This window comes from Xiphias gladius, chromosome 14 (genome assembly GCF_016859285.1).
Source record: "Xiphias gladius isolate SHS-SW01 ecotype Sanya breed wild chromosome 14, ASM1685928v1, whole genome shotgun sequence".
NCBI lineage: Eukaryota > Metazoa > Chordata > Actinopteri > Istiophoriformes > Xiphiidae > Xiphias > Xiphias gladius.
In genome coordinates this window covers 13,431,434-13,491,746 of record NC_053413.1, presented here as the reverse complement: position 1 = coordinate 13,491,746, position 60,313 = coordinate 13,431,434, and the positions used below count along the sequence as shown (strand labels likewise).

The 60,313-nt window shown below is 42.3% G+C and overlaps 3 protein-coding genes and 1 long non-coding RNA gene across 6 annotated transcripts; 2 read left to right on the top strand and 2 right to left on the bottom strand.

Moving 5' to 3' along the window:
- Positions 1-8,748: 8,748 nt before the first annotated feature.
- Positions 8,749-11,936, bottom strand: LOC120798883. Its single transcript, XR_005708756.1, has 3 exons — positions 11,862-11,936; positions 9,600-9,703; positions 8,749-9,491 (listed from the first exon to the last, which is right to left on the bottom strand). It is a non-coding gene; the product is annotated as an uncharacterized LOC120798883 (long non-coding RNA).
- A 5,105-nt stretch (positions 11,937-17,041) lies between these two features.
- On the bottom strand, positions 17,042-34,466 carry pax3a (paired box 3a). 3 transcript variants are annotated; one of them, XM_040143710.1, is made up of 9 exons: positions 34,382-34,466; positions 33,403-33,638; positions 32,779-32,908; positions 32,353-32,496; positions 23,098-23,297; positions 22,370-22,535; positions 21,972-22,195; positions 18,242-18,505; positions 17,042-17,059 (listed from the first exon to the last, which is right to left on the bottom strand). In XM_040143710.1, exons 1-9 carry the CDS (start codon positions 34,464-34,466, stop codon positions 17,042-17,044), a joined length of 1,467 nt encoding a protein of 488 aa, XP_039999644.1. The 3 variants fall into 3 exon arrangements, with proteins under 3 accessions (XP_039999644.1, XP_039999645.1, XP_039999646.1); XM_040143711.1 differs by having other exon boundaries at positions 21,972-22,192; XM_040143712.1 differs by lacking the exon at positions 18,242-18,505.
- A 6,943-nt stretch (positions 34,467-41,409) lies between these two features.
- Positions 41,410-42,069, top strand: LOC120798957 (E3 ubiquitin-protein ligase RNF186-like). Its single transcript, XM_040143754.1, has one exon. The coding sequence runs from the start codon at positions 41,410-41,412 to the stop codon at positions 42,067-42,069; it is 660 nt and encodes a 219-aa protein (XP_039999688.1).
- A 5,581-nt stretch (positions 42,070-47,650) lies between these two features.
- LOC120799185 (long-chain-fatty-acid--CoA ligase 3-like) lies at positions 47,651-57,534 on the top strand. The gene is given in 16 exon segments (XM_040144143.1): positions 47,651-47,867; positions 51,325-51,823; positions 52,451-52,628; positions 52,729-52,838; positions 53,053-53,191; positions 54,042-54,192; positions 54,431-54,554; positions 54,982-55,053; positions 55,222-55,361; positions 55,738-55,776; positions 55,778-55,908; positions 56,072-56,146; positions 56,233-56,424; positions 56,516-56,630; positions 56,848-57,005; positions 57,222-57,534. Coding segments are annotated over 15 exon segments (2,133 nt in total). The 5' UTR covers positions 47,651-47,867; positions 51,325-51,472; the 3' UTR covers positions 57,380-57,534.
- The last annotated feature ends 2,779 nt before the right edge of the window (positions 57,535-60,313 follow it).

Sequence of the window (60,313 nt, the reverse complement as noted above, 5' to 3'; positions counted from 1 at the left end):
TAAATGTTGGTAAGAGGTCATTTATCAGTGCTAATTGTACTGACATTAGTGTGAAAATTACCCCCATAAATAGGCACTAAGACTATCAATTTTTGCCAATTCATTTTTTTATCTACGTTAATGAGACGTAATTGTATAAAAAGGTTTGTTTAAGTCTTAATAGTAGTAAGTGAAACTTGCTGAAAATTGTTGTTTATACAGAAACTGGTTACAAATTGTGTCTCTAAATCAGACAATGAAAATTTCACATATATAAATCATGTCCACACAAAGAGCTCATTCCTTTAACAAGAATTTGTTTTGAAGTGTCTGTTATTAATTTTCTATCAAACCTGGAACATAAATTTACTGTTAACTCACTGTTGTAGCATAATGAAGTTGATGTGGATGTCTGAAAACCATCTGTGTAACATTTTACAAGAAAGATTGAACTGCATTATTGCCAGCTACCTCTCTATGGCAAAAGCTCAAAATAGAGATTTTTCCTGATTTCAAATGAAATGACATGTCGCTGTCCCTTTTAATTTTCTAGCTCAAACAGCAGCTACCACACCAACAGGTAATATCCACAATACAACCCCATACCCTGGACCCTACCGGCTCTGCTGGGCAGCCACAAAATATCTCACAGACCCAACAATCTGGAGACTCTTAGCTACAGCTACTACTACCATTATATAAAAACTACCTGCTGTAGAACAAGATGTGCTCTTTGTCATCCACTTGATTACTGTTAAATTACTGTTAAATAATCATTATTTTGTAAGTGACCAGAGCGATCTTAATATAACGCATGACTATGTGCAGTGTTGATCTTGTAGTTTCACCTCAACAGCTGTGTTGTGTATGCTCCGGGATGTGTCGGTCCATAACTGCTGTGCGGCCCTGGACATAACTCCACCTGATTCAGGGGTTGTTTCTGCGATGAGGTGTGCATGACAATAAACGACTGTTGTGCTGACTACAGGTCACCCTGCACATGTAAGTGAGGGTGAATGCAAAATTTAGAAAGGCATACATTTCCAAACATTTAGTGTATATCAGTATAGGATTTGAGATTGAGTTAGTGGTTAAGATTTATAGCGCAAATCTTTTGTCTTGAGTACAGCTTTGACCACTGCGCCGCCAATCAGATCCAGCATATCAAGCAGCAGTACTACATCTAAAATGGCAAATATCATCACTACTTTGTCATCCACCGTCTCTTCAACAACAGCACCAAATACAACAAACAGCAGTAAAACATCTGCACTATTAAATGTGAGCGAGACCTCAGTGCCCATAATGTCTGCTACTACATCTACCAGCCAAACAAGCAGCAGTATTACAAATACACCAGCAGATAACAGCTCTACTTTATCAGCCTCTGTAATGACAGCACCCAGCACAACAATCAGCAACAGTACCTCTACACTAACACATATCACAACAACTTGAGCATCCACAGTTTCTGCTACTGCAGCAACCATCCAAACAAGCAGTAGTACATCTTCACCAGCAGATAAAAGCACAGTGTCATCCATCTCTGTTCGGACAGCGCCCAGCATACAAAGCAGCAATACTACATCTGCGCCAGCACATATGAGTACAACATCCTCCGACACTATCTCTATTATTACAGCACCCGGTACAAAAAAACTGCAGTACATCCACACAGACAGACACCACATCTTCATCAGCCACAGTCTCTTCAACAACAGTGCCCAGTACAACAAACAGCAGTACGTCCACACTACCGAATGTGAGCACAACCTCGGTGTCCATAGTGTCCTCTACTACAGCGACCAGCCTAAAAAGCAGCAGTACTCCATGTACACCAGCAGATGGCCTCTCAACTTCAGAATCCAGAGTCTCTACAGCTACACGTTGGTCATTATGATTGTCTATGTTTAACCTTTAAATGATAATATCTCTAGATTGTTATTTTTTTGTATTGTTTGCATCAGGGTCTGGGGCAACATTGATCCTCAGTTAGCGATTCACCTCGTTTGGCATGCCCACTAACACCTCGGGCTTTTAAAAGTGTCCTTGTTCTCGTAGGAGTAACAACACTGACAGAGACTAGTAGTGTCACATCTTCACCAGCAGATGAAAACACATCTGGAGTTTCCAACAAGAACACAGATTCCCAGACCACCACCAGCTCAAATAAGGGTACGGTCAGTCTGTTCTTCAGTGATATAGTTACCAGTCTGCATGATAAAATACATTTTCATTTGTACTTCTTTTTTCCAGATTACCAACAGGTGACTGTTCACCTAAAGCTTCTGTTTTAACTTATGGGGAAAATGAAGATGTTATTTCCAAGGCTTTATCTAATGTAAGTACAAACAACGTTCAAATATACATCATAATGTTACAGTTCCACAAAAAAAAACAACATGTAATATATCCACCTTTGTTGCTAATCAGTGAGTGTCTTCTCTCATACAGTTTCCATCCCAGGCCCTCCTCCAGCAGAACTGTAATGACTGCACTTTGACCATCAGACACATCAAACCCACCTGAGAAATGGCCTGTGTTTCAGCCAGACAGACAACACACTACACAACTCCCTGAAATCACACAGACATTTGTTAAATCTAAGAAAATGACCACTGATTAAGGTAGTGCTGTTTGGCTGGATCGTGTGTACACACACAGTGAATCCAACACTACAAGGGAGGCTGAGAAAAAAAATTAATGATGGATGAGGGAATAAGTTAGTGTTGTGTGGTGCAAATCAAAAGTTTTTGCTCTTTCAGCGCATCTCCACAATCCAACTGTGCAACTGGAGTTAAGTCTACAGACTGAGTCTGTCTGATCATATGGTATCACAAAGATGTTGAACCAGTCCTCTGGCTGTGTGTAAAGTCTCAAATGGGCAGGTGTCCTGCTTAATCTTCACGGCAATAAAAAATATGCACCGTGATTAAATGTGTCACCTTCGATCCATTGGAGTCTCAGGTGTAGCTGCAACAGCGTTCCTTATACGTGTACAGTCTGTAGGCGTAACCCATCATGCATCAGTGAATCATCAGGGAAATAAAAATTGTCAGGAACTTTTGTAACGTGACAAGGTATTTGATTTATTTTGACACCGAGATCATGTATGTCAGAAGTGTTAGCCGCTGTTAACCACACTCACCAATCATACCAAGTCATGGGTTGGTTTGCATTGTACTGCTTGCTCCTGATGGGTTTGTCGACTCTTTACAATGGTGAGTAAAATGTCATTGCAAATGTGTTATGTAGAGGCTATGCACGCTTTTTAACTCTTGACAGTGATGGCACATGATGATGAATAAGAGGGTTTAGTGCCGAAGTGGTGTCAATGACAATTTGTCTGAAATATATTTTCAGGAAAAGTCCTGTGCTCTAGCTGGCGATGATCCAAAGAACCATCACATAAAGAACAAAATAAAACTGAGAAAGCAAAAGGCTGTATTCTCTTAGTGTTATTTTCTTCATCTTATTATCTGTAACAGACTGATAAAAACTTCAGAAGTGTTACTTATGCCTGTTTTACTGAATTGAATTAACAGCATTTTTGTTCTGCTTTTTGTATTTGGTTTGGTGTGTGTCCCTGAACCTCTAATTAAAAATGATATAGATTTGATTGTCTAGACAAACAGGAGACTGCCATGCTTTGAACAAACATTTGCTTTTTGAGCTGTATGCCGTGAATCTGACAGTTCAGCTGTGGCTGGGTAGCGGATCTACTTGCCGGAGGCCAGTCTGTGTCATCTCACAGAACCACTTAATTTGATGAGTTCTGCCTCTTTACACACAGTTTACAAAGCAGAGTTATAAATTAATCAGTGTGTCCTATTCTCTCCTGTGGATGAGTCACTGTATAAAAATATGCGAATGAGCACAACTCTTAATTCCATAATCAGTTTGAAGTCACACACTAGGATTGGCACCGAACAAAAAAAAAGCAGATTTAGTAGCAAACTCAGCTGTGAGACTTGAATGTCAAATCAGGAAATTAATTAATGTTGCACATAGTTGAGTCGGTTGACACAGTGCCAACATATTTACCATTCCTACATGCAAGTGGAGATTTTTCAGCATGGTGATGGAAAGTTCACAAGCCCACATCTCATGTCTTGGTACCCAAGATGATTGTCCAGAAACAATATTACGGTAGGTGAGACACAGATGGAAATAGATAAGCTGATATGAATCCGGTAAAAAGCTACGTAGTAGTAGCCTGTCTACATGTTGTTGGGGTTTTTTCTTTTCTTTTTCACATCTGCAATCATTTAAACAAAAAAACTGAAACTAAAATTAACAATATGTTAATAGGCAGTTTATTTCCTGCTCAATATTCTGTCACAAATTTACATACAGTTATAGATTTTCATTCATATTACATCTACTGCAATATTCTTCTTTATTAGTCATCTTGGATAAAAAAGCTTCGTGTGACAAATCCAGCCCCTCTGGCATGTCTCTGCAGTAATGTCATTACAAGTCCATGGCCTCAGTAGTGTGACCTTGGGTGTATTCCAGTGTAGTGAAAACTGAGTTTGCAAACCCTGAGCTGAGGGACACTCTGGGCTACTGTGCAGTGTTTCCCATAGCAGTGCACTGCTGCTAAGTTATGAGCGGTGACGATGAAGTTTCAGATGGGTCATTAATATTCAGGACGAAACGTAACCACCACAACTTGCACTTTCTACACTGAGCGAAGCTTAGTGGGGCTTTTATGAAAAGATGTGGACACTACCGCACAGCCACAAAACAAATTCCAGCAGTCCATCATAGATTGTCGGCAAGTGCGTGTGCAGCAGCTGGCCAAATCACTCAGCAGAAGCAGCATACAGCGACAATGTCGACCTACCTACCTCTCCGAACAGAAAGTCTTTTACTTAGCTAACTTCTTTGGCAAAGGTAGTAGAAATATAACATAAGTACCAGAACTGAGTTAAATAAAGTGCACGTTTCCGAATTTCCATTGCGAAGTGATTGTTACAGCCCAAACTAAACGGTTACTAGTTTTATTAACATGAACACCACTGTGGAGCCTATTCCGAAGACTCTCGTAATACCTGCACATTTCGCATTAATTACTCAGAGAGTACGATGGAGTACCGCATTACTGCGACTCTAGGGAATACACTGCACCTCCGTGTGGCATCCCATGTGATCAGAAAATGGATAAAACTATTTTTATGCATTTGTGCACTTTTGCCCACACAGAGTAAAAATTTGTGCTCCAACCATTTTTGAGAAATCAAATCTTAAAATTTCAAGCATAGGTCTATCATATCAGCAACCCATTAGCGCCCTAATGACTCGAAAGTAGTCTCCTTCATTTGTACATCATTTCAACCCCTTCATAGATTTTCTCACGTTACTGTCACACACCCCTGTGCCCAATAGCTGCATTTTGTATTCTCTTGGCGCCCATTTTTTAACATAGATCATGTGACCAGCTGAGTGGGTCCCTGTACATGTGATTTCAAACCAATTATGAAGATAAAAGATTTTTTTGCTTGGCATACAGGAGAAAGAAAAAAAAAAGTGCTTACTATGTGACAGTAAAAGTACAGAACACTGAAAAGAATATACTTTTCATTAAGTGAGTGACTTTGAATTGGTGGTCACAATCACGATAGTCTCAGAACATAGTTTAAAAGCAATGCACCTGAACATCGGAAACCAACTGTGATCATCACTGCAGCTGTTTTTGTCACATATTCTCAAAAGAAGAAAACTGTAAATCAACAGACTTTTACTGTTCTAGCACAGTTCATTGTTACATCCATATCAGTATCCTCTACTTAAAAATGGAAAGGCTCACCATAAATAATTTCTTACACTATTCATATGAAATAACAACATAAAATCTCTTAATTTCCTGTCTTAACTAAGAGCTCCCTATACTCACTCATAATTCCCTCCACCAGCAAACACCAGCACACTTTCAGCATCCACAGTCTCTGCTTCTACAACGCCCATCACAACAAGCAGCAATACGACACATAAACGAATGGCTTTGAGCACCACTTCATCATCCATGTTTCTGCTACCGAATCCAGCAAAACATCTACCCTCACAGATGGGAACCCAACCTCAGCCTCCACAGTCTCTGCCACTACAGCACCCCACACAACAAGAAACAAAATAGCATCTATACTGCTGAATTTGGGCACAACTTCTGTAACCCCAGGCCCTTCAACTACACCACTTAGCATAACAAACACAAGTTCTACACCCACACTAGTTAATGGCAGCACAGCTTTATCCTCCACGGTCTCTGCTGCTAGACCACCCCGCATAACAAACAGAAGTACTACACCTACGCCAGTAATTGGAAACACAAGTTCATCATCCGCGGCCCATGCTCCTACGGCACCCAACCCAGCAAACGGTATTATTGTTATGCCTACACCAACACATATCAGCACAGCTTTGGCATCCATAGACTCTGCCTCTACAGGAGCCAACACGGGAGGCAGCAGTACTACATCTACACCAGCAAATATAACACATCTTCAGAGTCCACAGTCTCTGCAGCTAGAAGTTGGTGAGGATTTTCCACGAAGCTCGTTCAAAAACTCACTTTTGCCTTTACAAACAGCTACATATATTCTTCGTGTCACTGCTGAAAATATGTTACCAGTCCTTGTCAAATGCATAAATAATTAAGTTATTATTTTGTGCATCAGATTCTGAGTCATCAATAATCCACAATGATTCAGCAGTGAAATGCGTGACTGAGAAAAACCCGCAAGTCTTTTTTCTAGTATTTTACTGCCACCACTCCTTTGGCCCACTCGATAACACTAAAGTATTGCGACATTTTCCTTGTTTTCATACCAGGGATAACACTGACAAAAATCAGTAGATAGTAGTGTTGCATTTTTAGCAGCAGATAGCAGCATATCCACAGTGTCAAAAGCACAAAGTCCATGACCTCCATCTGTTAAAATGACAGTATGGTCTATGGTATAGCTAGTTCAAGGTATATCTTCTTGGAACGTTTCTTTCTTGAGATGCCCACACAGCAACTGTAACAACTAAAAGTCTTTTAATTTTCATATTAAAATCTGCTGTGCTACCTGTCCGACTGTCCTGTATGCTTCCTTCTTTCACTACATTCCAGTTCATCAAGTCTACTACCCTCTTCCTGCACATGCACACTCAGTAGTTTGCATCAGAGTAATCTTATAATATGTCGGGTTTGACACTGAGGTAGGTTTCAAGATTTATAGTGCAAATCTTTTTCAAATTTTACTAGAGCACTACCAAACAGACCCAGCACATCAGGCAGCATCTACAGGCAGCATCTACATCTACACTGGCAAATATCACCATGACTTCTTCACCTACAGTCTCTTCAACAATGCAGATACAAATGCACCTATAAATTGAGAAGAATCTATAAATTGTTAATTTTTTAATTGTTTTCTTAAGGGTCTGATCCAACATTGATCCTAAGTCAGTGACTCACCTTGTTTGGCATGCTCACTAACACCTCGGGCTTTTAACAGTGTCCTTGTACAGACACACATCAGGAACAACACTGACAGATACCAGTGCGACTCTGGGTAATAGTAGTGTCACATCTTCACCAGCAGATGGAAGCACATATGAGTTTCCAACAAGAACACAGATGTGACAAGAGACTGCACGGTTCTTAGAAAAAAAAAAACAGAACCATTTGTTAAATCCCAATAAACTGTTAAAAAGGTCAGAGCCTAATTTAAGCCTGAGATATGAAAATAACATAACCAGATATTTATTTAAACACTATCTGAACTTAGATCAGGCTGAGCAGCCAAGAAGAGGTCACGGCATCGCTGTTCAACTGGAGAGGGCCTTTCAGTGATATTTCCACACTTCAAAGTAGGGGGATGTGTCAAAAGTTTAATTATGATGGAAGTGGCGGTTCTGGCCAATTTAAATAGCAGAGGTCAGTTAAATTAATTCTGAAAATGAGCACTCATTTTAGCAGTGGGATGGTTCAGAAGCCAAGTCAACGGGTTGTATCATTAAGGTATAGGGTAAAGCAATGTGTCTGCAAAAGGTTAACAAATTCCGATTTGTAGTACCATTCCATTGTGGGTGAATGCAACAGATTGGGGCTGCAATCAACAATTATTTTCATTGTAGATTAATTTGTCTGTTATATTATTGACTGATTGGTCGTTTGGACTATAAAATGTCAGAAAACGGCAAAAATATCCTGAAATGTCTTGTTTTGTACGACCAATAGTCCAAAACCCAAAGATGTTTCCTTTAAAAAAAATTACTCAGACAACTCATTGATTATCAAAACTGCTGCAGATTTTTTTTTTTTTTTTTGTCATGGACTAATCGTTTCATCTAAACAACAAAGCACACAATAAAAAAAATCTAAATTACTGAACTTTAGGATGACCTTTAAACAACAATTGTCTCAAGAAGAAACAATGCTGTATTATAAAGCTTATACTCTGATAGAGGTACATATCATAACTGAAAAGACTGAACAGGAAACACATTCAAAAGTATCAAAAGTTTATGTTCACAGTCTTATCAACGTGTTTGGGATATAAGAAATAGCCCACAAAGCCTAGAAGTATCACTTATTCAAGTTGATGACTCATATTACAGCTTAAAAACTAAATAAGGCTGAATTGATTCTCACAAGCAGCTGTACCAGACCTTATGCACAGGCTCTTTTACAAACAAAACACTGGGGAAATTCCACATAATCTTCAAAAAAAAAGCCCTTGTGAACTCTCTGTCTGTGCAAACAGCAGCAGTAACACAACAGCTTAATTAGCAGGAGAGGGGAAAAAATGCACAGTGCAGACACTAAAACAACCTCCACAACGTCAACAAGTGCACTTCAGCAACAACACAACGGCTTCAGAGTGCGAACGAGGTGAATGAAAAAAATAAATAAATCCAGTATAAACACAGAGAGAAAACCCATCAGGAGACCAAAAAGACGCCAGCGAGCAGAGAGACAGAGAGAAGATTTAGGGATATTTGACTCACGCTGCTCGGCGTGGAAGGCCCATTCCCCCCTCTCTGTTTCATGCTTGCTTCGTGGAGGCGAGGTGGTCAACGTCCCACTGCACATGTTGCTGTAAAGGGTCGTTCAGTCTGTTCGCTGTCAGAACCCCGCATGTCCTCTCTCTCCATCGTGGGCTAACGTTGTCTGGGGGAGCAAACTAACCGTTTCATTTGGCAGCTGGACAATGTCAACTTTCTTTTCTTTGTCATGAGGCCAGAGCGCGGCTAGCTTGCTTCCCGGCTCGCTTACATTTTTCTTCTCCACAAATGTATGCTCTGTTTCGCAGCGGGCACCGATTCTTCCAACAGTTTACACTTTTTTTTTTTTTTATTTATGTAAATAACTTCACCTGTCTTGGCTTCGGTGGACTCCGCGACTGCTTCGAGTGTGAGGGTGCAATATCTCTTTTTGACCACCCGAATCCAATGACATGCACCAGCCATTGCAACCCAGAGGGGCGCTGTTTCACTCATTTGAGGAAAGTCCATGAAAACTGGGGAAGAGATCGACGAGACAACTTCTTCAATCTTTTCATTAAAATGACATTAATAAATTTTTTTATTTGTTTAGTGAATACTGAGCTAGTTGTATACTGGCTTACCTTTGCTCCTGAGAGAAAATGTCTCTCAATAATGATCACATGGATGCTTGAGATGTCAGGCATACACATAATGAGCACCCACAGGGAAGTCTGACTGCCATGGGCTGCGGTATAGGGAGAAAAGTGACATTGTTGAGAGCAGCTGAACAGAAAATTTTAGTCGATTTTCACTGATCACCAAGCCTGTATCCATTCAATAATTTCACTTGTTTAAGTTCCCTAAAAATGAATGTCAACTTGGAAGTCCTGGAAGTTGGAAGTTCTCGAAATAATAAGTTTGAACCTCTACAGTTCTGTGACAACTAAGCAAAGTCCATCTGCTGATGAAGACTGTGTGATACAGTCAAAGCTCTGGTACGACAATAGAGGTTGCTCTCTCAACAGTCCCTTGCAGGTTTTGGCCAGTAAGTGGGTTTGACCCATACGCTATCACACAGCATGTCACCTTGCATGAAGCAGAAGTTCACTACCGACTGGGAATGTGTTGAACACTCTACCACATCGCATCAGTTATCCGTTAACTAGAAACTTGCTTGGTGGTACTTGGGTTATCTGTTCTTATTTGCTAATGCTGTGGCAATTTTGAAAGATAAACTAATCAGCCTAATAGTATATGGTGATTTCACATCCTTGCAGTGTGTATTGTTTTATATGGAGATTCGTGTTTCCAGTATCTATGTCGTATACCATCTTGGCCACATTGCAAATGTACAGCACAGTGTGTATGATGCATTTTATGAATGTATGACTACAAGTGGATCACTACCTGTTGGAAAGAAATTTAATGTGTAAAACATCACTGCATTTAAACAAGGGCATTTATCAGCGCCATTTGAAAGTTGAGAAATTACCCTCTTAAATTGGCATTCAGAATACTGCACCTTCTTACTAATTCAGATAAAGAAAAGATTAAGATACATCACTGCCTTCTTTCACTGTTCTACACAGTTCACTGTTGCTTCCATGCCAGTCTCCTCTAGTATAATCCTGGGCAAGCGCTCACCATAAATGTTGTTTTTTTTCCTAAACAATGACAAAATCGCCGGTGAATGTCTTGTTTGTAGCTCCTACTAAAGCTCCTATTACCACCCAAACAGGTCATGTCAACACCACCATACAGTACCCCTCCGCCTCCCAAACTGAAACCAACTGTCCCAGAGGTCTTATAGTCTTATTGGTGGTTTTATTGTATCCCAACTCCAGGCACTGCGCCAGACCCACGCGTCCCTTCTTTGGTCCATGCTTACCAGTAGAGAGAGTGTGAGATCTTGCACAACACATAGTAGGGACACACAATATGTTTCTTGTAAAGGATCGCTCCTGATGATGGTCTAGACATAATGTGACTGCATCCACCACATATTAGCCCTATCCAATGCTCTCCGTGTCTAAGTGCTAGAACCTACACCCATCTAAGAACAGCTGTTTACCAACTCGAAGACTCACTTCGTTTTTCCCCAAGTCAGTTGGACTATATGGTGCTATATAATTTTAGATATCGCATTGAATGTGTAACAGAGGAGTCAACAGCGGGGATTGCGGAGGCTCCGTGTTACTCTCCTGCTCCACTAAATGATGAACTTCAGTGGATGACATAGTTAGTGAATACCCACTTTTTTGGGGGGTCATATTGGCAGGCTCATCCTTGATTGGCTGGCTATGTGTGAATTATGTAAATTTCAGTGCATGGATCCTTATTGACTGCAGCTTTCACCACTGCGCCACCGAATGGATTCAGCACAACAAACGGCAGAAAATAGATCTACACCAGTAGATGGCAGCACAACCACTGCATCACTGGTCTCTGCTACTACAGCAAGTAGCACCAGAAGAACACAAAGAGATGACAGCAAGACTTTAGCGTACAAACTCCACTCCTACAGGTCAGTAATTAGGATTTTCACGATGAACCTCTTTCAAAAACTCATAATTTGCTGAAATATGTCTATTATCGCTGCTGAAAATCTGTCCTATAATTTTTCAGATTTGTGTTTGTTCTCTTGGTTAGTCTCAGTGGTGATGTTACTGCCAAGGCCCTGCCTGCTCAGTAACACTTATTACAGTTTTCTTGTACTTGTTACAGGAACAACACTGGAACAGAAGTCTGGATACTAGTAGCGTCCCATGTGCACCAGCGGATGGCAGCATAGTCACAGTTGCCGACCAAAGGCCAGACTCCAGATCCACCATCAGCACATATGAAGGCAGGTTACAGTTAGTGAGACGTTTGTCTAATTCAGTGATGTGGTTAGCAGTACTTACATTTTCAGTGGTACACTCCTCCTCTCTTCAGATGTCTCAGCAGCGATTGTTCACCATAAAGTCTCAGTTTCAACCCATGAGGAGAAAAATGAAGGTGTGATTTTAGAGGCTGTAGCTAGTGTAAGTACATAAAATCTGCAAATAAGCATAATCGAGTTACAGTGTCACAATCTGTCAATCCATCATAGACTGAACACCATTTCCTTGTGTCTTCAGTGTGTGTTGGTGGTTTCTCTCTGTTCTCTCAAAGTCTTATCTCATACCCAAGCCCCTCTCCAGCAGTGCTGTGACAGCTGCACCCTGAAGATCAGACACGTCAAACCCATGTAAGAAATGGCCTAAAAAAATCTCCAATTGAAGCATCAGTGTGTTGACAGCTGCACTGCAGGAACAGACTGCACAACTCCAGTTATTAGAGAGTTGTTGAATGAACAACTCCCACTTCAAGCCTTAGGTTAAAAAAAACTAACAATTTGTTTTCAATCAGGACTGTCTGGTGAGTGTTTTTAGGGAAGGCTGGTCCAAAACATGAATGCAGTGTTGTTAGTTAGGATCTACACGTGGTGACCCAAGCACTTCAAGGGAGGAGGATGAGACAAAAATTTAATTATGAGGGAAGAAGAGGAAACAGTTCCACATGGCCTCAGGGACCGGCATAACCTCCAGGAGCTGGTAGTTCACATTAGACCAGCATTGTCAGTCCAGACCCACCTTTGACCCCGGAGATTTAATGGCACAAAACCCTTTAGTGCAGAAATGTAAAAGAGTTGCTTTCTTCTTTACTTTCTTTCTTTGATTCGTAGGCTACTGGCTTGTGCATCCGCGTGATGATCCGAGAGGGGGATGATATTGTATCTGTTCAGCTGCTAATCTGAAACGTCCTCCCCTTCTCCGCAAATGTAATTTACGCGATGTGTGGTGCAAATCAGAAGCGTGTGTTCTCTGTAAGCTCCTTTCCACAATCCCGCTGCACAGTTGAAGTTAATTCTGCAAAGTGAGTTTCGGGTTCACGTTTCTCCACAGCTTTGTAAACTTGGATCATATGGGGTCACTGAGAGGTTGAATCGGCCCTGTAGCTGTGCGTCAAGTCTCCAAAGATCAGTTACAATATAATGGCAAAGGAATGTCACTATTGCATGGAGCTTTGGCTCTAATTAGAGCCAATTTGAGAGTGGGATGTCATTTTATTTTATTCAGAAAAATTGTTTGTGTGCATGTACATTGTTTTACAATTTCATGTCCTTTGGTCAGTGTGGAAAATGCTGATTGATGCTGCAATATAAGGTCAAAGTATTGTATATCTACGATTGAAATTACACAACTTAAAATCTTACTGTATATCCAATTTCAACAGTTTGCTAATTTATCCATCAAAGTCTAATATAAATGCTTGTAAATTGTTGTATCTTAAATGTAGTAAAAGAATGTATAATCCAAATCTAATGTGTTCAGTATGTTAACTGAATTTATAGAATGGAAAATCCAGTGTCAGGTCGAAACTCTCACTCACACACACACACACACTCACACAGTGTCCATGTTGTCCACACCATCAGTCTGTTGAAGTATCCCTGGTTCCCTGTGGTGTGTCCTTGTTGAGGGCCCCGGTGTTATTGATCCTGATTGGGCCTCACAGGAGGAGATTCCGGCCTGCCATTGACCCACAGTTCTCCATGTTTCCACCCTTCTCTCAGATCATCAGAGGCAGCTGTCTCCTCCTGCCGGCCGGCTGGCCGGCCTGCTCGCGTGAGATTTCTGATTGTCAGATGGAAAGGGGGGGAAGGGGAAAAAATGAACTTACTACAGGTTTTGCAAAATCACTAACAGGTCTTGCCTGAGTAGGCCACACTGACGTTTTTCTGGCTTGGTGACTGTCAAAACATCCCCCCATGCATTCATACCCTCCCTCCGTCTCCTTAGAAAGCCTGTGGCTCACAGGCTGCTCTCTTCTTCAAAGTAAAATCTCGCTGCCATGCGGCCTGTGTTGAATTTTTGTGCTGATGACTGCCCAGTACTTATGAACTCCTCGTAGGGGTCCTTTTTCTCATCGTCGCTGCCTGTGAAGCATTTGAAAAGTGTCATGGCAAGGAAGGAGTAGAACAACATGACAAACAGGATGTAAAAGTAAGCATTGTCATAAGTCTCCCTGGAGCTCGAGATGGCGGATACTGGACTTGTGCTGGACATAGGGCTCACTGTGCTGCTGGAAACAGTCGTGTTGATTTGGTGCCCATTGATGTCGATACCAGTGTCCTCCAGAATCTGCTGGCATCTGGAGAGTAGTGAAAGCAGGAGGGTCCGGTTCATGGGTTTCATATCAAAATGGAGAGAAGAGAGACGGAGCAGAAAATCTTGACAGGGTCAAAGAAATACGGAACAAAATTAGATAGAAAAGGGACCAGGGCAGCTGAGAAAGGACTACAAATGGAAAGAGTGAGAGGCAGGCACTCACCACTTTAGGCAAGGCACGCTGTGAGTCATCCACCCACTCTTCAAGAGACCTGATAAGGTGGTATTTCAGAGATAAAGCCCGCTCCTTTTTAGTCCTATTGGATGCAGCCAAAATATCATAAAAGCACAACTATGAGCTCCCTTTGACAAGGATTTGTACAGAATTGTTTTTTCATTTTGATCAGAAATGAATCTGAATCAGTCACACACTCTAAGATCAAAACTCTCCAAGTAAATTCTGGATTGTAAACCTTATTTTTAATTTTTTTTTTTTTTTTCTATCTTAACCTTTTTTTCAGCCTGTCCTCTTTGTGTTTCTTCCTTCACTTTCAGTTTTGGGGCTTGGAAGCTGCAGAGAAACTTGGATTGTTGTCAGCTCCGGTCAAGTAGTCTACTCATTTCAAAGAGTGTTGGGGTCAGAGGTTAAGTTGTCTCCAGTGTGTTGCTGCTTGACTGACACTCTGCTCCAAAGCAACCCCTTTGGCTTTTTCACTCATTGTGTCTTACAAGTTGAGCACTTGTAAAAAAAAAAAAAAAAAAAAAAAAAAGTTTGTTGAGAAAAAAGAAAATAGTGAAATGTGATCTGGCCTTGATCTTATTGTGTTGTCACACACAAACTTAGCATAAAGCTGCAAACAAACATGCCAATGCACAGATACATGCATACAAAAAATATTAAAAGCATATTAAAACACAAAAATAAACCTATTCATCAGTGTCATGAATACATGCTTACTTTAGACAGATACCATGAATGACATGGACAGCTGCATACCTGATCCCCAAACTTCTAGAAGAGAGGGAAAAAATGACAGGGAGTGATAAAAAATGCACTGCTGATATCTGTAACCTTTTGAGGAGTCTGTCAACTGGATGAACAATGTTTTTGTTTCTGTTTCTGGCAGTGAGGGCTAAAACCCCTCTGAACCCTGTACAGCCGTGTCAGTGACTGATGTCCCAGTGTGTCTGTGGGCCGCTGTGCTTATATAATTTACAGCAGCTCTGCTTTAGTCATTACGGGGTGTGAAGGAGCCCCTGAGGAGCAGGAGTTTGTCCAAAAGGAGTGTTTATGGAAAGGGATGTATTTATGATTTAGTGCTCCATGAGTGTGCATGAGGTACACAGGTATTGTCACTATGCTGATGGTTGAAATGGAAATAAAGAAAGATTAATACAAATGTCTTAAGTTAAAACAAGGCACCCCTCGCTAATCTCAGAAAAAAAATATATTCAGAAATCAAAAATAAGGCCTCACATTTTGTTAATGACTGTAATTGTAATTTTATTGACTTGGTTTCCAGTTCATTTATACTTTAAATTTAATTTTAAATTTGTCCAAATGTCTTCTCAACGCTGCTAGAAAAATAAAACTCTGGAATATAAATGGAGAAGGCTTAATTTCTTTATTAATTTGTTGGCCGTAAATGTGTCAGATTTAAACATATTTTGTAGTTTTCGATAGCTGCAGCCCTGGTATCCCAGAAATGACACCCACTCAAAGTCACAACTTTGTGCATTTTTATATAGTTTTATTATAAATAGTAAATAGTGCTGTACTGTACACAAAACTTCTTACAAAGAAATCAATTTACGCCGATGTAAATGAAAATTATACAAAAGAAAAAACATGAATAATGAACATTGTGTAAGACTTACTGAAGCACTTATGAGCACTTATACAAGACGTAAAGAGCAGACAACACTTGAACAACACTAAATAAATAAGAAATGGAACTAATGTTTGCAAGTTCCTGATGAAAACTAGTTTAACACATGCAAAAAAAAAATAAAATAAAAAATTAACTGCCAAACTGAATAATGTATTCACTGGCAGAGAATTTTTTTGGCTTAATGACATCACAACTACATTTGCTATTTTTCATCGCTTGATGATTTCCCCTGATTGATCAATGCACGCAACCCAAAATTAATGGCATTAAAAAGAGAGAGCATGTATTTGAGGATATAATCAGGGACATTTGATCCGTGTTCATTTACATCACATGAGGTATGAATGTATTGCACTTTCTTTGGGTTGCAGTGGTTTCACTATGACTCCACACGGCCTCGATTCATGCCTTCCTGTTGGTTTTCCTGGTGTAGTCACATTTTTTATCTCCAATGTTTTACCAGAATCATATCAATCTACAGTTAATATCATTACCCTAAGACACTGTGATGAAGAGATCCTTAGAAGAACATTGCAGCTGAGCAAAGCACATCATCACTTTCTTGCCTTTTGATAACCATTAGCCATAAGAATCCACCCCTCCCCTATCAAGGTGGCCCCAGAAGCACAGGGGGCTTTCAAAGTCCGCCTCAACTTGCAACTCTGCCACTTATTAAAATAATCAAATACAGAATCTTGAATGTATTTACTTCCCTCTCCCCACCCCTCTTCTTTTTCCTCTTTAAGCATGGACAACAAATCGTGCCTGGTCCTTGGAGCATGACGTGCCAAACAAAGCGAGTGCCAGGTAACAGGAGAGGCTGCGCCTTTGGTCCTAATTATTCGAGTCAACCCCCTCCATCGCCGTCACTACACCTCCATCTCAACTGGTTCCCTTCCTTGCCGTAGGAGAACACCCCGACCCCTTCGCCCGCCCAACCTCTTTCTCGCTGTCCTCGGGGCCTGGAAGGTTTGGCAGAGGCAGTGGGTGGGGGTACTCTCTGGCAATGAATGTCAGACTGGCCAGGGGAAGCCTCCTGCTCAGGCCATGTTGGGGCCTTCATATAATGAAAGGCACCTGAGGACGACAAGGAAAGACAGAAGGATGGTTAAAGAAATTCCTTTTGCACTTAATTCAGCTATAACTGCTTAAATCCTCTGATGGTTAGCGTAGCAAAAAGTGTGAATTTTGAAGTTAAGTAAGAGGTGTGATGTTGACAGGAAGGACTGTGGCTGACAGAAGGGGGGCGAGAGCAGGTGAGAGCAGGTGAGAATGGAAACTGGGGTCCTAGGTTAAATAATAAAACTCTAAATAAAAAAATAAAAAAACAGGTGAAGAGCTTGGTGAATCTCCCTCGACATTCTTTGAACTTTATGTGGCTGGTAAAACTAGCCTGAGACGGAGCCTTAGCCTGGAATATCTGCTCGGCTCTGCTCCACTGATCAATAACAACTCTAAATCTGACCTCGAGTGGGACACATGGTTCTAATCCTGGCCTGCCAAGGGCCATAATCGCCCCCTGTTAAAGAGCCTCTTACCCTCCCTTTAAACACACACACCTACATATCTGCACTCACATATACACATAGACACAAACACATTTCCCCAAACCCCCAAAAGCTACATGTGGGTCTCTCCCAGGACCGGCTAAATTAATGACATCAAGATGTTGTCACTGATGGGCCAGTCAACATGTGGTAGTGTGCTTCAGATCAGCCCCAACAACACACCGCCCCGACCAACACACTCCCCTCCCTCCTGTCAAACACACTTTGGGAATGGGCTCCTTTCATTTGGGCGGCTATCTTTGTTACACAGGGGTCATTACATGGCTTGGTGAGCTACACTGAGGGTTTGATGGGCTTGCTCATCATACGGGGTCATGAAAGGACAGTGAGTGAAAGTGCGTGTGCTGGGATAAGACCCGGACATGCCTCTGCATTAGGCCACGTGGATAGCCCAGTGATGGTAATGTAAACTGAGGTAACCTGGCCACTAGCGCTCTTCAACATACATGTAATTTCAGCACAGTGCTGGGTGATTCGAGAAGCTTGCTCATCAGAGAGGTCTATGCAATTAACATGGCTTGTGAGTCAGAAAATCAAAACTAGGTAGCGCAACCAGAACAGGGGTTACAGAAGGACATAACCGCTAATCAATTGTATATAATTCATATTCAAATCTAGAAATTAAAATCCTTAAACACGCCTGAATCTTTGACAGATAAACATTAAAACAAACAGTGTATTTCAAATGTACCTTGCTCTGACTGTACTGTCCATACTGGTAGGATGGATGGTGATCCACGGCGTAGGCCGGGGAGGTGTAGGAAGGTGGGCAGTAAGACTGGGTGCTAGGTAGGGTGGGCATACTGGTCAGGCCTGGTAGAGCCTCCAGGCGCTGAGAACCATGACAGCTCGCAGCTATGCCTCCGTTAGGCTCCAGGCCTCCGGTCAGCGGGGAGAGGCCAAAGTCACTCTGGGACTGATGTGGCACTCCACCTGGGTTCAACAGGCCCATCACCTGAGGGGAGAAATGGAGGACAGCTGATGAGAACCGAATTGTATTGAATATTAAAACAAATGTCCAAAAGTTTTCTGGTTTCACCATGAAAATCTAAATAAAACATTCCACAAAGTAAATTTTAAAACGAAATATACAAAGGCAATTTTTATTCCTTTTTTTTTCTTTTTTAGAAAAATAAATAGAAATAGATCAAAATAGTCTAAGTCTTACTTTGGTTGATCATAATTTATGGAAGAATATTTAAAAAATGATTTTCTGGCAAATTTGATGTGTTTGAAGCAGAAATTAAAAATATTTGTATGTGTACTCTGATGTTTTGGTCTCCTCAGAGCCATACACTTTCCTTATTGTCTCTCTCTCTCTTACTTTCTGTTGTTGCCCTAAAATCACCGTGTCCTTGTGAGGCCAGGGTAAAGACACCAAAGGGTACATGGGAACAAGAGCCAAGCTGTGTTTGTGTATGTGTCTGAAAGCTACCTCTCTTATGTGTGGAACCGTGTATGAAACAGTAAGAGTGTGTGTGTGTGTGTGTGTGTGTGTGTGTGTGTGTGTGTGTGTGTGTGTGTGTGTGTGTGTGTGTGTGTGTGTGTGTGCCTGTCTGTCTGCACGGGCATGTGTAGTAAGCATTTTTTGCTCTGATGTCAGGGGTGTAGGGGTATCGGTGATACACTGTGAACAGCTGCACAAAGTTTTGCGTGAGAAGCAAAGTCATGAAAATGTCTAAAAAATGAAGTTAAAGAAAGTTACAGTCCATGTAAGAGAAAATAGAGCTAAAGCCCAGCACAAAACCAATACACGCAAAATAACAAAAGAACATGAATAAAAAAATAACAATAAGGCAAAGAATAAGTAAAGTGATGTAAAATTAAAAGTGATGTAAAGACGAGGCTTTCCCAACTGGCAGCCAGTTAGCACACACACACACACACACACACATTCTGAGGCAACCCCGGTGTCTTTAATGTATGTAATATACAGTTGGTGTGTCAGAGTGATCTGACCCCACGGATCTGACGAACACAGCAATGTGGTCCAGCACTAAATCATTATAATCTTTCTGCAGAGAGTGTGCACACATTCTCATGCACAGTCTATTATTTGAATATTTCTATAATCAAATATCTAATATCTTCATTGTCATTTGTGCAGGGGCACAGATTCCATAGAATACAAATTCAGTCACCAAGAAATCTGCAAGGCCTCACGGGAAAAAAAAGGTTATTAGTATAAACCATTAAATTATTGTTTATAAACCGCAGTTTTTTAAGGGTCTCATACAAACATTTTTTATATGGTCCATTGCTGTTTGGCCATATGTCCTCACAAAATCAAACATACTGTATAATTCTGTTTGTGCATGTGTTTGCATGGGCACATGGGCAAACATTAGTTTGTATGGCATGTGCGCATGTGCATGCTTGTGTCTTAGGATCTGCGCCTGATCTACATGCTCATGTGTTCATGTACTTTCTGTCTGCAACTGAAACAGCAGCAGTTCCCGATGGCGTGTCTGTTTTGAGGTTGTTCCGGGGATTAGGTCTCAGGGGGGTGCAAATCCCAGCCACTCGCTTCCTTGGTGAGAAAGGATTCCTTTGGTATGCACCAGATCAGCAGTGAGACGCCCGAGACCCAGCACCACAGGGAAACCACTGGCCTAACTGCTGTTTTAAAGGTAGAGCTAACTGCTCAGACGAGAATATCACCTATCCAAAGTAAACGCTGTCCATATCACAACGCCATGGTGCTCTAATGTGTCTATCTGGAGTTAAATGAACCCCTGAATCTCCTTATGGATACAGAATAGTAGATAGGGTAGAGTAGCTTTTATAGACCAATTTGAAGTTCAGATAACCAGATAATTCTAGGCAGGATTTAACACAAAATAGACCAAACTATGTAGTTATTCCAGAAAACTGAAGATGTAAAGTTTTCTGTGAGCAAAGAGGTCTTCGTGTAATAACTATCAATGTCATAGAATTTAATCAATTCTCATTTCCCCTCCTTTATTAAGTTAATATCAGGAAATTAATTCTATCCTCATCTGAAATAGAGAAAACTGTATTGCAATATACATTCAAACAGCTGCAGTGAATATATGAATTAAAACAAATTAGCCAACAAAGTGAGTCATTTGCATATATTACACACTTTGTTACGAGGGGATAGATTACTTCATTCCAATCAATTAAGACACTGGAACGTTCCGTGATTGCAATTCCAGACTGAGAAAACATTCCAGGCACGCCGTCCCTATGCAAGATGAGATGTCCATTCTGTATGGAGCTGCCTGCTAAGGCTAATGCTGAAACCATCCATGAGGCCACAGCACCTTTGGCCTCTTTATTGGAGTTAAAGTCACTCAGTGACCCTGTGGGTGTGAACCACAGCCATGCGCTCGTTTTACAGGATGGCAGCCCCCTACCGCGTTTGCATCCAGTTATGCTTCAACAAAGTAATTAACTGAAGTACAAATTACAAGTTGGAGCAGTTGGCTAAGATTAAAACCATCAGCAACTGATGCCTGCAGCGCACCGCATGTCATCTTCACTCTCCTCTGTCTCTCTCTACTTTTATCAGTCCAATAAAATTAAGAATCTACAAACAACAAGGTTTAAAAGGTAAATATGGCTAGTTCTTGAGGAACAAAAAAACAAATTCTAGTCAGTAACTAGAGCACAAATATGAAAGCAGTTAATTATGCCTTCAGCAACAACGGTGCCACCTTCTACTTTCTGACCATGCACCCTGGCAGCCACAACAAGGCTGTCCTCTTTTTTTTCAATATATATACATCCTCAGGCATTCACGTCGTAACAAACCTGCCTGAGGCAGTTTTTTTATCTGTGCCTGACAGGAGTCTGAGATTCTCTCTCATGGGAATTAGTACCCAGCATGCATTGCATGTGGGCTGGCCACCCTTTGTGGCGGTTAAAAGCTCGTTTTACGCCTGTTAGTCCATCTTCTGGACTGGTAGGGAGCCACTGATGGACACTGATGACTGTGTAATCGACCATAATTGTCTTTTCAGTTTTGATTTGTGTCATCATCCGACATCCATGCATCCCTCCTCGTGTTTGGTCCTATCTGCCTCCCCAAAGACTGACGTTTCCCACATTTGAAATTCATCAAACAACCCATCAGAATAAACAGCAATGAAAACCTACCATGTTTTTTAGTTTAACAAGATTTCATCAATGTCACTGCAATGACACCTCAAAGGTCACACAGAGGAGTGTGTGTGTGTGTTAATGTGTGTCATTATCCCCACATATGGTGCATTTCATAAACAGCACGAAGAACTACAGGCCTCCTGTTTCATGGTGTGATAACTTATGTGTGTTGTGTGTATTTGTTTGAGACAGAATTTATGTGTGCATATGTATATGTACATGTATGCAGATATTCAAATATTTGCTCGTTTCTACTCCTATGGTTTATATCTATAACAGACGTATAGACGAACCTGTGGTGAGAGGCTGTTGCTGATGGTGGGGTTGACAGTGTTGGTGTGCGCTGTTGGGGCCACAAAGCTGTCCGAATATCCTGAGAAACCGTGACGTCCGGAAGATAGGCAATACGCAGAGCTTCCATCCTGGGAACCTGCTGACGAGCTGAGCCCACTCTGGTGCATGGAGGTGGGGGGCAGTGGCTGCGGTCGGTGGACAGTACTGGGCTGCTCGGATGCTGCTGAGAATCAAACATTCTACTTAAAATCCCATGTTGACAAATCAAGAAAAGTTTTGCTGCTATTGTTGTCACATAATTTCGGATTCTATGTTATCAAACTGCAAAAGCATCGCTGAATTCTGACATTTTAAAGCATTGATTCATCGTATTTTTGGTGTGTTCGGTTGAACCCACCTTGAGCTATGGAAGTAGGAGGGTAGGGGCTGTCAGACAGCTGATAGGGCTGCAGGCCTGACATGGCTGACGGAGGGAAACCACCGGGGATGAGGTGGTTGAAAGCCATCAGTTGATTGGCTCCAGCTTGCTTCCTCCAGCGGGCTCTTCTGTTGCTGAACCACACCTGAGAGAAAGAACAGAGACAAGAGTGTTGATTTTTTTATTTATCTGCTAACCCCATAGAATAACTTGACTTGTACAGTGATTATTTGGTCTTCTGTATTTGTGAGTGCACTTGGTGCATGTGAATGTGTGTGTGTGACCTCTCTGACCTATTGCAGGGAGCTGAACTGATAGAGATCTTAACATCTAGAGCGTGCAGTGAAACAACAGACATTACATCTTTGTGTGCTACTGCAAGTCACTGGGTTCAGTTAATGCCAGAGGGCTGTTGCAGCTGTTAAAGCCTATATTAAATAAGGCATCTATTTTGAGATCTTTACACAGCTATTTTCACAGAGTCTGACAAAAATAACAAACTGTCTTCATACACAGTGGGTGAAGTGTGCATGTGTTTGTCTGTGTTTGGGGGGGGGGTGTCTTGGGGGATGTCTTATGGCTTTAAGGAATGTGTGGTAACATCCCCAGGCAATTAACATCCACATGACACATATCTATTACAGACCGACACATTGCTCTGCTGCAGGACTCTGGGGCTGAAGACTGCGTCTGTGCATTTGTCTAACCTGAACTCGAGCCTCTGTCAGCTTGGCCCGCTGAGCCAGCTCCTCCCGCGTGTAGATGTCAGGGTAGTGCGTGCGTTCAAAGGCCCTCTCCAGCTCCTCCAGCTGCTCCGCGGTGAAGGTGGTCCGACTACGGCGCTGCTTCCTCTTCAGAGGCAGGCCTGGCTCTGAGTCCACGTCGGACCCCTCATCCGAGTGACTGGCTGAAATCGCAAAAAAAAAAAAAAACTGTTACTTCATCATTCAGAAGAGTCAAACTGACACAGAATGAAACTTTGGGGTAGATACTAAGTTGAGCCACAATGGCCAGACTGGAGACAATAGATTATGCTGAGTACAACACATGGTACAGAGCCACCTCAGATTGTGTACGCCTGCTCCCTTAAACTACTCAGTGGTTCCCGAGGGGATCAAAAGCCAGAAGCTGCTTGAACATGGATTAAAGCGGACTAGATCCCTCTAGGGCGTCTATTTCCCTGGGACACTGTGTCTCTCCCAGTCTTAGCCATGCTGTGCACCATACCAGTAGGGTCCCACAGTGAAGAGCAGGCAGCCTTTTGCAGGTGCTTCTTAATCTGTTTGTTCAGTTGAGGGTAGGAGAGAGCGACTGGGTAACTGGGAGACAGCTATTGGGATCTAATTCAGCAGAAGAAGGAAATCAATGAAGGCTTGAGACTAGAAACAGAGGACTATTGCTGCATTTCAGGGGGGAGGTTACCCATCTATTAAATAATGATTAGGCTCCACAAACTAGCGTGACAGCCTGCTATTGTCCGCCATTACATGTCTGCAATCCCCCACCTCTTTCTCAGTCATACGCACACTCACAAACATGCATCTGCTGCGTCTGGGCCGTGGGCTTTCACTCAGTAAAAGTAGTGTATGACAATGTGTCAAACACAGATGGACACAAGACAGAAAGAGTTGGAATCCACTCCCAAATCCACCCCAAGGGGACCGATTAAACCTTAGGAGGAGGGTTCACTGCACCTTTTCGACACTCTGACTATGCAGCAAACACCTAAGCTGAGGGAGAAGAAATAAGGGAGTCAAAAGCAGAGAGACAGGTGTAGGCGGCAGAAAGGCTGCAGCAGAGGACAGAAGCTTGTCTGTTTCCCCAGACTGCCCATTCTCCCTCTGCCCTCCAGATTTAAAGCTTTAATTAAAAAGTGCCAAGTCAGACATGGAGGGGGGTAGTTGGGATCTCCCCTTGCCTCTGGAGCTTCTGTAGCCAAGCAGGAAATGTTTGTGCCGGTTGCCAGTGTGTGTTTGACCAGGCATTACTCACGGATTTGGTCCCTGGGAATGCTGCTGTGCTCCAGACCGCCGACACACAAGATTCTGATGCTGAGAAGAGCTCTTTATTGCAGCTGAACTAAGGGTGCCACGCTGGCATAAAGGATCACAGGGGATTGGCTGGATGCTTAGATACTCCTGGAACATGCACTATGAGCTTGGGATGTGGTTTGTTTAGGTAAGGATGTGGCCCGAGACCAGTTGGAGCAAATTTTATGATACAACAGGCATAAGGAGAGGGCCACACAGCATGAGAATAAAGCTTGATATTTTTCCTACAAACACACTTTTAAACATCAATATTGTTTGGATAGCAAGTACAACTTCCACCAATTAGCGCACATACAACACTAAAGGACAAGACTTGGAGAAACAAGCAAGCTAAGTAACATGTGGTGTCATTACCATTTTAATGATGGAGGAACAGAAAAAGAAAGAAAAAGACTGAGAACCAATGACGGCACAGAAATGAAAAGATTCCTGAGGGAGGGAAGAAGAGCTCATAAAACTCCTCAGAGGAGAAAGCTCCCCATTGGCACTGTAACTCATGTTAACTGCAGGGTGGGGGTGGATCTCTCCTCCTTTGCCCCCTTTATTTCTGTCTTTCCTTCTCTTTTTCCCTCCCTGTTTTTATTATTAGTAACTACAGAGAAAACACTCCGTCACAGACTCTCCCTTAATGGCAAATGACAGTGTTGCTTTTGTCATCCTCTGGCTTGCGTTTTCTCTTTTGCACTCTTCCTCTCTCACTCTCTGTGTTTTTTTTGTTTTTTTTGTTTTTTTTTTAAGAAACGATGTGGCCAAGCCTTTGTATCTTAGCAGGGAAAAGCCTGTGGCAGGGCTCTATTGGACCGATTACCACGCTCCATCTGTAGGAGCCATCAGGGACGCCCAGGCCCGCATTCAGGGGCCTGTCACCTGCCCAGCAGGAGAGTGGGGGGTGTGTGTGTGTGTGTGTGTGTGTGTGTGTGTGTGTGTGTGTGTGTGTGTGTGTGTGTGTGTGTTGGGGGGGGGTGAGTGGGGAACGAAGGGTGGGAGGGAGGGGGGGGCACAAAAGGGTCCAGAGAAGGGCTACTGGGAGCTGTGGAGGGGCACAGCAGGGGAGCACCCCTTCATCCCCTCCCTCCATGGCCTGAGGGGCACAAAGTTGGGGGATGGGGGAGTTGGAGGGGTTGACATGGAGAGGAGATGGGAGGCTGAAGGCACCTGAAGAAGATGCTGGGGAAGGGGTGTGGGGTGCCAAGCTAAGGAGAATAGGGGTGCTGGTCATTCTTAAAAGTGGGACCTGTCCCTTCCATCTCATGCATTCACTTCTCTTCTCTCTTTCTCCGTGCTCACCCGTCGCTGCATCCACATCTTTGACGTTTTCAAACGAGGCTTTTACGCTGATGCAGAAGCAGGCTTGTTCCCACACTTTCCCCGCAACAAACCACAGAAGAGGATACTAAACACACAAAGGGAGGCCTCGACCTCCTTACTTAAACACCCAAATCAAATTTTACGCTGCAGCTAAAGCACTAGGGAGCTGAAACTACTCCATAGCCACTCACAGTTCGGCTGTGGCTCTGACATGAATCTTAATAGAAAGATAGATTATTATCCCTCAAGTGGAAATTGGGGCTGCTACAGAATTATCCATAAAACAGAAGTTTAAAAACAAAGCAAGATGTAAGTTAGTAAACTAATTACAAGCTAGTTTAGATAGTAGAATAAATAGATATCATTTATTTACCATAGTTTAGTAGATAGTGCAGCATTCAACAAGTGAATTCAACAGGTTCCTTTTACTGATCAGAGACTCTTTAATAAAATTCAATAAGTGTATTTACAAGTGTGTATGTGCCTGCACGCAAACAATACACACACTCAGGAAGGAACAGATAGGGCTACAGACCCACCACTCAGGGCAAACAGAACCATTTATCGGTCAAGAGAGGAGACTGACAGGCGGGGAAGATAAACTCCAGAGCGTCACAGATGTGAACTTGGGGAACGTCCAGTTCCATTAGCTTCACCTGCAGCAGCAGTGCATCTTACAGGCCAAAAAAACTAAGTGAGGATTCCAACTGCGAGAATAAAGACTGCTCCCGTTTACTGCATAGACTACACGGGACAGGACTTGCCTTGCCAAGCATTCATCCCCCTCCTACCCATTCAAGAGATTTTAATATGAAGAGACATGCACACATCCACGTATGTGCACACATGTGCATATAAATTCACACATGCGGCTTGAGATGGCAAAAAAAAAAAATGAATGAGGTGGAAAAAGTGACAAAGTACAAGAGAGAATCGAAATATATTTTAAAGGAAGGGAAGAAGAAAGGAATCAGTTGAAAGTAAAAGATAGAAAAAGAAAGAAAGGAAGGGAGAGGGATGAGGAGCCCCAGTGGGAAGAGAAAGAGAGGCTGAGCATATGGGGCAGTTTATAGTCTTGTCTTGGTAGGGGCAGGCTAGCCCTTCCTCCAGGGGCTGTTAATAGAGAAGGTAATTGAGCTGGTGACATGTGTTTGCAACACAAAAACAAAGGGCAGAGGAGACAAATGAACTAGTTATTTGCCCAGGGAAGTAGATCTGGCCCTTTCAGGCCACAGAGCATAGTGCGAGTGGGCCACTGAATAAAATAGTGGCATGCCACATAGAGCCAGAGCGAGCAGATGCACTGGAGGAAAAGAATAGTTAACTGACAGCTTATGGGCTCAGCTGGGGTTAACAGTTAAGGGAAAAATGGGAGTGAGTGGGCTGCTCACTTGACTTGCTAAAAAGCCCCCAGGAACCCGCAGCTGCCTGGGAAAGGAATGGGGTTGGGGGGGCGCAGATACAGAGAAAGAGAGAGGGAGATGATGATGTGATGGACAGAAAGAAATGGAGTGAATAAGCGCAGGAGGTTGGCACTCAACGGACAAAGAACTAGCTGGCGATATGACGCTGAAAGATGTATCTCTGTCTAATATTGGTGAGGCGACAAAAAGCCACAAATGGCCCTGCGTGGCTATTATGTGTACCCAGTGTGTGGTGGTTATTATTTAGTTCCACCGTGGTGCAGTTAGGTGACAGTTTCACGGTGGCATTTCCACCCTCGGGGCAGGGACAAAGCAACTGCACGGAACCCACGCAGGGCTGCAGCAACAGGCCAGTCTGCTGCACGTTCCAGTCAAACGGGAACTAACCAGCAGAGATCCACCTCGGTCCAGCCCTGTTATGGCCAGACAGTAAAACCAAACCAATCAGCTCAAGCATACTCTTTTTCAAATAACAGCAAAACCCTATGGAAGTCTATGCAGTGTAAAATGAAAGTTCATGTCTAATCAACATTGGTTCCTTTGTGTGACATACCGTCATTAAGGAGTCTGTCATCTCTTCTCAAACATTATCATAACCTCCTCTTCCTGGGGGCCTGATAGTTTTAACAGTCAAGTGACCCTAGGTTAGCCCCTGGCCTTTTCAAAGCTACTGCACTGCGCTGCAGTGAAGTCGGCCTCACGGCCTGACCCCCCCAACAAAATCTTCACAGACACTCAACAGAGAGAGAAACCATCATCACATTCCAAGGTTTCTTTTTTACCCAACAAACACTCATAACTGGTGTATTTGGTGTATGTTTTATAAGCTTTAGGTGCACATTTTCAGGTACTACTGCTTATAATTCCTGTGTCTGGACAAATGTAGAAAAATAAATCCTGTAACGTTGAACTCTGATTCCAGAAAATCTTACATCCTAAAATTCGCTTCTATTTTAGTGGATTTCTTTGTTCAGAGAGGGAAAAAAGACATTAATCAAAACGGCAACAGAGTTGTGCTGGCGTGTCCATAATGTGCAATGTGCTGGATGAAATAGCTCCACAAAAACTGAGGCTAAACAAAGTTAAGTGATTGACAACGCTGTCTGGCTTTACTCAATTAACTATCCCATTGTGCTCCTCTTTGCAGAGTCCCCTTGCCCCCGACCCTTTTCTCTTCACACTCCTTTATCCTCCCCATCACAGAGTTTTGCTTGGCTAATACTTCCAAGGAAATAGAGAGCTCTTTTTCTACTGGGGCTCCTCTCCTTGACCTTCCATTGCTCACTGCTTCTCTTTCAGTCACTTCACAGTCTCTCTGGGGTTAGTGGGGAGAATGTGGAGAGTACATCAGCACCGAGGGGCCGGCTCGGGGCAGGACCTCAGCCCATTACTTCAAAGTTGGCCTGCATTCATTAATTGTCCTTTGAATTAATATTGGAGGATCACAATGTGGGTGCCAGCAGAGAAAGAGGCTTTAATGAAGCATAGAGTCTGCATTCAGTTGCAGATCAGCTAGTGTGGATTTTTTCTTTCTTTTTTTGAGAAAGAGTCAGCCTTGAGAATCATGCCAACACAGAACGTAAAAGTGTTGAGTATTTATATTTGAGTAGAGGGAGAGATAAGGGTCTATCTGTCTATCTATCTATCTATCTATCTATCTATCTATCTATCTATCTATCTAGCTATCTGTCTTCAGGGCAGAGAGATTGTTAAATTCTGGTTTGTTTGTCCCCAGCAGTCCACCGGGCTAAACCAGCATTATAAACACTATTAACAAGGGAAAACACAGAGTGAGGCCCAAATATAAATTTCTCCATTATCCAGCCCTGAGAGGGAAATGGAAATGTGGCTGTAGCAGACATTCCTCTGGTTGCACTGAAGCCTTCTGTCTCCTGTGACTAGTGGAGACGGTCTCCTCTAACCCTCCAATCTTTAACTTATTCACCGTGGAAATGTAGGGACCCCTAACAAACACACGAGCTCTAGAAAATCAGCATCTATCTCTCTGTGTACAGTTACTGGGTTACTGCCATGCTGCAAAGCTGCTTTTGCTCCCTGTGTGTAAGAGAACAGTATCTGTTTATATTCATCGATGTCTCATGAGAGTAGAAGTTATGAAACCTTCAAATTGGATTAGATGGCTTGGATGTGGCAGCTACACGTGGAAATTTGCAAACCAACATTCATTTCTGGATGTATATTACATACACATTCTGACTGCTTTAAAATATGGTGCACTTTCAAAGCACAAATATGATCTTACTGCTCTCCTTATGCTCTAAATATTTCTATCTCTAAATCCATGCCAAAGTTGAAGGGAGCCACTAACCCAGTTTATTTACACAAACAAAGTCCCACTCAGCTCCTTCGACAAAAGCAGCTAAATCTTTCATGTTTTGTCAGCACTTGATTCCTCCTGTCCCTCTGGCTATTTGCCTGCCTCCGGACAATAGAAGCAGGAGAATGGCAGCAGATTGTTGGAATGCACCTCAATGAAACCAATTATTACATGTTGACTGCGTTCACCATGGCAGATTTGAAAGAACTGGGCTCATTCAATTTGGCACCGCAGGATTCCCTTTAAAGAAAAGTTATCCCTTTGACTGTTTGTATTTCTGAGTTTTCTTTTTCTTCTTCTTCTCCTCTCCTTTTCACCCCAACGGCCATAAATTGATCCTGCAAGAGTGGCTACCCCTTCTTTCACGACTTTGGTTACTTTAATTAGTTAAATGAGGCTAAAGTGCTAACAGTAATAAATAGAGGAAAGGATGCTATCAATTAATTCAGTCCCACTCATGGCAAAAACAATTTTTTGGCACCACTGGATTATTCAGTCATCCAATTAAATTTATATACCAAAGATACATTGAGCTGGATACACTCCTGCTTTATGAACAAATATGATAAATGGCACAAATGATTCTTTCAAACACATCTCAAACTGCAGCTCAACCATGCACGTTGTTTAAATTCTGTACACTGGCGTCATTACAGTCCCCATGACTCGATAGTTAAAGGAAATGTAAACAACTAAGCATCGGATTCATCCCAGAAAACGTCCTTTTCCCACAGCGTTCCAGCAACTTACTAATGCCATGCAGACCTGGGGCTGCCCAGTATACTTTATCCCACAAACCTTAGCAGTCCTTTTCCCAGACAAATAAATCTAAATGAGTCAGCTTTGATCTTAGCACTTAAGGAAAGCCAACAATAGTGGTAGAGGAGAAAGGGGCAGAGAGCAACAGGCTCTCTCTCCACCACAACAATAGCCTCTGCAAACACCTACTTAATCAATATTTGGCCAGAAGACACTCTCTCAGTCCCCAAACCACCCTTTTCATATTCTAATGAAGTACTATAAAAGAGAAAAACAACAACTACTTCCACAAAGAGACACAAGAATGAAATAGCGCTGTTCTGTATATCAATAGGGGAAAGTGTCTTCGAGCTGTTTGCATGTAGGATGTCACCTATTTGATGTAAAATAGCTAATGTTATTTGTTTTCTTTCAAAAAATAAACAAATCATACCAACCTAAAGGGATTCGTTAAAGATACATCAAAAATTACATTTTTGGGTTTAAAAGAAAAATCTTTTCAAAGAGGATAATCAGCCAAGGTGCAACTTAAATTAATTTAACAAGCAAGGATGCATCCTAATCTATTGATCGATCGAACTATTTCTAATTTCAATCGTCTGCTCTGCGCTGAAGTTATTTATTTATTTATTTAGTGCAGAAATTAGTTTTATAAATTAGACATTAGTTAAAGATGTCAACGCTGTATGATCAGTATTGGGGATGTGTCTGGCCTGGGAGAGGGAGAGGGAAGTGCCCACAGATATTGAATGAATGTGTGCGCCCTAGGCGGAGAGGAAAGGGGCGGACTTTGTCTGAGATGAAAGTGGAGAGAAATAAAAGGTTTGGATTTAATCTAGTGGAGAGAAGGGTTTTCCCCGCGCTCACTGGCTGAAGGCGTCATGCTCACTGCGCAAAGACTGTGACAAAAGCCCCGTGCGCAAAAGTAACGGCACCGTTCAATTCGATTACGCAAGGCCTGATGTGAATTTAACACATTTCAGGCAAAAATCACGAGCTTTTTTAGCAGCTGCCAGATGCGTTAACGCAATGTTTATTTTATTTCCTCTGTAAGCCCGAGGTGATCATCTCTTAAAACTGAGCAATAGACCAAAAGCCAAACAAATCCGCAACAGTGAATAAACGGAATAAGTCTGCGCCCCATAAGGTGATGTTGCCAAAACACCACCACTATTTCTAGAGACCTTTTTATCCATCAATAATTAACTGTAGATTGCACTGTGTCTCCAACAGCAACCTTTCCCTTTGCGGCAATACTCTTCAGGCCGCAGCAGGTCGTAAATCAACAGGTGTTTGCCTAAAGTCTGAGCAGTCCCCCCCCCCCCCCCAACCCCTATTTTTTTCTGAATACAAACTGTAAACAGTGGAAAAAGCCCCAAGATTGGCACTTTTTTGAGTATTCTATAAACCAGGTCGCACCAGGCCTATTGGTGTCCCTGAATAATTCATCGCTCATTGCGGGTTCATAATGTCTTCTCCCGGCCTTTTGTCAGCGCCGTTTTTTCTCCCTTTCTTTCCCTATTTTGAAAGGCCCTGGCGTCTTTTTGTACACCACTGAGCCGCTCACTGGAGTTTGGCTTTTGTGCGCGTCAAAACTGAGGTGTGAGCCTCAATGGACTCTCCCTGCTTTGTCCCCTGAAGTTCATCCTCAAGTGTCCGATTGAGTGTCCAAAAAAAAAAAAAAAAAAAGTTTCTCAGGCGTGTAAGTTAGACAAATGTTTGATTATCCACTTTAAAAAAATATATCCATTTAAATGTGTTAAATCTCAGAAGCCTTAGCACATGTAAACACCTGAAACTTGAATGTATTTAATTCTCTGCTGGTTAACCAAAAACTGTTCGCCCGATCATTCCTCTATTGTTAATTTGAAATCAAAATTTATACATATATATATATGGGTAGACACATTTATTATTATTATTATCATTATTATTATTATTATTATTCAAGTTTTCTGGGGACTCTTTACACCTGAAACGCTTGTTGCTGATAAGGTGCAGACAACCAAACTAAAACCGACCTCATCGTGCCGTTGGCTTGCGGCAGTTTAGCGAGGTAAAATCGTACGTGGCTGAACTCACATCTGTCCCCCAGGATGCCATCGATGCTGTGTTTCGTCCGTGGCTCGTTCTCCTCCAGCTCTCTCTTCACCACTTCGTCGTCTTCCTCTTCGTCCTCGCCAACTCCGCCGAACTTGGAGCGCATGATGCGGCTGATGGCGCTCACTGAGGGGAGAGGGAAAGGGTAGGACGATTTGGGATAAATACAAATTAAACATGTTACAAAAACGCTGTCCCGAATACGAAGTGTCAACGTGTCCAAAGAAACGATTGTTATGTCCACAAATGAGAGGGAGCAGTTTCATTTTGTGCTTAGTTGGTATAAAGCTATTATTATGGTAATAAAGTTTGTTTTCTGTTTTTTGTTTTTGTTTTGGGTTTTTTTTAATGGGAGCTCATCATTGTCGCATCCTTCCCGGTGATCACACATTTCAAACTTTCTCCAACCTGAGGGAACGTTGTTCCTGTCGCAGATCCCGTCCTTCAGTAATTTGTCCCTGATTTCCCAGCTGAACATGCCCGGGTTTTCTGTCTTGTACTCCTCGATTTTCTTGTCCACCTCTGGAGTCGCGGTTTGCTTTGGTGGGAGGAAGGAGAGGAGAAGAGATTCCTTGTCACTTTTTTCTTTTCTTTTTTTCCTCTCTCTCTTTTTTCTTTTTTAGATTCAAGGTCTACATGCGAGACAGAAATGTTATTTGCTGCTTTTAAGATTTAGAGTGGTTATGCAAATGCAACACAATATTTCATATGGTTATTGGTCTACAGAGAGCCTATAAAGTCAAACTCCATCAACTTTTATGAACTTTCACATTTTATATGTCCTAAAGGCTTTTCCACAGAGGTCCCGTTGGGCTACATGACTTTTAATCAGCTCTGTTGAATTTTTATGAACGATCACAAGCTCATAGATTATTTAGCATAGGAGGTTATCCTCTTTTAAATAAAATCTCCCACTTTACAGGGCATGGGTTGCCTGTACGAAATTTTAGATCATACATGAACATGGTTGTTTTCTGAACACACGGCTCAGTGTAATATGAATTGCTCGCCATTACCGGCCGCATCCCTCACCTTTGGCTTGCTGCCTCCGATGGCCCCGGGCCTGATGGAGCCCGTCTCCTGGTACCGGCAGAGGATTTTGGAGACGCAGCCGTGGGACACCCGCAGCTGGCGGGAGATGACACACGGCCGGATACCGTGATGGGCCATCTCCACGATTTTATGGCGAATGTGGTTGGGTAGAGGTCTGCCGTTTATGAAGACACCACCGAGCTGGTTGACCCGACCCTGTCCTAACGGAGTGGAGACTGGACAGCGGTGCATGGGATCTAGTTAGTTGAATACTCAGAACTTGTAGAATAAACCATGTCCGTTGTCTTTGTTTATTATATATTTGTTCATATATATATATATATATATATATATATATATATATATATAAAGTGGTGAGAAGAAATTAACAAGCTGCCAAGAGCAGCTAAACCTTTAAAGTACAATCTAATATGGAAAATCAGAGTATTTTCTACGCTGCAAACTTGTATTAAAAAAAATATATAACTATATATTCAGTTTAAAAAAAATCTGACTTGTCCTAAAAGAAGTAGAAGATTTCACTCAGTGGCGTGAAAAGCCAAAATAATGTTCTTTTCAGGAAAAAAAAAAAGTATTACAAAATATTAAAATGTGAGGCTCGGATGAGACATATTACCATATTATATATTTATACACACACAAACACACAGACAAACATATGTATATATATATATATATATATATATATATATATATGTATGTATGTATGTATGTATGTATACGGAGCTTTCATAAATAAAAATTTAAAAAGCACGTCGTGCTTCCACTGGAAATGTGGACTTAATCCTGGAGTTTTTTTCTGCACAAAACGACATTTTAAATTTAAAATGAAATGAGTCGTTGACAATAATCTGTCTTTGCAGGTTTAAATCGTGCCAGACGCCGAGCTTGACGACTTTGCCGAAGTTTGGTGAAAGTTTCCTCAGACCGTGAGCAGCAACTGGTGGTGGTCTCTTACCTTCCAGAGAGTATCCGCCCCGCGGGTAATTCTGGTGAGGACTTGGTCTCATCATTCTCGGTAAACCTCCTGCAAGCGCTGTCATGGTCCCTGACCTTGTGTCAGGCAAAGCTTCGAGTGGAGCTGCCCCTGCCTGACGCTTTTAATCCGGCCAGACACCTTTTGTTAGCTGCAGTATTTCGCCCTCTCGACAGACGCGACGCAGCCTCCCTCTCTCTGAGTAACAGGTTGCTCCGGCCAGAGGGAAAACGGAATCCCGCAGAGGTGGAGCTGGCTGGTATCCAGTGGCCGGCGTGAGCTGAGGTGAGAGATGAAATCAAAGCGCAGGTCGCTAATAGTCCTGCGAGGATTGAGGGGATGGTTTGAGAGGATGGATGGAAGCCCAACATTTTATCTGTGGCCGCTGCAACCCCCCCACCCCTACCCGACTCCGAGCTGCGCCTCCTGATTGGTCAACTACCCGGACGTTCGGAGACCGGAGGGGCTTCGTGATTGGACAGCAGGAGCTCCCCTTCTGTCTGGATTGGCCTCACGAGGTCATCTCGTCGTATCAGAAGCTTCAAACTTTTTACAAAGTGCACAACTTTTAATACAATCTATTAACTAAACACACGGGAGAGGTGTATCTGACTTGCGACCATTTCCCTGCCTCTGCTGAGGCACATTGCGCTCCTCATTGTCTGGATGAGGAACCGGGGAGCCGCGGGGCTCCTGGTGGAGGAAAGTTTGAATGATGGACGAAACTGGATCAGTAAAGAGAAAAGTACCGGATGATTTTATAGAGTAGCAAATCTTAAAATCACCGAAAAACTGTAGCGTGTTACCTTGTAAGGTTATATTAGTGAATAAATAAGTCTAAAAGTTAAAAAAAAAAAAGTTCCTGGTCAGCATTTATATATTGATGACTGCACAGGTATACACACACACACACACACACACACACACACACACACACACACACACACACACACCTGAATTCTTGTTTATGGATGAATTATCAGGGTCCGTTGATATTAATATCAGCACTTCAAATTCAGTATTAGTAGTTGTTCTAGTTGATATAGTCGCTGTCTTTATTACTTTACTTGTTTATTATTACTATTATTATCATTATTATTATTATTATTATTATTATTATTACTATTATCATCATTATTATTATTGTTATTATTATTATTATTATTATTATTATTATTATTATTATTACTGTTACTATTATTATTATTATTATTATTATTATTATTATTATTATTATTATTATTATTATTATTATTATTATTATCACACATTGAATTAAACATGCCAAATGCAATGACACAAGCGAAAAAAGGGGAGCTTGTGTTTTCGACTGAACACTCCTTGATGTGTGGAGCTACACAGGTGCTCGCTATGCGCCCGGAGCAGCACCATCGCCCTATGTTTCCACGGATCCATGAAACGCGACGACAGACAGAAGAATGCAACAGGTGAGACTATTACAAAGATAATAATAACTCTTATTATTATGATTATGATATAACCGTTAACCATCACCATCGCCAGTTGTTGTTATTGCCACAGTTGTAATATTTGAGCTCTGCGGGGCTCAGTTCCTGAACGGGTGACCCATGCTGTGAGCGAGTGTATTGGTCTCTAGCCTACTGCAAACCACAGTAGGTGTAGCCGTCCTGAGGGTTCCTCGAAGGGCATGGTATATAAGACATATTCACTTTTTTATTTTTTACTTTGTTTTATTTTTCCTGACGATTGTTTTCCATCGGAATTTCGTAAAAGCTATAGCGTGAAAAGTAAAGAGGACACGCGGCGGCCGTACCCCGTGAATCACCGAAAGTATAAACGGAAATGAAACCCTCGGGAAGCTTTTGGCCGCACCAGACCGCTCAGACAGGGGAGGTCACGAGAGAAGCAGCCTATGGTGCGGACGCGAGGGGGGTGGGGGGGGGCTCTCGACCTGGGGACGAGGATCCCCTTTTTTTTTTTTCCCACGAGTTCCACCACACTCCACGTAAAAAAGCATCGCATCGTCATCCAGCAGTTGCACCAATTTAACAATTGGTGCTGCGCGGACCCGTGGTTGAGCCACACGGCAGTGTGACACATCCGTGCGAAATGGTCGATTATAGACACATAGAACCACATGAGGGATCATTTGACTTTTCTGGAGCTTGTAGAGTTTTGAAAATTATGATAATTAGGCGTGTTTAATGGACCGATACATTTTTTCCCCCTTTCCCTCAGGAATGAGACTACAGATACTGGCTGATTCCGTTTAGAGGCCTCCGCAACCTGCATTCCACGGATGACTGGTTGGTCATGACCTCCATAAGACAAACTGGTGCGCCATCAGAGCTGACCTACCGGTAGACAATCACTCGATCGCCATTAGATTTGTCAATACTTGCTGCATTATTGTCTAAACACATCGACGACGAAGAACAGATCATTGTCACAACCTCGGGTAGACAGATCAGTGAAACCTTCTTTGTGAAAATACGAACGACAGAAGCTGTTTTTTGCGGCGCTGCTGGTGTGACAGATTTTTGTTTGCTAAAAAAGAGAAGGAAAAACCCACCGGATATCGATGGAGCATAGAGAATTTTTCATCTCTGTTTTACTAAATTAAATCCCAACTTTAAAGCAGCATTTTTCTGTCCCTTTCATTACTGTATCCCACAGCATGTGGACTCGTGTATTTTTATTCCCTCTATAAGACTGAAAAAATGAAGCAGTGGACACAGAACATGTGGAAACATTATATGTCCATAAAAGAAGGAATGGGGTGGTGGTGGGGGGTTGTGGAGGGGTGTAGGGGGATGTGGGGTGTGTGTGTGTGTGTGTGTGTGTGTGTGTGTGTGTGTGTGTGTGTGTGTGGGGGGGGGGTTATCATACTAAAGTTTGACTATCATGAAAAGGATATTGGATCTACCATGTCAAATCAATTAGAGAGGTAAGCTGAGTCAGAAATGTGCTTTGGTGGTGGACAAAATGCATCAAAAATAAGGAACAAGACGGCCCCGAAAAGAAAGAGTGCCTTGAGTTTACCAGGCATACGCACAGAATAAGCCAGGGGCTTTCAAGGCTATGTTTCTGAAACCGTACACATTAAAAAAAACACAATAATTTGCTCTTCCTCCACTAAAGATAAAGTTAGTCTAATAGCCTAATAACCCATAGGCAGTTTTGATCTTGGCTGCGGCCCTACAGCGATAAGGTCCTATTCATGTATCTGACTAAGGCTTAATTAGACTACTGGAAAAATCTCCTTTCTCTCCAGAGCGACTTACAATACTGCTCAGTATTCATGATTAGCAGAACAACGCAAGATCAAATATAGATATGGTCTGAGACCACTTTGCTTGCATGGGAAAGGGGTCTCAGACCTCAGACCTCAGATTTTTGGACCCCACTGTGTACTTTTAGAGGTAATCAAATCATCACTGTGATTATCTGACCATAAGCTATAGGGAGTAAACTGCTGAACTAACCAGCTTCAACTCCTTCTCAAAATTTAAAATAGTCAGTCATGCATTCCTTATACTGTAAAATAGATACTGTAACTGTAGCAAAAAAAAAAAAAAAAACAGCTCTAGCTTACTGTGACAAGCAGAATGATACATACCTTAAGTTGATCACCCGAAATTGCATTATTCATTAGGTTTATGTAGTGGTTTTACTATGTTACAACAACAGTCGGCAGTAAAACAACATGCGCTTAACCTTTATTAGTCTTCGGAGAATCGTGGCACTGCTGTGAGGAAATTTTGAATAAAGTGCCATACCATCAGTTTCTACACTGCAGTCGCCCTCAGAGGGCTACTCATAATCAAGCTGTTGACACAGTGTGATTACTGCCAATTCTTTCTCTAGATTACTGTAAACACAGATTTGGAAATAATGAACTGTGCTGTTTCCTAGACACGTTGCCCAGATACAGTTTCTAAATAAAGCTAAAGCTTTGTGTTCTTCACTGCAATAGTGTCTTCAATCAACAAGTTTTCCTTTTATTATTCTGGTGTAAGTGTTACCGAATAATTGTGCATTTTCTGATGCACAATGTAACTAGCCTAAATGTAAACACGCAATGTTTTATGTTACCAGTGGTTGGAGGGTATGAATGACCAGCAATATGCAAGTGTGGTTTAAATTCCCCTCAAAAATCGGATTTATTTTTATATGTGATATATCATCAGTTTTGTTTGGTGTTTTGTCTTTATCAACCTGCAGCAGCTCAGTGACGACAATTGAAAGTACATTTTGCATCACAAAGACTACAGAGCAGACGTTGTTTGAAATAGGAGAAACAGATTAGAAGAACGGCCAAGTCGACATTTAGAAATGTATCTTCAGAATAAGGAAGTCCACTCTGTGATTAGTAGCCTTAGGATGTTACTGTTACAAGACGCCTCCACAACAAGCACTGTTTTTCTGATGCGTTTGATCTTATCAGATACATGCGACCCACAACATTTCAGTGGGACCTCGAACTGATTGCTGTTATCATAACAAAGACCGATAAGTTCTTTCCAGGTGTGTGAGAGAAAAGAAAAAGAGAAGCCAAGCATTTGTTAAGCATACGGCCTCTGGGCAAGCAGGGTTACTGTGATAGTTCATCAAATGAGGACTGAAAACTGTGAGCTAATAGTTTACAATGATGAATGTGCAGTGTTACCTCCAGTAAGATTCTTGTTCTTATTCTTACCCCACACCTTTACTTGAGGTGGAACATTTCCTTCAGTGTGTGTGTGTGTGTGTGTGCCTGTGTGTGTGGGTGTCTCTGTGTTTGTGTGTGTGTGTGTGTGTTTGTGCGTGACTGTGTTTGTTTATGGGAAGAAAGACTTGTTATCTGGTGTTGTGACAACACTTTGAAGTGGATTTCCTATTTCCCCCAAAGAAGCCTGAATGCGTTTGAATAAAACGCAACGATATATTTTTGATCTATACATATCTAGTATAATATCTTATGAAGTAAATAACAGTGATGCTTTGTGTTGAGTAAATTTGCATCTGTGAGGAATACTGTATGAGAGGAGGTGTGGAAATGTCTACAGGGAGCTGCAAAAATGGCCATTTATCATGCTTTTGTTTTGAAATCGCAAAATATGTGTAACACAATCCAGTCCTTTGTTGAAAACGTTGATAACTCGCCAATTGTCAAGTGCATTTTTGTTTGTATTTAGTTTGTTTGCTATAAAATACATAAATGCATAAAGATATAGGAGAAAAAACCTAATTAAAAATTTTGAGTATAACTTGAAAGACAAAACTGTTTTTGTAGCATTAAATATCTATGACATAAACACTTTTGGACTTTAGTTGAAAAGGTTTTAGTCAGCATGTTTACAAATCTTGGCATCTTTGGCTATATTTCTCTTTTCAGTCATTCAGTTCGCACATTTCCCAACCTATGGCATCCTTATTTCCATACCTGACTACGTTTGATTATGTGTGAATTATTTTACCTCGAAAACCCCCAGCATTTTTATGTCACCGACTGTCAATTCACCTTCCCAGCATGCATGATGTTTCCAAAACATCTTTAATGCGACTACTCTGTTTTCATTAATACCTGCAACTCATTTACAGTTACCCCACTTTTGTAAAGTGATTGATTGCATGTAACTGTAATCCAGTTGGACACAGGATGCTACTACCCAACCCTACGTTTTATCAGTGCAGAAACATGCGTGCATACTTTTGGCCACAAGGGGGCACTTGTCAGCCCAATGTGTTGGGACGCCATGCTCATTTCTACAGGGATATTTATCTAACCTGACTATCCTATGAAGTTCTCCGAAGACAGTGTGCTATCATGCGGGGAGGAAGTCAGCTATTATTTTTTTAATCATCAAATTAGGCCGCATGGCACACTTGTGTGGAGCACACGGTGTTTTAATCCTCAGCAGTCAATCAAAAGGAGAGGATGTCCGACCGGTGAAAGGTGCCACACGACTAAACCACCGTTTAATTCTCCCCACTGGATTGATTTTCCATCAGCAGGGGGGTCATGTTTTATTTATTTTTTCTGCTTTAACAAGAATACAAGGTCGTACATGCTGCAAAGCCCGCAACGCCATTCTCGGGAGCAGCACGATGATGGTTTATCTATGGTATAGATGCTGCAGATGTTGTCACGGCTCCGTGTCCAGCGGTGTCCTGCGGGGTGTATCTGAGCCATAGCTTGCCTTGGCAACAGGGGCAAACACGAAGTCTTCAGAGTTCCCTAAAAGGTCTTCTGACATAAATGAGTCTCCATAAACGCAAAAGGTAGCGGAACCAAAATTCTGTGTGTGCTGGGCAGACAATTGAATTACGGTCGCCCTTACGGGGTCACTGAGCTATGGGAGTGTGAAGGGCTTTTTAAAACGTGCGGAAGGTTCGGTCTCATAGCACTGCCCGGAAAGGGGGGAAAGGCCCGCGCTGCAGCAAAGGCACGCGCGCCGATATGTGCGGAGGTCGTCGGCACTTCGCCTGCTCCCTGGGGGCTTCGCGTTGCGCCGCGCCGGTGCTGCGCTGCGGCCGAAGGTGTCACTGCCGGCAGCGCTGCTCGGCGCTGTCCCCCGCCCGTGGTGCTGAAACGCAGAGGCACAGAAAACGTCAGCTCTGTTAAGTCCACCTCATACACGGGACCCACGGCTGGGACAAATCAACCAAGTGACAGAAACCAAATTGGGAAGTCAATTTGAAAATGTTTTTGTTTGTGTTTGTTTTTTTGCTGTAGTTGTTTGTTTTTCTTGTAATGCGGTAAACGGGGTTTCGTGCCGGTGATACGATCGTGATGAAGCCCAGTCTGTCCCTGTCCACGGGTCGTGCCCCAGGCCGGTTACACAACAGGTGTGAGATCGCAAAGCACGACAGCTACCGGGACTCAGCCACCGGCGCCGACTCATACCGGGGAAAAGCGGGGAGAGAGTTTACTTCGAAACGTTTTATTGTCATCCGGAAATATTCCTCAGCATGCTGTGGAATTTTGGTCACATTAACGGTGTAGTGAAATAAAGCTGCTTCTGCAAAGCCAGAACAGACAGAACATGGCGGAGGCGGTCGGACCGGGAGGCGACTGTGGCTCCTCTCCGCCCGACGGGACCGACTCGTTTCCCGGCGAGGAACACGAGTGCAAAATATGCTACAACTACTTCGACTTGGACCGCCACACTCCCAAACTGCTGGGCTGTTCCCACACCTTCTGCCAGGCGTGCCTGGACGCCCTGCACTCCCTGGGGGGCCGAGGGTGGAGAATCGGTTGCCCCGTGTGTCGCCACCGAACTCCCGTACCGGAATATCGGGTTCACAACCTCCCCGACGACACCGCCGTGACGGAAGCGCTGCCCCTTAAAAGGCAGGAGCGGTTGAACTCGGCAGACGCAGATGGCCACGCAAGCCCACCCCTCCCATCAGCAACCTCCCAGGAGAGCGGCGAACTCTGTCGGACCTGCATGAGAATTGCGTCTGCGATGGGCTGTGTGTGCGCCATCTTCTCGTTCCTGGCCATGGTGGTGTTGTCATTTCTGGGCCTCATCCTCATACACAACTTCAGTAACACTGCGTGGCCACTGGGCTCTGTCTGTTTGTCCGTAGCCAGTGTCCTCGCCCTGTTTTTGCTCGTTCTCACTTGGTTAATGTGCGCGTTGAAGCACCGACCGGAGACGGAAGCGAGCAACTTCAGTTCCCTCAACTCTGATATGATGTGATCCTCCGGCTGCAGAGCTAGGGTACATGAACTTAACTGGCCCAGGGGAATCTGTTTGATTTATTTCAGTGTGCTTGGACACCCTTATAGATGCCTTTGTCAGTATTACGGCACATGGATGGAGGACTCTAACTAACAGCACCACCAGAGACCTTTGTGGCCTGGTTTCATTAACAATGGAGGGGAAACTAGGTTTATGTGACAACATCTTGAGATCACTTAGCCCGCAGAGTTTATTAGATTTTTCTCCTTATCATGCAAATTCTGAACTCTATATAGGCCTTTATCACAGAAGATATTTTGACATGTCACAGTAGGAAAAGCACGGGTGTAAATAATACAGTGAGATATGGCTGTTTTCTGTTCAGCCGCTTCAGTGTCAGGGTCCTGGTTTTGTGCAGGCTGGCTCAATGTCACGCTGTCATGGCTTACTGGGACTGGAATAGAACGGAGCCATTGTTAATGTTATTACCTGGGCATTTCCTGCTATGACAAGCCAAAATGTCTGCTGTGAAAAGGCCGTTATTGACCCAAACTGATGACTTTATGAGCATCATGGCTCAAGCAACACTTGTATACTATCTACTAAATGTAGTCCATAAAACATTTCAACTATATCTACAGCACATGCAGTAAAGGTAAACTACTATAGGATCATTTTGGAGACAGTGTATGTGAAGCTTCAGTGCCTTCCCATATTGTTTGATTTTCTTATAGAATGTACCTTTGAAATTCAACTCCGTTATTCTTTACTTTTAACCCTTTCGAAGGGAATGCACTTTGGCCTCGAGTTCTTGTTTGAGTAAAATACAAATGGGATAGTGTGTACAGGCATGTCATGCTATGACACACGCTTGCACAGAAGGCCTTAAAATCATTGAAAGAGCACTTTAATTTGCCACAGGCTGGAATAATAGAAATATGGCTCGTTACAGCAGTATCTTCCCCTACTCCCCTCCTGCGTTTCTTAACTGCACTGCAACTATTTATACGAAAAAAATCTCATAAGGTGCTTGGAGGCTACTGTGCGAGCAGATGTGCATGTGTGCCTACATGTAGCCTATGTTTCAAGCTGTCGGTATGTAACTGAAAATTTTTATATTATTATTATCCTGCCACCACAACCTCGAACAACATGGCCTATTGTGCCAATGACAGGACCTGTTTACGCCATAACTACTTCTGTTTTATTACAACGGCTCCCCGTGGTGGACCAGGTCAGCAGGGGATCCCAGGCCAATGACCCTGAGGGGACATGAGCCTTCAAAAGATGAGAGAAATAACTCTGGGGTAGGGGGCCCAAATAAGTAGTGATGTAAAGTAGCGAGACAATGAAAGTGCAGATGACCTCTCTTAGGGGTTTTAAATCGTCTGTTGTGCTCAAGTCTGCTTTCCCAAACCATATAAACTGCAAGAAGATATAAACTCCACTAACGACTTGGTCCACGCCCGGATAACTCTCAAAGGTGTTGGGTTACAGTGAAGCGTGGAATAAAAGAATGCTTAATTGATTTTTTGGTGGATTTTTCTTCATACAAAATAGGCCACAAATACGCATCCCCTCTCACCCATCATCTCATGTGTTTGAGAAACATACACCTCACAATGTTTACATTATTAGTTCACTTCACACCCAGTATCTGGGTTATTAGATCAGTTATGATTCACAAAGATGTCTCCATTTGGTTGAGGTATCTGCTGAATCCTAATAACACAGCAGGCATGTATCTCCACTTAGTGTTATTTTAAAGGGCGACACTGGTCTCAGGAGTTAAAATCCATCCCTTTCAGGTCCCTCAAAGGGACTCCCTCATTTGGTCATCCAGGCGGCGAGTAATGCCACTTAAATGCCACCGTGACCAAAGCTTGGGGAAAAAAAGGAGGAGTGGCAGGCCTCCACTGGGAGCCATAGGCAACACTGTGTCTGGGGCAGAGGGCTTCATTTCACAGGGACTGCAGGGCTTAAAGTTAAAGATTACTTTGAAATCTGCATCCCCTACCATCAAACTCTCCCACTATATCCCACCCTCCCTCCTCCCTCAAGCCGTCACTCCCGATAAATAAAAAGCTGTTGCCACAGAGCAGGGGATGAGTTGGGAGCAGATCCTCTTTGATGACAGAGAAAGATCCTTTTGTTCCCTAATCCCCACACAAGCCCTTCCCCCTTCTTCCCTATAAGTCCAACTGGACGTCAAGGGGGCTTCATAATCAGCCAGGGGCACAAAAGTTATTAGTTTACCTGTTTTACTTTCAAAGATCTGAATGTAACAGTGGTTTCTTACAACAAAAGCTCTTGCAAAAGCGTAGATATTTAATTTAAGTTTACTAATTTGGGTCTTGTCAGTCTTGTTGGAGCAGCAAGAACTTAAAAGAAACAGATCATTAAGTAAACACTCTAAAAAGTCACATGACACTGGTCAGTGATTGTCATAGTTGGATCCCAAGGGAACAGTCATTAGCCATTGTGCACATTGTCAAAAAGGATGGGGGGGTCACCCAGAAACAGACAGTTCCAGGATACATTTCTTCTCTTCCTGTGTCTTGCCTTCAAGTGTGTGCAAAGTGTGTCCCTGTGCCATTATCAGATTGGACACACATATTTCACAGAGGAGATGAAAGTGTTCCTTTTGCTTGTAACATCTGCCCTCTGATGGTTTGTGTCCCATCAAGATGACCTCAAAGACATAGCCCAAGGAGAGCGATTATCGTCACTCCGTACACACTCTGGCTCGTCATGTGGTCACATGCTTGTGTGTATGCGTGTGCCCGAGCGTGGAGGATACGGCGTGAATTTGTGTGTATGTGTGCATGTATTTGTCAGAATATGTCTCTACAGCCATATGGTCTAACAAGCATGCAAACACTCCGAAGAGCAGCGATTAGGGATCAGTGTCCAGTGTCAAACATGGCTTACCACAGCCATTTCACTTTCATCGTGTAGCTCAAAGAAGTATTTTCTCTGTCCTGAACACTCACATACAAACACCACTCCCTGCCTTATGAAAGGGTGCAGTGCAATGCCTTCATGAAAGAACTGCACACACCAACTCCCTCTGGTGTATAAAAGTGAGAAAGCAGCAAAGGAAAAGATGGACGACACGATATGCTTACTGTTGAAATGATACAATTATGACAAACTGTTCATTTTATTTCAAAATCAACTCATGTTTTTGTATGTTTGTTGCTGTTTTTTTAACTTACTGTCTCCAGTTGTCACTCTTTTCAGTTCCGTTATAAAGTAGCGTTATGAGCACTGAAAAAAGGAATAAAGCTGAAAGAATTAGTTTTCACGTGTCCTCCCCAGGTCCACAAATAGACTCATTTACCTCTTATGAGAGATGACAAAACACAACAATGTGCAGTACACAAAGAGGTATTTCGGGGTTCAGTTTCTCGGTCACTGTACTGGGTTATTAATAATGGTTATGATGGTTTTTACGCCAACCATCATCCACAACCATCAGCAACTTTTGGTAGCCGCTTCTTTTTTGTGTTAGTAAGTCAATCAACAAACTATGCTGTCCTCCGTTTTCAAATGGACACCAGTTACTGTCATGTGACCAGGCTATATTGATTTTCAACACTAGCACTATGACTAATTGACACATTGTTTCAGGAGGCCCCTATCACGGATGGTGCTTGTCAGATGATTTCAGTATAAGGAACTGTTTTCTTTCAATGTATGTATTTGGCTTTTTTTGTTAGGGGGATCAAATGAAGTCATTGTCCTATGCTGACATGTACAAATGAGAGGACCCAACTGGAGTGGAAAAGAAACAAGGCCAGAAGGGACAAGCGGAGGGAGAAGAACAAAGAGCCACAGGCCAAAGTCAAAAATATACTTTCTACATCCCATGAATAAGTTCCTCTAGTTAAAGATGAGTGAACTACAACCGTTTTAATGATATTTAATTTTTAAAAAGCATGACAAAGCACCTTTATGTCCACCATCATCAATTACTACTACATTACTTGTACTAAATAAGAAAAATGTTTACGTGTGTTCAAAAGCTATTGCAAACACCAAAAGCTACGGTGTGACTTGCAGTTAGGTATTACTGAACAAAGATGAGGAAAATGTACATTGGTGCCAGATGATGAAAGTCCAGTAAATCATCTCAGTGAACAGTATTTAATTAAGCATAGTCTACCATCTGAATGAATGTCTTGATTAAATTTAGGATTATATTGGATCCTGGATGATCTCTTATAGCCCGGGGAGAGAAAATATCATGTCTGGTGTTTGCATTAAAAAGATAATTGGAGCTTGCTGAGTCAAGTGTACTGGTACGTCATGGCAGTGTGACAGTGAACCAGCCTGCACAAAACCAGGACCCTGAAACTGAAGCAGCTGAACAGAAAACAGCCATATCTCACAGTATTATTTACACCCGTGCTTTTCCTACTGTGACATGTCAAAATGTCTCCTGTGATAAAGGCCTATATAGAGTTCAGAAGGTGCATGACATGGAGAAAAATCTTCTAAACCGGGGAGGTTAAATTACCTAAACACATTGGTCTTTAGTCTGTTGTTCTGGGATTTTAAGTATAATAAACTTTTATTTGATATTATTTACAGCAATGAGCAATTGTGTTTTAGGTTCAGTTTATCATCCTCTGATGTCTTTTCATTCTGATAAAGCACTTTGTAAAAATTGTTATAGAAAACAGATTCCACACTAATAAAAACAAAATAAAAACGTACAAACCTGTCTGGCCTACTTAGATCCTTGTTGTATTTTAGATCCCAGTTGGATTTATGAATGGCATGCCGATTATAAACGTAACATAAGCTACATTCAAGAACCATTACTTGGTGTGGTTATATTTCTGGTCTACAGAAATGCGCAGTTTGTGTAACCCTGGGCAAATTACATATATTGTCTTTTGTTTGTTTTTTTTAAGTGATGACAAGAAAATTTCAACCCTGAAGCAAACAGACATTAAAGCAAACATTCTTTAAATGTTAATGCAGTGTTTTTATTTCATGAACTCAAAAAAAAAAAAAAAGTAATTGTGGTACGTGCAAAAGTTTGGGCACCCATTAAGTCGGTAGACTACCGAGTATTTTATGTCTGTTTGCTGCAGGACTATAGAGTAGTCTCTAATAAGACTTTCATACCATTGTTTCATCCGGGAAACGCGCGCAGGAGGATGATCCGCTGGTGGCAGCACACAGACATTCGAGTCTGCCCAGCACAGACAGATGAATTGCACATAATTATCTTACACACTTAGTACGTTACGCAGTTACCTGCAAATAGGTTTCAATTTGAGTCTCTCTCTCCCCGCGATAGGCGTCTCTCTTTGTCTAGTTCACTCACTGGTGTGCTCTCTGGCTCGCTTTATGGAGTTAATTCTCAATAAAAACTGTTTGGCAAACCTGGTAGGCAGGTGGAGTATTGGCTGACACATTTAAAGAGACCGGCAGCTCGGGTTACACGCCGCCTCGCTGTGCCGGTGACTGATGGCCGGCCGACTGGCACTTGTGACCGCGAGTAACCCCGCTGACGTCCCCGCTGCCCCAAGCACGCGCCACCTCTAGCGCTCCAATCGCTGATAGAGAAATGCCGTGACGTGATTCAGTAGCTTCCGGGCTGGTAGCACATACCCGGTGATGCTCAGATTTTAACAGTTTTACTCAATTTTAGATTCATTTTATGCGAGACTTAGTGTGACTTATAACCAACTACACTGTGTTGAAAGATTTTATCAATATGATGTCAGAGCTTTGGTTATAAGGATTAATATACCCGTTCCAGTCCCGCAGAGGCTAAGGCGTAGCGGTTGAGAAAAGAGGTGAGAGAATGTGTTGCTGTGTGAAGGCTTTGCAGATGTTGAGGAGAGGGACTGATTGTTAGCGACTGGATAGCTCAAGAGCGCGCCACGTCGCCTTTAATATGCCACACATTTGTGTACAGTACGAGCCATGTGCCGTATTTTAATTCTCAAGTGAGTTTTGATCGAGGCACTGATTTTGCGACATCAGTATCAACAGCTGCAGTGGTTAGCTGGAGCGCTAGATGTTAGCTTCCTTTTTTTGCTAAAGGCTAGCTGCTAGCGCGTCTTTGAGCTGGCCGCTAGCTGCTAATCTTGATGTTGGTTCGCTGGCCTTTTTAATTGTTTCAGACAGTCCAAAGTGAAAACTGTCCTGTTATCAGCTGCCTGGGATGAAAAACTATCCGCTTGCTTATTCCCTTAGTTAAGCTTTGGTAGCAGCACACGTGATATCTAAAATGATCTCCGGGGTATAAAAACAGTCTGTTGTGATCTTATCTAACGATGATAGCCGTTATCTAAGATAAGGACACACAAATCAAAACATATTCGATATGACAACGTATGTAGCGCGTCACACAAGAATACCACCGCAGAGACATTATGAAAAGCTTAAGCAACAGCCAGATAAATAAATTAACGCAGAATTTATAACCTATGGTAAGTTAAAATATAAGGCATTATCTGATTCAACTATGTAACTAATAAGCTGGAGAAAACGCGTGAAATTTTCACTAGATTCAAATCATGGAAGAAAATACTGTACTTTAACATCATCCTGGTGTCCCGACGCTCTCTCTGATACTGGAATTGTAGATACAATATATTCATCATTAATGAATAGTTAGATGAAGACCATTATGAATTGTTGAGCTGGAAGTTGTTGTGCTCACTAAAATATGATGTCGGTCTGTGTTGTTTATCTCGAGGGCCAAGTATTTTGGCTCAAGTCCCTGTCTGTGAGTGATCCCAATAACTCAGTAAACCTGCTTTTTGGAGCACATTGCCCTAGGTATGGTTATACTGGCTGTAGAGAGCACAGTTTTGTCTGGTGTTGAACACATCTCTTTTTGTGTGTGTTTGTTTAATACTGCTGTTATGACAATAAGCACGAGGGCCTACTGTCAGCTTTGTGGCATGGCAAGTCTACATGGGGGGGGGGCTGGAGTTACAATTATAGTCATGCTTTCATCATGAAGTATTGACTGTAAATCTGAGTTTCTGCTAATTGTTTGAAAATTAGCTTTTTGTTGTCTTGATCCTGTGTTACATTGTAGTTGAAATAGTAACCAGGAGCAGGTTTGCTGACTTTATTCAAAACGAAGCACACATGGACTGAACCTGTATTACAAGTTTTAAACCAAGACCGAGTGAGTCTTTGCCCGCCTGACTGCCTGTGTGACTTCTTTGTGTGATTACCCTGCCCAAATCCGGCCGAATTGTCTCAGTAGGTTGTGGTATGCGATTTGCTGGAAAAACAGGTTCATCTTTCACCCATAATGCTGAATCGGTTTATGCGACGTGTCTTTAGATTAATTGTTGATACTAAATGCAGCTGCTCTTTGTGTTGGAGCAGAGTGCGCTGACAATGTGCATTCTCATGACACCTTTCAGTAAATTTAGAGAGAAAAGAAAAAATGAAATTGGCATCTTTTGACTTGCAGCATTATATACATTTACAGTTTGATATGGGTGGATAAATTTTGGCAGAAGTGCCTTGTAGTCATTCTAAAGTGATTGTTTTTTAGTTCTGAGGTTATAAGTCATGTGATGTTCAGTTAAGTATCCAGATGAGGAAGTTTGGAGAACTTGCATAGACATCCACATACACATACACACACAAACACATACACATACACATACAAATGCTGCTTTGAATTTATGATGATCTCCATTCAGTGAGAGGCAATAATCTATTGTTGTGTAGAAACAACTTGGCCTCTACAGTGTAATATTGCACTAGCCATAGTGCCACAGTCCTTCATGGAGCACAGGAGTGTGGCGCAGTGTAGGGGACCAGTATTGGGTAGCCTAGTTGGCCTTCACACTCACAGAGGACTCATACGCTAACTGAATTTAAATGTCTGTACACACATACCTCTGTTTGATATTCAAGATTCAGTTTAATTATCATTACGCAACACGACATTGTGCATCTGATATTTCATTATACAGAGTACAGATGTACTCTGTGCTATTCACAAAAACCAAAAGTTATATAGATGGCTGAAAAAATAGCCAAGTCATAAAAATAAAACTGTTTTCACGGTAGAGGGTGGAGGATGAATTCAGTAGTCTCACAGCCTAAGGAAAGAGACTGCTTCGAAGTCTGGTGTACGGCAGCAGATACTTCTGTATCGCTTGCCAGACGGCAGCAGAGTGAATGAAAGAGCAATTTACCAAAAGGATTATAGCATGTTGAAAGGAAAAACATTTGTTTATCTAAGAAAGAGCTTCCTTAAATGTTCTTGAATGTAACATGTAGAATTACTGAGTAACATTGAGGTTGTTTCTCGTAGCCTGTGTTTGCATATGGCCGGGAGCTGCCCACCTAATCTGCCAGTGTTAGATTCTTCTCACTGCTGTTACTTTGGCTGTCCAGGTTATGCTAACCTCCCATGTGGCCTCAGGCCCTCTCCTTCTAAGCTGCGGAATGAGTCACTGCTGCTTCTTCTAGCATGTTGTGGCACAGCGGCTACAGGGCTACACTGCAACTTACACTCTGGCCGTAAGGATACACTAAAAATAGCTGAGCTCTCTGGGAGACGGCCGGAGTTTATCCAAAGGTTTTCGTAGTATAGCCAAACAACTGAGAGCCGAAACAGGGAGAGCACATGGCATAATCCAGCAAACATTAGTATACGGCGTGGCACTGCGGCAGACTTTTGGTGAGGCATAGAGAAGGTGTATAATTTCAGAAAATTAGAGAGGTAGTGTTTTCTTGCCTTTAATGCAACCACTGCTTGATATAGCTGCACATATTAGGAAGTTAGAATCATTTATTTTGTCTACAAATTGTATAAAAATGACAAATGCCTGGATCTGGATACAAATGTCACCAGAACACAAAGTGTTGCCTCCACATTGTTTATTTAGTCTGACAAACAATAAAAATTTACAGTGAAACACAAAAACGGAAAATCTTCAAACGTGAGAGGCAATTCATTTTCTGTCTATCAACTATGCAGTTAATCAACAAATCATTGTAGCACTATTATTAAATCTTGACGGTGACAAGTGTCGTAGCATCATGCTAAGGCTGACCTCCACGCAGCAGGGCTAGCAGATCTGGTGAGATCAATAGTGCTGACTTAGAACTGGCCCAAGAATAGGCAGAGATGGTCTTCATGCAAGCAAGGATTAATTTACCAGGAGGCTGTTGCTCACATTTGCTCCCGCTTGATATTTCCAAACTTGCTGACACATCTTTATTCAAAACTATACTTCTAAGATTTCATTCTGTGTCTCTGTGTTCCAGATCTGGTTGACTTGCTGCACAAAACAAACCCCCGCCTGCAACCTTCCCCCTCAGTAGCAAGTCAGAATACTTACAGAGGAGTCACAAGTGCGGAGTTTCATTGCTCTGCTGGTTTGATTCACCTCCAGCGCTGACTTCATTCTTAAAGATGAAGTTGAAGGAGGACATGAACCCCCTGCTGTTGCAGGTCTTCCGCTCTGTGGTCTGGGTCTACTCCGTCATCACCTTCATACCCTGGTATTTCTTCTCCGGAGCTGGCGCCAATTTGGAACAGGCTCGCCGGATCAAGGCGCGCTCGATAAGCAGACACCCAGCAGGGCCTTACAGGGCCATCAACAGCCAAGGAAAGCTGGTAGCATGGCTGCATCCTGGGGTGGACACCCTGGACAAAATGTTTGAACATGCCACCAGGAGGTTTCCACAGAGAGACTGTCTGGGCACCAGGGAGGTGCTCAGTGAGGAGGATGAGCTCCAGCCGAACGGGAAGGTCTTCAAGAAGGTGAGTTGCACTGATTTGTCCCTGATACTCTTGCTCACTTGTGACAGATTCTGTCATTGTTCTTTTAAATGTTATCAAGAGCAAGAAAGTAAATATGTTAGTGAGTGGTACCGCTCATCACATTTTAGGTTTGTAAAAGTGTTAAGGTGAATAAGTGGTGTCACAGGAAGTTTGTTTGTGTCTGTGAGGCTGACAGCACAGCCCGCCACTGTTCACAGTGTGAGGAATGCGGGTGTAAGAGCAGCAATGTTACTGCTCCTTTGTCTCACCCCTGAGAGCCTCCTCATTAACACCTGCAAAGATGCAAAAGCCCAACAGATGGCGCTAAATGACTGCGTAGGAATGATGATGTTGTCTGACTGGTAACAACATCAGACCTCTTACATCTCTTACATGCCATTCCGTGCTACCCTTTTAAATTGTAATGCAAAGCAGTGCACATATTAATTCCATCAGCATCTGGATTCATTTACACTCTCTGTTCATATTTATTTAGTTATGAAAATTCTCCTCAAAAGATGCACTGAAGCGCCCAAACAGCAGTTGTGTTGTTTTTCTATATGGTGTGTGGTGCAGTATGTGGAGATATTCTTGATTATTGCACATACCTTTGCATCTCGTGTGTAGGTGATTCTGGGGAACTACAACTGGCTGTCGTACGAGGAAGCCTACCAGGCAGCAAAGAGTTTTGGTAGCGGTCTTGCAGCTCTCGGCCAAAGGCCTCAGTGTAAAATCGCCATCTTCTGTGAGACCAGAGCAGAGTGGATTGTGGCAGCACAAGCCTGCTTCATGTACAATTTCCCACGTGAGTCCCAGAAAGATAAACATGTGTATTCAGACATTCTTGGACCTACAGTGAAGCACTTCAGCTGACTGCCCAACTTAACTGGATTTGAATTTGACAGTTGTGACCCTGTACTCCACTCTTGGACCCACGGCCATTGCCCACGGCCTGAACGAGACAGAGGTCACACACATCATCACAAGCAAAGACCTGCTTCATAGCCGGCTTAAGGTACCTGCTTTACTGTCATCATCCATCTCCATCATGTCAGCTCTGTTAAGCAAGACTCTGCACTTTAAATACACTGGTATGCCCCTGAATGACTGGTTGTTTTTAGTGTGTAACATTAACATTCAATAAGAAGCTCAGTTCTGTTTGCATATTTACTTCTCCTTCTCACTCACCATCCTCTGCCCTCCAACCTACATCTAACTTCATGTCGCAGGCCATACTGAGTGATGTTCCGAGGCTGCAGTATATCATTGTAGTTGACAGTAAACCCACAAGATGGCCAGACATCCCCAGAGGCATCATGGTTTACAACATGGATGCTGTGAAGGAGATTGGATCCAGGCCTGAAAATAGTGAGTATTTGTGCAAACGTGATTAAAAAGGTTTCCAATTTTGTCGGGGGAAATTGAAGTACTCTGATGGAGGCTTAATACAAAGCCAACACCCTGATGTGTAATTGGAGTGATGTGCTGTGTATGAAAGAGTTAGCAAAAGGTCAGATCATCACTTGCCAAACACCCAGTACCATGATGACATTGGTAGACTTTTTAGGAAAATGAGGAGAAGCGGAAATTGTGCTGTGTTTGTGTTGGAGTATCATTTGAGCCATGTTTGTACTTTTCCTCTTATTTTAAGAAAACAAACATCGAATATTCTAAAATCTTTGATACTTCAAATAAAACTCAGAATATACATATTTCTAAAATAATTCTAGCCAAAATCCTCTAGTATTGCATTATTGCAAGATCGCAATAATTTAAACCATGTGTTCATTAAAATTGATAGAAAGAGGGGGAATTATGCATGTTTTTCAAAACTATAACTTTTCTTCAAACCTTCAAATAGCCACAGTCCTCAGACACTGGCTTTTCTTTTATTGTTTGGCAGTCAAGCAAACCAACCATTTCGGTATTTACTTTCTGAAATTTTATAAGCTAAATGATTGATTGAGAGAAAATAATTGAAATTAATTGAGTAATCAATAATGAAAACAGTCGTTAGGTGAAGCCATACAAAGAATATTCAAACCCTTTTAAAGCATGCAGTTGTTTGAAAAGCATTCACTTTATTTTTACATTTCTGTAATTTAGTGAGCAGTGATTTCTTCATAATAACTTACTATTACAGCTAAAAAAATACTAATATTGGTTTGTAATGCATTTCCTCTCCAGCCGTAATCCCTCTTGTCTTCTGTCTCTGCAGTCGCAGTTGGACGCAGACAGCCGCAGTCCTCGGACATCGCTGTCATCATGTACACCAGCGGCTCCACTGGCATCCCCAAGGGTGTCATGATCTCCCATGGCAACATCATGGCTGGCATCACTGGCATGGCTGAGCGAATCCCTGACCTCAAGTATGCCAATATCAGATTCAACGCTATTTCTCTGACACTTCCTTTATTTTTTTTTTCCTGTGTTCTGCAACTCTCTGAATCTCCAAAATATCATGCTTGTTCTCTTTCTCCTCTCTTTATCAATTCTTACCTTACACGCTCTCTTACAGTTTGTACTCTCTTTTGCATCACACCTCACTGTGTTTTCTTCTATGTCTCTAGTGGAAATTAACCTGCTGTTATTTTTTTGTGCTGGCAGTGAGACAGACACCTACATTGGCTACCTGCCGTTGGCCCACGTTTTAGAGCTCAGTGCTGAACTGGTGTGCATCTCTCATGGCTGTCGCATCGGCTACTCCTCTCCTCAGACCCTAGCCGACCAGGTCAGTGTGTATACACACACACATACACACCTTGCGTCCAGTATGTTTTTACTGCAGTCAGTGTCACAGAGTATGTCTCGCCTGGATGCATCACACATACATAAGTAAGACTTAAATCCTCTGTATCTGAAGCTGAGATGGAAATGATCATTCATGCATTTCTTTTATCCTTCTTAAACTGCAGTAGCTCCCTTCACAAAACATTCCTGGATTCTTGCAGAATGCTAGGCTTTTCATGAGGTCCTCTAAAAGATCTCACATTACTCCTATCCTGTTATTTAAAAATGACTCCCCATTAAATTCATAATCCATTGAGGATGTTTATGGTTACTTTTGAAGCTCTGCATGGTCAGGCAGCAATGTAGTTTGGCCACTACAGCCCCTATGTCAGCAAGAGCTGAACAATTGTCTTGTTTCATTTTCTCAGTCCACTAAGATAAAGAAGGGCAGTAAAGGGGATACCAGCGTGCTGAAACCTACTCTCATGGCTGCCGTACCAGTAAGTTTTCGTATCACCGCACAAACACAATCTATCCAATCTAATTACCTTTATTTATCATACTAAAGGCACACTTTGAAATAACATCAACAAATGACAGCCCGGGCAGATTACAGACTTGAAATGTTACAAGTGTTAACTGGGAGTTTTCCCAACTGGTGTGTGTAGGAGATCATGGATCGCATCTACAAGAATGTGATGACCAAAGTGGAGGAGATGAGCAAGTTCCAGAAGACGCTCTTTGTGCTGGCTTACAACTACAAGATGGAGCAGATCTCCAAGGGCTACAGCACGCCTCTCTGTGACAGGTAACACACATACTGTTTTGCCGTACACATGAGCTATGAGCTGAATCTTCAACAAAGCCCCTTCAGTTGACATTTACCTCCCCTGTGATACATGAGCAAACATTAACCTCTGCTCTTACATGGCTAATCATAAGCTAGTGCATATTCTCCACATAACCCTTGTTAACATGTAGCCTCTACAAAAGGTGTCTGGTTTTATTCACTAGCTTATGTGAATCATATGCATACTTGTTTACTATATTAGTACTACTAAATAACTTTGTAATAGTCTTTATTGCTTTTTCAGTCTTTGTGTTGTTGTTGTTGTTGTTGGTGGGGTCTCCTCCACCTCTCATTCATCATCTTCACACTGAATTTTTGTGCCCCCCCCTCGCAGTCTGGTGTTCAAACGGGTGCGTGCGCTCTTGGGAGGGAACACGGGTGCTGCTTTCTGGCGGAGCACCACTCTCAGCTGCCACACAGCGCTTCATGAACATCTGTCTGTGCTGCCCTGTGGGGCAGGGCTATGGCCTGACGGAGACCTGTGGAGCTGGCACCATCAGTGAGGGTAAGAGGGGAGGAAGAAAAAATGTGAGAGTGAAGAGTGGTTGTTTTGCTGCCCTTTGGGGAAATGAAGAGAGGAGCAAATAAAAATATAGAAGAGAATTTAATTTGTAGTAACTACCTACATTTACCATGCTAATGCAGGAGTCTTTGCTGGTGTTTTTCAGTGTGGGACTACAGCACGGGACGTGTTGGTGCTCCACTTGTTTGTTCAGAGATCACACTGAAGGACTGGGAGGAGGGTGAGTCAAATTGCAACAATCCAACCCAACTAAACAGCAACAGATGCACTGATATTTTCTTTATAATTGAGTGTGTGCTCCTCTAGGTGGTTACTACAGCACAGACAAGCCCAACCCACGGGGCGAAATTTTGATCGGCGGGCCCAATGTAACGATGGGTTACTACAAAAACGAAGCCAAGAACCGCGAGGACTTTTTTGTGGATGAGAACGGCCAGAGATGGTTCTGCACTGGAGACATTGGAGAGTTCCACCCCGACGGATGCCTCAAGATCATCGGTAAGAAATACAAAAACTAGAGTACATTATCCGTATGTTATAGATGATATTCTTGTTAGGATTTTGACCTGTGTACGGTCTCCTACCATAGACCGTAAGAAGGACCTGGTGAAATTGCAAGCAGGCGAGTACGTCTCTCTAGGAAAAGTGGAGGCTGTTTTGAAGAACTGCCCTCTCATTGACAACATCTGTGCCTATGCCAACAGGTAAAATTCTCCACTGACTCCCCCTTAATCTTACAGACTTTTGACTTCAATTCAGTGTCCTTTTTAAATGCAGACCCACCAAGCACAAACATTTAAGCTACCAGCTCTCTATTTTCCGTCTCATCTTCTTGGTCTGTAGTCATAACTGGATTTCTTTCAACCTAATGGTGAAATAAAATTAAAAAAAATAAAGTGGACTCTTGTACATGTTTTTCAGTGACCAGTCATACGTGATCAGCTTTGTGGTGCCTAATCACAAGCAGCTAATGGCGCTGGCAGAGCAGATGCAGGTGAGGGGCACATGGGAGGAGATCTGCAACAACCCCCTGATGGAGAAAGAGGTCCTCTGCATCATTACTGAAGCTGCTATCTCATGTAGGAAAAAAATCCTTTCTGCCTCCTTCACTTACATTAAAGCTACATATATGAGCTCAGAGAAAAATTCAGTAACCGATGCAACTGGTGGTACTCTGTGTCACATTTTCTGTTCAGGTTGGGCGTGACATTACTTCCTGCCTTGTGCCAGACTTTGCAGTAGTGATACACTGTATCTTTCACTCTCACGTGTGATTTTTCTTCTACCCCAACCAGCAAAACTGGAGCGATTTGAGATCCCCAAGAAGATCCGGCTGAGTTCTGAGCCCTGGACACCAGAGACTGGCTTGGTCACTGATGCATTCAAACTGAAACGCAAGGAGCTCAAAACGCACTACCAGGAAGACATTGAGAGGATGTACGGTGGAAAATAACACAGACAGACTCCCAACAACACATAAACACATACACATATAAACTTGCACACACACACAAGGAGCTCAGAAGCCACTACCAGGACAACTTGGAGAGGAGTTATACTTTAGATACAGGTAACACACACACACACACACACACACACACACACACACACACACACACAAATGAACACGAACACAAACACACATAGTCTCATACACCTCCTCCTCGGCTTCCCTGCAACCAGCTTCGATCAAAGGAGGGGAGATAACTCTTGAATCCAGCTTAATGCTCTCGGTCAAGACCAAAAGGCAGAAGTTCCCTCACAGAAAAGGGAACCAGCCAGACGCACGCAGTGCTACGCACTTACCGCTCCTCTTTGATCGATTTTTAGCCCTTTGAGTTGCTATGACAACCGAGGCGGCACATGAAGTTGGACGTCTGCATGACTGGAAGCGAAACAAACGACAGGCTAGACAAATCTGGATCAATGTCAGCGCAACCCCTTCTGTTGCTTCTATTCCTCCTCCCCTGCTCTCTGGAGCCTTCCACCAGTTCAGCATGGTCGTGGACTTGCAGTGCAGATACCTGGCAAGGAAAATGGGGTAGCATGAGCCTGAAAGAGGGATCCCTCCTGGGCTTTAAGTAACATTCAGGTTGGACTCTACGCAGGGATCTCTATTATATTTCTTTTCTTTTTTACATGTGTCGCTTCATTTCCTTTATGTGTGGTTTGTCAGCTTTGAAACCCATTTGATGAGTTTTTTTTTTTTTTTGGTGTGAGGAATCTGTTGTAAAGCCATGAGAGATTGAGCGTTTAAATGTTTTAAAATACTTTTTCTTTTTTGTTACTTTTATTTTATGGGTGTATTATTCTGACGGTTTGTTTTCCTCTGTCCTCTTGTTTTTTATTGCCATTTTGTTTATGTTAATTGTACTTTTAATGAGCTTTGTTTACATACTTTTTTTTTTTTTGTTTTGTTTTTTTGGTCTTTCTCTCACATTATTTGCCTGTGTCCCAACGTTTGTATATTCGAGTGTGTGTTTACTGACTTGAATAGTAGAAGCGATCCAGTCTTCTGTCCCTTCTGTAATAGTAAAGATGATCCATCGGGACTTTTTCTATCCCTGCTTTTTTCCCCAAGGTTCATTTTTTTTTCCATATCTGAGCAGTCCCTGGATGCCTCCCAACTTGTGTCTTATTGGCTATTTTGTTGGCATCATTGACATACAGTAGCCCTGCCGCATCTGCCACGTATTCCTCCAGTCATGACCAATGCACCGTATGGATGTCTCCAAGGGAACCTAGCCTACTGTAGAAAAATAGTTAAACGAGTTAGCCTTTCATTTGTGGCTCCCCCGGATACTTTTTTGGTGCAACTGTACATGTTATCCTTTTTGCCATAGGTGTAGTTACTGTTAGTTTTATCTTTTTTACTTCTGAATATGAAAAATAAAATGAATGTGCAATATTTACACACAAATTTTAAAGTAAAGTGCGTAGGAAAGATAAAAACGGACAGACAGCAGCCCCTCCTCAGTGTATGAATGTTTAGTTTACTCTCCACTTCGGTGCATCATGGAAGGACTGTTTGAAAATGAACATAGGAATAAAGAAGAAAGTGGTAGAAAGACACTGACAGGGAAGTCTAGATGTAGCCCATTTGAACATACTGTGCTGAACTATGTAATGTTCTTTATTGAGACTGTAAAGTGAAAACTTAATATTTGGCATCACAGATATTGCATGATAAACTGTGCAACTGTACCAAAGCACCTGAATATATATTTGAGAGAGAAATGAGAGAATCAAACTCCACTCAAAGAACTGAAGAAATTCCTTATGAATACACCCCTTATTTAATTGTGAGTATAAACCAAGCATATGCTGACTTGACTTCATAGAGTGCAAATAACATTTCTGTATATCCAAATTGGTTTATGTGTATGATACTGTATGTGCAATGTATATAAAAAGGGTCTACAGTTCCTGGATTCTGTTAACTGCCATTTATTTGAACTCATGTATAACATGCATAAATTACTGCAGGTTTTCAGATTGGTGTTGATACTCTGGGTGGCATCAGTACAAGCAACACTATTGCTTCGGTATTTCTTTCCCCTCTTTAGGTTTATGGACAGAAGATCAAACGGTGTTTGGTCAGTGGTCCTTCGTAAGGGCGATATCTTTTCTTACAGCCACCCTCTCTGATGCAAACCCTGCTTTGCTTGTACTGAAGACATATAGCATTAATAAAGGTACAGTCAGGTACTCATAACAACCTCTCTCTATCATATGTCTACTAGCTTAATACAGAAGGGTTATTTTAGCATGTAAAAATTTGACAATACTATCATGACCTTCCTGATTTTTTTTTTTTTGATTTTTTTTTTTAAATAACATTTCTCTTTCCTGACATTTCAGTGAAAAGTCAGTAGATTACTGTGCTGTTTGCTGCTTTTCCTCTGCCTGGCAAGAGGCGGCTAGTTGCCTTCTGACACGCATGAGCTGTCTTCAGGGGTCTTAAGAATGTGAAGCACTCCCCGCGTTCTGTTGATAGCACACATGCCATGTCCTACCAACAACATCCTTTTGAACTAACGGCAAGGCAAAGGCAGTGGGTGGTGCAAAGATGATTTTCACCACTCCTGTTTTCACTTGCAATGTAAATATGTTGAGAGGGGAGGGGATCAATGATCAAACTTCATTAAAACTACCAATAATTGTACATGTATAAAGCCTATCCATACATATTTAATAATCTTTGTTACTGACCAGTTTTTGGGGTCTCATCCTTGTTATGTGTGGTTAAGTGGCCCAGCGAGCCGGGTTATTGCAAGTGTCTCCTTCCTTATTTATTTGTGATTTGGCCTTGAAAATTATGTAATGAAATAAAAAAAAAAAAAAGTTTGTGTTGTAATTACTGCTGGTCTTTGTGAGTGTGTTGATT

What these genes read in the sequence shown, in the direction of transcription:
- pax3a (XM_040143710.1), bottom strand. Translation starts at nt 34,466, where the DNA reads ATGACAGCGCTTGCAGGAGGTTTACCGAGAATGATGAGACCAAGTCCT. An exon ending in TCGGAGGCAGCAAGCCAAAG is followed by an intron (nt 32,909 to 33,402) that starts GTGAGGGATGCG and finishes CTCCCACCAAAG; the next exon opens with CAAACCGCGACTCCAGAGGT. An exon ending in TCCTACTTCCATAGCTCAAG is followed by an intron (nt 22,196 to 22,369) that starts GTGGGTTCAACC and finishes TTTGATTCTCAG; the next exon opens with CAGCATCCGAGCAGCCCAGT.
- LOC120798957 (XM_040143754.1), top strand. Translation starts at nt 41,410, where the DNA reads ATGGCGGAGGCGGTCGGACCGGGAGGCGACTGTGGCTCCTCTCCGCCC.